This window comes from Crassostrea angulata, chromosome 10 (assembly GCF_025612915.1).
Source record: "Crassostrea angulata isolate pt1a10 chromosome 10, ASM2561291v2, whole genome shotgun sequence".
NCBI lineage: Eukaryota > Metazoa > Mollusca > Bivalvia > Ostreida > Ostreidae > Magallana > Magallana angulata.
Window position 1 is genome coordinate 45,475,001 of NC_069120.1, and position 72,089 is coordinate 45,547,089.

General features: G+C 33.6%; 3 protein-coding genes and 2 pseudogenes across 3 annotated transcripts in view; 3 read left to right on the forward strand and 2 right to left on the reverse strand.

Annotated features, from left to right (window-relative positions):
• Positions 1 to 16,997: 16,997 nt before the first annotated feature.
• Positions 16,998 to 19,068, forward strand: LOC128165997 (putative nuclease HARBI1). The gene is made up of 4 exons (XM_052830917.1): positions 16,998 to 17,006; positions 17,156 to 17,493; positions 17,810 to 18,064; positions 18,196 to 19,068. The coding sequence occupies exons 1-4, from the start codon at positions 16,998 to 17,000 to the stop codon at positions 18,386 to 18,388; spliced, it is 795 nt and encodes a 264-aa protein (XP_052686877.1). The 3' UTR covers positions 18,389 to 19,068.
• A 5,317-nt stretch (positions 19,069 to 24,385) lies between these two features.
• On the forward strand, positions 24,386 to 34,276 carry LOC128165998 (putative nuclease HARBI1). Its single transcript, XM_052830918.1, has 4 exons — positions 24,386 to 24,406; positions 32,368 to 32,705; positions 33,022 to 33,276; positions 33,408 to 34,276. The coding sequence occupies exons 1-4, from the start codon at positions 24,386 to 24,388 to the stop codon at positions 33,598 to 33,600; spliced, it is 807 nt and encodes a 268-aa protein (XP_052686878.1). The 3' UTR covers positions 33,601 to 34,276.
• A 6,275-nt stretch (positions 34,277 to 40,551) lies between these two features.
• On the forward strand, positions 40,552 to 51,875 carry LOC128165999 (uncharacterized; annotated as a pseudogene).
• Positions 51,876 to 53,220: 1,345 nt separating this feature from the next.
• Positions 53,221 to 55,455, reverse strand: LOC128168364 (uncharacterized; annotated as a pseudogene).
• A 6,652-nt stretch (positions 55,456 to 62,107) lies between these two features.
• The window catches only part of LOC128168357 (uncharacterized), a 97,645-nt gene continuing 87,663 nt past the window's right edge, over positions 62,108 to 72,089 (reverse strand). Inside the window, exons 19-31 of the mRNA XM_052834602.1 lie at positions 72,085 to 72,089; positions 71,875 to 71,972; positions 71,592 to 71,711; positions 71,329 to 71,477; positions 70,239 to 70,374; positions 69,996 to 70,145; positions 69,699 to 69,798; positions 69,428 to 69,498; positions 67,919 to 68,059; positions 67,318 to 67,455; positions 66,753 to 66,901; positions 64,942 to 65,077; positions 62,108 to 64,768 (exon numbers count right to left, since the gene is read on the reverse strand). The exon at positions 72,085 to 72,089 is cut by the window's right edge and continues 32 nt beyond it. Of these exons, the coding sequence (XP_052690562.1) occupies positions 64,694 to 64,768; positions 64,942 to 65,077; positions 66,753 to 66,901; positions 67,318 to 67,455; positions 67,919 to 68,059; positions 69,428 to 69,498; positions 69,699 to 69,798; positions 69,996 to 70,145; positions 70,239 to 70,374; positions 71,329 to 71,477; positions 71,592 to 71,711; positions 71,875 to 71,972; positions 72,085 to 72,089 (1,468 nt within the window). The 3' untranslated portion in view covers positions 62,108 to 64,693. The remainder of the gene's footprint in view (positions 64,769 to 64,941; positions 65,078 to 66,752; positions 66,902 to 67,317; positions 67,456 to 67,918; positions 68,060 to 69,427; positions 69,499 to 69,698; positions 69,799 to 69,995; positions 70,146 to 70,238; positions 70,375 to 71,328; positions 71,478 to 71,591; positions 71,712 to 71,874; positions 71,973 to 72,084) is intronic.

Sequence of the window (72,089 nt, forward strand, 5' to 3'; positions counted from 1 at the left end):
ACATACGTAATGATTCAAAGCACGACGTTTTTCTTTACATGTATAAGAATATTAGTTGGAAGCTTAATTTGCATACTAAAGGTAAAGTTATTCCTCCTTTGCTATTTCGGAAATCAACACAACGGTGCGATATCTCTTCTATATCATGTTTATTGCATATATCGTAAAGCTATCGGATTATCGTAATGCTTTTTCATTACAATTACAGAGCTGACAAATGATACAGTGTTACATGCAGATCAATCCTTCAAAAGGAATACTTGTTTACGTCTAAATGTATGTTGACTCAATACGAAGGAATGGAGGAATGTAAAAAAAAATTTTGTGTCTCGCCAAACTTGTGCGATATTCAAAACTGAAGGAACCGTAAACTACGAATTAAATGACAGATTGCAAAAATTTAGCAATGGTAATTATGGAACGTAAATTCAGCAGTCTACACCTTATATAACACATAAAAGCTTTGATTCATGCATCGTAATCTGCAATGTGTTTTGCTTCGCCCAAAACCACATACGTGGTACCTTATCAAATGACGCGCTCTCATTCTGCCAGAGAGCAGTAACTATGAGTTCATACTTAGATGTACACGTAGCAACAGATGTTCTCTAGTCTACTAACATCTGCGTTTTTATTCTTTTTTAAAGATCTACTTTAAAGTTATATGTGGTGTATTTGGAGTAAAATATTTGACATGAGTTTGAGTAAAAATATACACCATGCTTTTTAAAAATAGACATTTCACAAACTCTAGGTCCGTAAAACATGATCTTTCTTCAGTTATTTGTCTCTAAACTTTACTACACGTCTGATGCATAATAATGTGATCCACTATTTGTTACGCCAATGTGGATGAGTGCGGGAAAACCAAGTATTGAAAACACGATGGAATAACAGTTTGTTTACAAACGAGAATAACGTTTTTTACGTCTTAAATTAGATAATTCTTACATCAGATGATACCCAAAGCGTTATAATTCTGTTATTTATTAATGTGGAACGATATAAATTGCTAATTATATGTAATAAAGTTGAAACACGATTTTAGCATCAACGACATGGTAAAATGAGTGAATATCCCCTCTCCCTGAGGGATGCAGTTTTTCTATTCTTTATTCAAAAACTTCCTCTAAATGAAAATCCACTTGTGGTTTATAACTTATCAAGTAAAGACATGGAGAACATGGAGCACGTACGAACCTGACTAGCAAAACCACTACAACTTCCTAGTAAAAACCTGGGTTTAATTCGGCTTTAATTCCTATTCCATCAATTTACATAGTCTCCGATGACAATCTTCCCATTGTTCCTATCCTTGTCAGTCTTTCTCTTTTTTCTTTCTTTGCAGAATCTGTCAAACCTAAACGGTAAACCTATCTATCTTGTCGTTGCCATTGTTTTTGTGATAGACTGAGCGTGGTATCACGTGACTGATTTAAGGCGGGGTTTATTCAAATGCCGGATTTATTGTGGACTCCACAATAATAAGAAAAAATATTTAATAATATATATATCTTTTTAACCCGATTGATATAAACTGCGTAATTTATTGAGTATACAGCAAACAATACAGCTAAAAATTCAATTGAATTATATTGTTTTATCCTTGAAAAGGGGGATTTTCATAGGACACATATATCAAGGATTATGTACAATTCATGCAAAATGAAACTGAAATTCCGAATTTCTATCTTTTATTGGTCACTTTACTATGGCCATATTCCACATCGTCCCTTTTTCTCAAAACGCAGTTTGTTAAGCTTATAATGTCGAGGGCAAATCTTTCTGTCTGAAAATGTCATTCGACGAATGGCATTTTTTATGATATTTTTTTTTAATCTTAAAAAACTATACTTTTTGTTGACAATTTGTTTAGGTACATACAGAAATATAGTTTACAAAGTCTTAAAAAAATTCAAGTAAAATAAATTATTATGTTATCGTAGTTTACGTTACACACACATAAATTGTCGCTTTGTTATACATTGTTTAAATTCTATGAATTTTGAAACTTAGATGCTACAAACATTTTTTGCGATGGTATAATCCAGCTAACTTTGTCGCAATAACTAGCAGTATAAATGAAAACCTAATGACATACAGTGTATTTCTATTGCATATTTCGTTTGTTAGGATTTGTGCATGGGCGTAAGGGAAAGCGATCAGGAGAAAAAGCTTGGGGGAATAGGTATGAGGAAGTTTGTTTACAAAATTAAGTTCATGCAGTATGGAAATACCAACTATGAAAAGATGTTTTTGACAAAAATTAAGTTTCTTTAATAAGTTAATAAAATAAGAACCTCCTTTATAAATGAATTAATGTTTTAAAACAACATAAAAAACTTAGATCTGGTCAGATATATAAAAAAATATTATTATCTGACGTTTGTTTAAGCTTTTTTCACCGATTTCTATATTTTATAAGCCAGGAAAACTTCAGAACCTTATCGGTGTAATGTAGAATATTGACATGGGTTGAAAATTGAAATATTTCAAAATATTTAAATGTTTGTCTTATTAACTCACCTGAACAAGAGCTAACCACGAGGAAAACAACAAAAGACGTCATAAAATGCATCCTCACGATGCGGCAAGACATTTTTAAGATCTCATAACGAAGGAAGTAAATTCTTTTTTTATCAGACTTAGACACATCTCCGGAAGACACCATAGGAACTAGGAAGTGTTTTAGCTGCAATAACACATGACACTAGATTATAAAGTTAGGGAATCTTTCGCATAAAATTCAGAGAGTGAAAGACGATGTCACACATGTACAGTAAATATATTAATAAAAGAAAATAAGATAATGCACAGTTCAAAATTACTCAATTACAAGCCTATTCTGGAATCAAATCCGTCGGGTAATATATATTGAATTATGTAATTTCAAATATAATTATGTCAAACAAGTATTATTTTGTGGTGTTTAGTTGTATTTCTAATAAAAGTCTGTGAAAATGAAACAGTTGGGAAATCTGTTTTGCTTTTTAGTTTAAGTAAGTTGTCTTCTTTTACTACATACAAAACTGTACAAAATTTATATCGAGAGAGCTTGTAAAATTATGTTTCTCAGAAGTTGTAAGCATTCATTAAAATTTTGTTTGCTCTAATTTGATGCGCATAATCAACACTTTTAAGAACCTTATCTTCTCAAGATATGAGCACACGATATCAGTTCGCAAGAATTCCATGGTTGTGCATGGAAAATTGTTTCAGAATGTGTTGCCATCTGATTAAACTTCATGAGTGATTTGAAAATTTAGATTAATTTTTCTCTTTATTAATCAAATATTACTTTTTTATTAGTGACTTTTCCTGCTTTGCTGGTGATTTTATTTTGTTTTACATATATGAAAGACTGGCTTGCAATTGAAACAAATCAAAATAACCATTGAAACATGGCTGGAATCAATCAAACCTATTCCGGTCATTGTACATTGCAGCTTAAAATTCGAGACTTCAAAGAACACTCGTTTTGCATCGTATTCAGAAAAGAGTTTTTAAAGTAAGGAAAGGATAATGGTATGTAAAGGAAGTACATGTCTAGAAAGATATCGGCTTAATCTCCATATACTGCAGTCTTCGTCCTTTGAAAACATAAGCAAATGTGAAATCAGATCTTTGTATATCAGAGAACAAAAGATCGAAGACATCCAAGTACTAATAACTCTCTCTCTCTCTCTCTCTCTCTCTCTCTCTCTCTCTCCATTACATGATTCCTTGATGTTTTCCATAACAACATTAATAAGGTGAAACATATTAACTTGTAATGCTTCCTCAAACAACATTAAGGCTTTTCTTCCTTATTTAACATGAGTGGACCAGTTTAATCCAATGTAATCTGAGGAACCTCTACAGGACGAAAAACGCCGTGCTTAACTCATGCATTTGCGGAAACACTTTAAGATGATATCCCGCGCAAGGGCTGGAATTAACACTTTACACATTAATGACACCATGCTAAAATGTTGAACCATATACATACCTTTTTTCATTTTCGTAAAGTATAATGTGCCCGATTTTTCTCTTAATTGTTTTCTTAGCTTATTCTTTAAAATTGAAAAATGCATAGCTGAATACTTAGATGAGGGATGAAAAATCTAAACTGCATTGGATGATATATACATGTACATGACATATTCTTTTTGTTGCAGCCGAGTGGAAAATGATAACAATGATTTAAAAAAAAAGCTAGTGTGTATTTAGGAAGTCATATCTGAAAAGTTTGTCCTTAAGGTCAAATTTTATTTTTATCACTGCCACGAAAAAGACTGTTTTAAAGAAAAAAAACAATTGATGAGGGTGGTCACCCCCCCCCCCCCCCCAAACAAAAAGGAAAAATAACTTCCACGTTTAATGCATACAATATTAAATAATATAGACCGTTTTGAACACAATTTTGCCCTTATTTACAAATTAATGTCTAAGATTCACTACCAGTCTATCGTGATATAAAAATGAATGAAATTTAACAACGCTAACGTATGCATATTAATTTGCATTTTTTAAACCAGTTGTCATATCCAAAGTATCCCATATGGTTAACTCGCCCTACACTTTACACCATGGTGTAAATTAGTCGAACTGCGTTCATGTACACCCCGTTCTGGATAATGAACTCGTTCGATAAAAAACAAAATCCAATCAAATTGTTTCATTTTATTTGATAACTTTTTTTCATTAACCATTTCATTTCATGTCCCATCCATGGTATCCCGTGATGCATAATGGACCCGTACTACACTTTTCGCAATTAAATTAATTAGTCAACCGAGTTTTTGGTTACCCGGTTCTGAAAAGTCCTATTCCATTCTATTGCCAGAGGTCGCTCCTCGCTAGCTTCTATCTATCAAGACTAAAATCGCGCATTCAAGAAGCGAATGGCCTTATTTCATTTATTCAGCATTTGCCAAATCTTTTATGTATACTCAATGTATGTTCCTTATTAATATATTCAGTGTTTACGTGATCATTCAATATTATTTCATTGCAAGGATATCTGAAGGAATACTTATTTTTTGTCAAAAACATTTCTTCATAGTTGGTATTTCCATACTGCATGAACCTAATTTTGTAAACAAACTTGCTCCTGCCTCTTCCTCCAAGCCATATCTCCTGACTGCTTTCCCCACGCCCATGCACAAATCCCCACAAACGAAATATGCAACAGTGTTTGTAGCATTTACGTTTTGAAATTCATAGAATTTAAAACTATGTATAACAAAGCGAAAATGTATGTAAGTGTAACGTTTACTACGGTAACATTATACATGTAACTTTAGTACACTAAAAATTTTAAAGACTTTGTAAACTATTTCTGTATATACCTAAACAAATTGTCAACAAAAAATATAGTTTTCAAAGATTAAATTTTTTTTTCATAATAAATGCCAGTCGTCAAATAAAACTTTCAAAAAGAAAGATTTGCCCTCGACATAAGATAAACAAACTGTATTTTGAGAAAAAAAGACGATGTGGAATACGGTCATAGTAAAGTGACCAAAGATAACAAATCGGAATTTCAGTTTCATTTTGCATGTACAGAATCTTTGATATATGTGCCCTCTTAAAATCTCTTTTTTCAAATATAAAACAATATAATTTCATACAAGATATAAATCTTTCAGATATAAAAGGACCCAAGCTGTGACTTTTCGTCACTCTCATTTGAAGATTATCTAAATCATGGTTGAATTTTTAGCTGTATTGATTTGCTGTATATATAGGTTCCAGACTTACATGTATGCTCTGGGATATCATAGTTTTTGATTACATTTATGTCTTTACTTCCTTAAAGTAGATCTTTAAAAAATAATAAAGACGCAGATGTTATTAGACTAACGAACATCTGTTGCTACGTTAACATGTAAGTATGAACTCTAATTACTGCTCTCTGGCAGAATGAGAGCGCGTCATTTGATATGGTACCACGTATGTGGTTTTGGGCAAAGCAAAAACTATTGCAGATTACGATGCATGAATCAAAGCAATCTGTCATTTAACTCGTAATTTACGGTTCCTTCAGGTTTAAGGACAAGTTTTGAATATCGCACAAGCTTTTGCGAGACCCAAGAGATTTTAACATACCTCCATTTCTTCGTATTGAGTCGATATATTCCTTTTAAAGGAATGATCGGTATGTAGGACTGTATCATTGGCCAATGGGTTTTTTTTGTATTAGTTGCATGAAAACCGTACTTTTAAGGGAAATGAAAGTTAATGCAGGGTGTTTTTAAATAACTACCGTAGTCATTTAAAATTGAATTACAAGTTACGGTGTTAAACGGGTATACCTGTAGCCCTTTTCACAAAAAAACTTACGATTAATTTTTATCGTAAGTGAAAACTTAAGTTTTTGTTCATTTTCACAAAAAATCTTACATGAATCTTAAGTGTAAAATTTGTCGTAACTTTACGAGATCTTATACCCTCTCTTAAGTGTAAAAATAAAAACTTAAGTGCAAATATTTTGTCGTTAGATTATTAATTGACAACAAAAATGGCTGCCTTTTTTCTACTTTTTGAAAACGATCGATCACTGCGACGAGAACGTGTTTTTCGGGACCGAATTAACCCACTGGACAGATATACGGACGTAGATTTGGTTGCACGATACAGAGAAATTCTTCTGTTGACTGATTTGATAAATGATACTGTTCAGCATCCAACCTCTAGATCATGTGCGATTCCTGTTTGCATTTAAGTAAGTTATAATATAAACTTCTTTCTTTACCTCATTTTCATAGAGAGTTAACGGTTCGTAGTGAAATTATACTGGCACTTTTTTCAGTCCTCTGTATTTTCGCTCCATATGGCATTGACAAGACAATTTTTGAGTATGATTAAACAGGCACCTGTCAGTATTGATCTATCATACCTTTATCAACTTCAATATTATTATCAATTTATCTCACTATTTAATAACCAAAAATATAAGAAAACAGAAGAGTTTATTAATACCGGGTACTTAAAATCATGCATGCAATATGGTTTATTATGATATTTAACATGTTTAAGCATCATTCTTGATTCTCATTACTCAGCTAAAAAAGATATATTCCAAACGAAGAACTTTACACAGCCTTAAACTATCTACGAGGGTCAATCAAAAAATACGAAGACTTTTGTCATAGCTATGTTACTTAACGTCATATCATTACTAAATTTGGTAAACATAATTTAGCAAAAGTTTCAAACAATTTGCAAGAAAAAAAGTTAAGAATTCCTTTATTTCTAAGAATTATTTAGAATCTAATCCTGCAAAAATGAGGTCACGGCGCACGGTCAAAATTTGTGTTATGTCAACTGTAAGCCTTCCGTCTTACGGATCCAATTGAGGGTCAGCTCAAACTTAGTGATGACAAGTCCAGTATTTCTTTAACAAGCGGTTTTATTAAGCGTGATCGTATAGTTACAATTACATCAGCTAATAGCAGCCCAAATCAGGAGTCTCAGCATCTCTATAAGCGGTATCTATCTAAATCTATATGCGGGATCTATTTAAATCTGTTCAACATCATTTTACATGGGTATATATAACATTTTACTTATGATGGACAGTTCTGACTAGTTCAGCCCATTTACGATGATCATGAGTGAACATTTAGTGTTCAAAATTAAGATTAATATTTTATTTCTAAATAAAGTAACAAAACTGTCAAAACTGCCAATCAAAGAATCTGGATGCAGGATGTGAGTCTCCGAGTCCTGGGTCTCGGAGTCCCCCACCTAGTATGAGGCATCACGTACTCATAATACGTTCATTCATACACGGCATAAAAGGTTACAAAGGTTAATATATAGAATACACAATACATGAGTCAATATAGAGTACTAGAGCTATCGTTGCAGACACAGAATCGCCAAATATGTCACTTGTTGTTAAACTCTCAATTTGGATATTATTATGCCCGTATTATGCACCTGGTTTCATAGCATCATTTAGGTATACTACGCATTGCTACAAGAGTCACAGAGTTCATTCTGTTAATTATCATTAATACCATTCAGTGCGCAGTATTTAGGTACACATAAATATCATAGTGACCATTATGTAATACTAGCAATTCAAGGTCATATCATGGCTATCTGTTTACATACGTCCCCCAAACAAAAGAAATATCCCGAAGGGAGATTTCTCATGCCTGGCGCCCGGAATAGGAAAGCGTCCTTGATCTACCCTTGATCAGACGAGCTTCCTAGTGACATACCAGTCAGAACATCTATGTTAAGAGATAGTATCAAGTGACATGATTCCACCTCCGGCTTGGAACATTTATCATCTACAAAACAAATCTATAACCAGGATGTATGCATGTACATAAAATCATATGGCTTGATTATATCGCATTACAATCATGAAAACAATAATGAATAAAGTATGATAATAATGACCAAGATGAAATAACTATAGTTGAATATAATCGTAATTCATCATCAAAGTAATACTAAGTATGGTTAAGCTTGATGTCACATATATATACAAAGTCAGTGCATGCTTATAAGTTCACAAACATATCTCTTCCTTCCTAGGGGCGAGGTTAGCATCATAAGTTCGGAGTCCATCGGTTTCTTCCTTAATTTCTCCAGAGTGAATCACCAAATGCGAGATTTATATTAGCACAAGATAACGCACATTTCTACTTTTACACAATTCACATTTTTAATTTTCACTAAACTTCACAATGCTTTTATAAGGAATACACAACTTCTTCGCGGCTGCAGCTTAATTATTCATCCATCATCGGCACCCGTGGATAGAGGAGCGGCGCGGATGGCGAGGCGACTTCTCGCGGAGCCTCTCCTGCGTTCCTCTGTTGCGTAGACATCGCGGCCTTCTCTTCCAGGTATTTACGTGCCAGCTCTGCGTCCGGTTTATAGTATTTGGTCCATGGAGATTCTTCATTTTTCTCCTCTTCAAGTAATTGTTGTGCTAGTTTGGTCGAAATTGTCCCCGTCTTACTGGTCAAATTTGCGAGTTGCGATTCTTCCGCTTCGTCGGGGTTTCTCTTGGATCCTAGTGACTTTCGGGATTGGTTCAAGTTCACTAAAGTCGCGAGAGTTCCTTTTCTCTGGATTCTCACAACAAAATAAAGTGTCTTTGGAAGAACCTTTCGTATCTCCGTCACTACCCCTTTTTCGACAACCTGTCCAGCAACCACTAAAGCATATACCACCCACGTTTTAATAGTTTTACGTTTCTTAATACAAAGTCCTATCGTTATTGTTACTGCCAAAGTTAAACACACATAAAACCAGGGGCTTCCCGCCAAAGATGAGAATTTCATGGGTTGCAAATTAGTTATTGGCAATTCCGCTATTAGTACATTCATACGGAAAACTTTTAAGTCTTAAGACATTAAACCATGAAAACCTTATCAACCTTGTCCCATACTCAAGCTGTCGATCGCAAATTTAGATATATATTTTTTTTACGAATTATCTTAAATCACTTACAAAAATTAGTCTTACAGTTTCTTTACTTAGTCGCTGTCTCATGTATTTCGAGTATATGTTAAATCTCTTTAACTTCGCATGTACATACAAATAACCGAGGTGCTGAGTCTGCGTTTGCTAGTCGGCGTATCTCAATACATGTTTTTTTGTCACAGGGGGTCATCCTGTCATATCCTTTTAAAAGCGGGCAATATATACAAAGCTAAGCTCATTCAAGATTATTTACATCTACACTAAAGTATCTTATTTATTCCAGTACTTTGGTTAATTGCTTCAAAATAGCCAAGCAATCTTCAGCATACTCTTGTTTGCATTTTTTCTTACGGGGTTTAGGGGTTAGTTTACGCGGTTTAGGGATTGGTTTGAAGCCTAGACCTACTTTAGGGACTATTTCATCTATTTCCATATTTTCATCTAAGGGTACATTAGGGTTATCTATGGGTATTTCATAGTCTTGACCACTATTTTCATCACATTGTTTTGACTCATGGGTCTCATCCGATTCTGAATCTACGGTCTGATCATTCTCGTGTTTATACTGCTGATCATCCATGATCTTTTTAGCTCTTATACGTCTTTGAAGTTCTGCTAGGGGAATATCCTCTTCATCTGAAGACCCTTCTCTTTCCCATTGTTTGGACTGTATAGCTCTTTCTAATGGTTCTGGTTGCATGTCTTCATTTTCTGACGACGATTCATCTTCTGGTGGTACCACATAGTTAGTCTTCCTTAGAGTTCTTCCACTATCTTCAGTTGTTGATAAAAGGGGCCAGTGCGAAATGTCTGCCAGTTTAAGTTGTCGTGCATGGCATTTGGTGGTTAATCCGGTCAATTGATCTCTCACCACGAAACTAACTGGTCCTTTCTGCTCTATGATTCGATAATATGGTAGCCACTTTTTATCTAACTTATTTTGTCTTCTGTTGTTCTAAAGGTAGACAGGGTCACCTACCTGAAAATTTTCATCTTTGCTTTTCTAATCGGCTTGAGCTTTCTGTTTCTTCTTGGCTTCCTTCATATTACGATGTACTAGCAGGAAAGCTGTATGTTGTTCTTGTAGGGCGATCTTGTGTTGATCTTCTCCCGCATATCTCCTTCGAGGTTTCATTAACGCATCAAGAGGTAATACATCTCTGTTGTACATAAGGTAATATGGAGAAAACTTTGACGAATCGTTAGGATGAAAACGAATGGCTGCCAACGTCTGATTAAGATGAATATCCCATGTTTGAGCGTTGTCTGTTGTTTTCTTAGCCATCACGTCATGTAGAGTTCTATGAAATCGTTCTACTTTACCATTACCTTGAGGGCTGTAATAAGATGTTTTGATATGGTTGATATTCAATTCTTTTAAAGTTTCTTCCACTTTTTTATTCACATTTTCTGTTCCGTTGTCTGTGAGGATTTGAAGAGGACAGCCATATCTTGGATATATTTCTTCTAAGATAAGATGTACTATGTTGTCAGCTGACTTATCAGGGACGGGAAAAGCTTCTGGCCAACCAGAGTAAATGTCTATAAAAGAAACTATGTACTTGTTTCCCGACAAGGATGTTGGATATGGTCCTGATAGATCAAGTCCTACTTTAGCCATTGGAAAAGGTGGTATATCTGTCTCTTGAAGTGGAAGTTGATTTTTCTTATTGCTCCTCGTTTGGCATACTACACATCCTTCTAAATAAGAGTATAACTTTTTGTACAAATTTGGTATGTAGTACTTTTGTCTGATTACGTCATATGTTTTGTCCACTCCCATATGTCCAAGTCCGTCATGATATTGCTGCACTACTAAAAGTTCTAACTCACGTGGTACATACAGGCGAAGTTTTGGGCCTTCTGAGTCTCCATCAGAAAGATAGTACATTAAACCATCAATTTCCAAAAACTTCTTTTCTTCGGTTGCCGTTGCTGTTCCTTTATTTAACCGATTCTTCAGTTTCTTGATCTGCTCATCGTGTTGTTGACTTTCTTTGATGTTGATTTCTTCTGGTAGATCAATAAAGGGTTTGACCAATTCGTAGTGTTGTTTAACTTCACATCTGGCTAATCTCTTAGGCGAAAAGGCATTGGAGTTAAGTACGTTCACTTCAAAGAAATTGTCCTTAACATCTGGTTCATCATGCTCTGATTGTTCTTCCTCTTCACACTCGAGGTTGACTGTCGGTAATCGGGATAAGAGATCTGCACAGCAGTTAAATCTTCCTTCTATGTACTCTACCTTACAGTTATATCCTGCAATACTTAATGCCCATAGTTGAATTTTCTTATTTTGCATTGGAGATTCTAAGATATACTTGAGCGGCTTATGGTCTGTTCTTATAGTAAACTGAGCACCGTGTAAATAATGGTCTAACTTCTGAAGGGCGTAATGGATTGCAAATGCCTCCTTTTCTCTGGTTGACCACTTTTCTTGCGTTTTACTCAGCTTGTGGGATAAGTAATATATTGGCTTATCTTCTCCCTCCTCTGTCTTTTGAGTAAGGCACGCTCCAATACAATTGTCGCTGGCATCGGTGTACAGGGTGTACGGTTTATTAGTATCTGGATATGCTAGTAAAGGCACTACCGTTAAACTTTCTTTAATAAAGTCAAACGCTTTTTGGCAACATGGTGTCCATTTGAACCTTGCATATTTTCTGGTTAAGTCAATCAATGGTTCTGCAATCTTAGAGAAGTTCGATATAAATCTCCTGTAATAACTACACATACCTATAAAGCCACGAACTTCTCGGACTGTAGTGGGCGCTGGTAACTTTCTTATAGCTTCGACTTTCTTTGGATCAGGTGTAACGCCATGTTCATCAATGATGAAACCAAGATATTCTGTCTGTTCCTTGAAGAAACTACATTTCTTTAGCTTCATTTTAAGTCCATGCTTCCTTAGGCGGTTGAAAACGTCTTGAATATGACGAAGATGATCTTCCGGTGTCTCTGAGAATATAAGAATGTCATCCAGGTATGCGATAGCAAACTCCTCTTGTCCTTGAAGAACTATGTTCATCAGCTCCTGAAAAACTGCTGGTGCATTACTCAACCCAAATGGCATCCGGTTGAATTGAAATAGTCCTTTGTGACATGCAAAAGCCGTTTTTTCTTTACTTGAATCTTCTAATTTCACTTGCCAATATCCACTCTTTAAGTCTAGTGCAGTGAAATATTTTGCCTTACCTAGTAAACATAGGATGTCATCAATCAACGGTAGCGGGAATGATACGGGTTTCACTATCTTATTTAAGCTTCTAAAGTCAGCGCACATCCGGTCTGATCCGTCCTTTTTCTTCACCACTACTAAGGGAAATGTCCAAGGCGATTATGATCTCTCAATAATCTTTGCGTCCATCATTTCCAGTATGGCTTTGTCAATTATCTGTCTTTTATTTAAGGGTACACGGTAGGGTCTGTTCTTTATTGGGTGGTGATCTCCAGTTTCTATCTTCATTTTAACAGTATCAGTCACTCCAAGATCACTGTCTTTCTTTGCAAATAAATCATTGTTTTTGCTCACAAGTCTTTTGATTGAGTGTTCAAATCTTTTAGGTACATCAATTTCTTCTTTTGTGTCTTGAGTAGTCTGTATTTCTGAGATTTCCTTCTGTTTTAATGCGGTAAATCGTCCAACTATGTAGCCTTTTGGAATTTTATAATTTTTGTTAGTTTGGTTAACGAAGATCATTGGAACTTTCTTATCTTTCCGAACTATACAAATGGCGTCTTTTAAATATAGTCCTGGGTCTTCCATAATGCAGTTATTGTCTATGCTGTTCACTTCAACCAAGTCATTTTTTTCCAGAGGAAAATTGTTATTTATTTTTCCATAGAAAACAGTCACCGTGTTTGGTCTCATAATAAGTTTCTTAGGAGTTCTTACAATAGTTGAGATGTGTAAATCTTCTTTAAGTTCCGCGTATACTTTGCCATCAATACGCATGAGTCCAAGATCAAAGTATAAACGAACATTGTTTTTCTTGAGCCAATCACGACCGAGAATCATGTTTCGGTTGAGTCCCTTTGTAACATAAAGTTTGTGGTCTAAAGTTAACCCTGAAATCTTAAAGGAAATATTTACATACCCTATCGCAATTAAAGAATTGCCATTTGCTGCTTGTAAAGAGGGGATATCTTTATTAAACAACTTGGGGCGGGGAAATAGATTTTCATACATTTTTTTTACTAATTAGAGATACGGCTGCACCTGTATCTACCAAAGCTCTAAATTTATTTTTACCTACTTTTAATAAACAGCTACTGGGGTTGTTAGTAAAATTAATTTCATATATAGGTCTTTGTTTAAAGTTCTTTCTTCGGGCTTCAGCGAAGGAAGAACGTCTTAGTTTTCCTGTTTTTGTTTGTCAAAATAAGAACGCGATTTGAAATTTTGAGACGATCCCCTATTTACTTGGTCGCTAGATTCATATGTTCGGCCTTGACGATTTGATGGTCTGCCCCGATTTTGCTGCGCTCTTTGATACATATGCGAGCCCCAACAATCTGCACGCACATGACCTACTTTACCACAATTCCAACATTCCACAGGCGAACGGGGTTTCTGCTCTACATTATGGACGGGTTTGTTTTGACTGGGTCGTTTATTTATTTGAGGACGGGACCTGACTTGGGGTTTATTTTGAGTACAAAATCGAGCCCTATGACCCGTCTGTTTGCATTTAAAACACCTACTATTACGCGCATGGTCAATTTCCATTGGTTCTACATGCTTTGTTTCTACTGAGGTAAGATTATCTGCTCTATCCTTTAATAAGGGAAGAGTAGTATCAAAATTTGAAAGAGTTCGTCTGTTGTCATTACTTTGTACAATTTCTATCATAGTTGACCCTCTTATCGCTAGCCTCTGTCTCAGATTTTGTTCTCGCATTGCTACTTGAATTGCGGATTCTAAATCTTTAGGGTTTTCTCGCAAAATTTTCATTCTGAGATAGTCGAATGTCAACCTGTCACAAAAGATATCTACTAACTGTTGTTGTGTCAAAGGATCTTTTAGTCTGTCATTACTGTAGGCGTCTTCCGCGAATTGCAATAGTCTCTCGGCGAACAACTGAACACTTTCATTTGAATTTTGTCGAGTCTTACGCATTACTGCTAACGCGTGTTGGGGGTCTGTTATTTCTGCAAATCTATTTTTAAGGGATTCCTTAACATCGTTCCAAGATGGGATTTCTTCAGACGCATCTGTTTCATCTAAATACCTTTTAATATAATCCCCAACTGAACCCTTACTCGTTATGTATGCAAGCATGGGGATCTAATGACCTTGTTTCCCAGACATAACACTGTACTTTTCAACTTCCTTTATCCACTGTTTAAATTTTTGAGCATCTCCCTCAAAAGGAGTTATCACAGAAGATAGGGGCACTGAGAGTGTGGCTGTGATAGCTTTAACTTGACCAATAAAAAAATCTTTTTCATCATCCTGATCTGGGACTCGGTGTCGAGGTTCACGAGTTTCATACGGCCTATTATCATGATATGTTTCAAAAGTATTTTGTTTAATCTGCTCTTTTTCTGGGGACTTTTGACCTGTTTCTTGCCCTTTATTTTCCTCGTTCTGACCCCACCCCGCGAATTGTTTTCTAACTGCTCCATTTGATTTTTAAATTCTTTTTTGTTAAACCCATCACCTGTCGCCATATTGGTTGCATAGACAAAGTTGTTTACTTCGAGATAGCTATACGAGACATATAGAAATGGTTCTTACCTTATTCTGTTTTGAACTTCGCTAAGTCCTGGTCACTGGCACCAAGAAAGTTCATGTAAGCCTTCCGTCTTACGGATCCAATTGAGGGTCAGCTCAAACTTAGTGATGACAAGTCCAGTATTTCTTTAACAAGCGGTTTTATTAAGCGTGATCGTATAGTTACAATTACATCAGCTAATAGCAGCCCAAATCAGGAGTCTCAGCATCTCTATAAGCGGTATCTATCTAAATCTATATGCGGGTTCTATCTAAATCTGTTCAACATCATTTTACATGGGTATATATAACATTTTACTTATGATGGACAGTTCTGACTAGTTCAGCCCATTTACGATGATCATGAGTGAACATTTAGTGTTCAAAATTAAGATTAATATTTTATTTCTAAATAAAGTAACAAAACTGTCAAAACTGCCAATCAAAGAATCTGGATGCAGGATGTGAGTCTCCGAGTCCTGGGTCTCGGAGTCCCCCACCTAGTATGAGGCATCACTTACTCATAATACGTTCATTCATACACGGCATAAAAGGTTACAAAGGTTAATATATAGAATACACAATACATGAGTCAATATAGAGTACTAGAGCTATCGTTGCAGACACAGAATCGCCAAATATGTCACTTGTTGTTAAACTCTCAATTTGGATATTATTATGCCCGTATTATGCACCTGGTTTCATAGCATCATTTAGGAATACTACGCATTGCTACAAGAGTCACAGAGTTCATTCTGTTAAATATCATTAATACCATTCAGTGCGCAGTATTTAGGTACACATAAATATCATAGTGACCATTATGTAATACTAGCAATTCAAGGTCATAGCATGGCTATCTGTTTACACAACAATAAACCATATAATGTTGAAAGTAATATCTCTTTAAATTGGGCTAAAAACCAAATAATATTGAAAACTCAAATTAAGTATAGTCATGGTATTCTATGTTCCAAATAATGATGGGATATATTGTTTTGTCGAACAAATATTAGTAACTAAAGACAGATAGTCCTCTTTAGAATTGACTAAAAACATCGACGTCGCTGGACGTCACGGCGCAACGAGAGGTACAAACAAAATGGATTTAACCCAGAAAAAAGCCGACACAAGCTGTGAAAATGCTCAATGGTGCAAAAAATAAGTCAACAATTATTTGCAAGTTTGTGTTTAACTGTAATAAATTTTGTGGGGGTAGTGGTAATTGCATTTTGAATATAAAACAGTCCGAAACAGAGTTGAATATCTGTAAATAGTTGGTCAAAAAAATGTAATGTCAACCGACTTCAGGGTTATCCTTACTGTAAACTAAGAGATACACGGTTAGAAAATGAAAACTCTGAAGAACTTACTTATGATTCTCGAACAAATGTGTGCAAATAAGATGTTATGTGGTTCAGTGCAATTTTAAATTGTGAGGAGAAAGACACAAGAGACTAGGCGTGATATAAAGATGGGGTATATCTATAAACTGTGCGTGTTTAATGTTGACGCCATGTTTTGAACGTTACCGTGCGCCGTGGTGACAAAACATGTTGTTTTTAAAAAGGGGTAACAAAAATACCGTTTCATCAAATGGACTAACACTTCGCATATCAATAACATAAGTGTTGGTGCACAGATTAATCTGTTAAGTATGACTTTCATGAAAAATATATGATAGACAGCCACATTGTCTTCGTATTTTTTGATTGATCCTCGTATGCCAATTGATAGCCTATATTTTGATTATTCCACTTTTTTGGTAGTGAAAAGTGTTTTACTAGAATAATTGGGGAATGGAGTAGAGGTGTGGGTGGTAGTTATAATTACTATTAAATTGGTAAAAATGTATAAGGTTTTTTTTTAGCCCTTCAATCTATTTTACTTTTAAAAGTCTTGAAGAACCCCTAATAAAAGAAAACTGAGCCTCAGAATTCTTTAATATTTCTCCCCCTCCCCATCTGTAACACCCCACTTAAACAATTGTGTTCTCTCTTTCCTCAGGTGTTGATCACTCTTCGCTTTTTGGCCAAAAGGGACTACTTGTCAGAAGTGGCGGACCTGCATGGGGTTTCTGTTCCATCAGCGTCAAGGATTTTACAATCTGTCTGCCAAGCTTTATATCGACAGCTTGATAACATTACCTTCCCGACTACAGCAGATGAGCTGAAGAGAGTAAAGGATGGCTTTTATAAAATTGCACATTTCCCAAACGTTGTTGGCACTATAGATGGTACTTTGATACCTATACAGGGAATGTCAGGAGATGACGAACCGAATTTCATCTGCCGCAAGGGTTTTCCCTCCATCAACGTTCAAGGAGTTGTGGATGCCGACCTTCGGTAAATACTTATTGACTAAAAATATATATTAAAATCATATATTACAGGTAACTTTTACTCTCATGATAATTTTTGAGAAAGATTACACCAAAAGCAATTCACTTGTCCACTCCTAATCTAACATAGATTAGATCTTTGTGCACCTGTAGCGATGTATTTGGAGCGGAACAAAAATCTAATTTTAATTACATTAGCCAGCTCCAAATAAAGTCATATTACACCCACCCCCCCCCCCCCCACCTGCTCACTCTAAAAAAAAAAACTATAATAATAGCAGAAATAATAAGGTTCAACTAATCAAGCTTATTCCTTTCAGTTTTACAAATGCTGTTGTGAAGTGGCCCGGATCAACTCATGATTCCTTCATATTGGCCAATTCCTCTGTACCTCAACTGATGGAAACTTTGAGTGGACCCTGGATTTTGGGAGATTCAGGATATCCCCTGAAGAAATGGTTGTTGACCCCATTCAATGAACCAAGAGGCATCAAAGAAGAAAATTACAATCAAGCCCACTGCTCAACCAGAAACACAGTGGAAAGGGCATTTGGGGTTCTTAAGTGCAGGTTCAGGTTTGTTCATTATTTTTTGTATATTAGGTTGAAATAATTAAGAATAAAATCCACTTCGGGATTCATCCTTGACATGTTAATTATAACTAATCCATGTGAACATAACTTATTTTCTTTTTTATTTTGAATAGATGCTTGCATAAAACAGGAGGAAGTCTTCAGTTCACTGCCCCAAAATGCATCAAAATGATCGAATGCTGCCCAAGACTGCACAATATGGGCATCAATCGAAGACTCCTGCTTGAAGCTGCAGAAGATCCCATCCAGCGGTTCTGCACAACAATGCCGTGTACAGGGGAAATGGAAATAATGGTTTCAGGGTGAGACAGACCATTGCTCAGAGGTTTTGAAAACATTATCCGTAACGTAATGCATTATTCCTTAAATTTCTTATGACATTGTGTTAAAAATAGTACATATGTGAGTATCATCACATAAAATTTTATCATGTAATTTGTCTTATCATATCAAATGAAATGTAAATATGATATATATAGTTGATGTATACCTTTAAAACTAGCAAATGGCTTAATGAAAGGATAATTATGCTGATGCAAATGCACGCAATGTAAATCTTTTCAACGTATTGTGTAATATAATTTATCGTTCTATTTTTTTTTCTACATGTAAAACCATATTTTTACTACTGTCAGTGTGTATGTCTCTTAAATTATGTCTTTCTCTCTCTCTCATTTTCTTTTTCTCTCTCCACTCTCTCTCTCTCTCTCTCTCTCTCTCTCTCTCTCTCTCTCTCTCGTAGAAATATCTGTAAATGAAAATTGTATAGTTGGGCTGTATCATCAGATTGTTGTTTAATTATTAAAGAAAACCATGACAAATTCATTAAATCTTCAAAAGCTTTAATAATATATATGCACAACTGTAAATATTGATAGAAGTTTATAACAATAACATTATATAGTATTATAAGTAAAATTCAAAGTGTTTGTTGCTTTAAAATGAATTTTTTTTTTCAATTTATATGAAGTGAATGCATTTCTTCATAAATTAAGGTCTTCCGTTTTCCAACGGAAGACCTTATTGTTTTCGTTCGGTTTCTTTTTCCCTATTATTATTATTTTTCTTTTTTTTTCCAACCGATTTTGTGTACGCGATTTCTCTAAAACTACTCCACAGATTTACATGAAACTTTCAGGTCTGATAGATAATGATCTGAACCTTATTGGAAATTTTTTTTAATGATGACGTCACTTCCGGTTTTGAGTTATTTACAATTTAACGATTTTCAGAGGGTCGGCTTGTCCAGGGGTAAACTCCTAAACGATTTAAGATATTGAGTTCAAAATTTCAGGGATTGTAGACAAAAGGTTGTAGATCTGACATGTGGTATATATATTTTCCTGTGACCAAAAGCGGCGAAGCTCGCCCGAGCTCGAAAATTACAGTTAAAAAGCGTCGTGTTTTTTCGTGGTTTTCCTTCAATATCTCTTTCCTCGATTGTATTTTGTTATAACATGTAGAACAAAAAATCTTTATAAATTCAAGAGCTTTGATGTGATATCAAGAAAAAGGGGCTGGCCCTTCAAATAAGGGGCTAAGGGGGCTCTAAAATCTTTAATGATAACTTTTCACTGTGAAATATTTTGTGATACGTTATGAAACAATTATGTTCATTTTAACGTTATCCACCTACACATGGCAATCATTTACTCCTATGTTACGTAATTAGGGATTTTAAGGGGCCAGAAGTCCAAAAATTTGATGCTCAATATCTCAAAATGGAGGAAAATTCTGGAAAGCAATATTGAACAAAAGATGCTCAAAATATTGAGCTTAACAATATGCAACCATAATTTCTTTGCTATACAGTCCCTTAAAGGAGTTACAGGGTCGGCCCCTAAAATGACCCTCTCAAGATATCTCGCGAACGGTACAAAATTTGTAAACACTTGTTGAACAAAATGTGTTTGAATTGATTAAAGCTTTCATTTGAAATGTTGAAAAAGGGGCTGTCCCTTCAAAAAGGGGCTGAGGGAGCTCTAAAGTCTTTTAATGATAACTTTTTACTGTGAAATATTTTGTGATACATTATAGAAGCAATTATGTTCATTTTAACGTTATCCACCTACACATGGCAATCATTTACTCCTATGTTACATAATTAGGGGATTTAAGGGGCCAGAAGTCCAAAAATTTGATTCTCAATATCTCAAAATGGAGGAAAATTTTGAAAAGCAATATTGAACAAAAGATGCTCAAAGTATTGAGCTTAACAATCTGCAACCATAATTTCTTTGTTATGCGGTCCCTTAACGGAGTTACAGGGTCGGCCCCTAAAACGACCCTCTCAAGATATCTCGAGAACGGTACAAAATTTGTAAACACTTGTTGAACAAAATGTGTTTGAATTGACCAAAAATTCTTATGAAATCAAGAAAAAGGGGCTGGCTCTTCAAATAAGCGGCCAAGGGGACTCTAAAGTCTTTTGATGATAACTTTGAACTGTGAAATATTTTGTGATACGTTATTGAGCCAATTATGTTCATTCTAAGGTTATTTGCCTATACATGGTATTCATTTCCTCCTATGTTATGTAATTAGGGATTTTAAGGGGCCAGAAGTCCAACACTTTGATCTTCAATATCTCGAAATAGAGGAAAGTTCAGGAAAGCAGTATTTAACAAAAGATGCTCAAAATATTGAGCTTAACAATGTACAACCATATATTGTTTGTTATCTGGACCCTAAAAGGAGTTTTATGACCGGATATCAAAACGATTTTTCCCAGATATCTCAAAAACGGTAACCAATTTCCAAACACTTATTAGCGGTAGACAATAATACCTTTTAACTAAAATGAATGAAAAGGAGCTGATCCCTCAAATAAGGGACACCAAAGGGATAGATAGTCTTTCACCCATTACACTCATAGATTCCGCCTCCTTTTCCGGATAAGTTTCGTTGACGAAGATCAAGAATAAGGTCATTCCTTATTCTACAAAACGGTCGGAAGACCTCCTCGTTGCTCGCAACGAGATCGTGTCTAGTTTTTATTATTTTCCTGATTATAAACTGTTTTGTATTTAATGCATTATTATCAAAAATTAAAAATGATTGTAATTTTTAGAAAGTTTTTTCTCAATACTATATCTCGATCATTGATAGCTTGAATAATTGTTGGTCTCATCTGTGAATATTAAAGAATTGAACTGAAATTAACTGACCATGGAAACAACTAATCAAATTTGTCTACCGGTATATGAAAGGAAAATTTATGGTGTGAATAAACAAATTCCGGATAATTGAGAGTTGTCCAACATTGCTGATGATCAGAGATCATTAAGTGACAAAGTAAAAATTGCTTACTTAATAATGGTATGATAATACTGATTTAGTCATTAATCATAAAATAATTAGATCTTACATTACATTTTAGACTATACTTTTACAACAATGAACATTCTATTCATAAAAACAAAAAGTAAATGAATTTATTATATTTATTTATAAATAAACATATTCTAAAGATGTTATAGTAAATAGCCTTACCAAATTCTGTTAGCACGTCTATCGAGCTGATCGTTTCCATGGACTTCATCGTCACTTTCCTCGCAACTTTCTTGGGCTCTATGATCGTTATTTATCTGCACTGGGGGCTCATACATGTACGGCTGGATGTTAAAATTCTCGGGAATATCATCAACATCAGAAAAAACGTCTTCCATGGCGAGTAAATGTCAAAAGATAACGCTAATCCTACTATGTGTTGACAGTCAGCTGTTCGAAGAAGGTCGCATATGACGTCACAGTACCACGTGACACGCTACCTGATTAACGGGTTGTTTTGACGATCGGGGCTCAGATTTAAATCGATATTATTGCTAATTAACGCTTTTATACAACAAACAAACTATCGGAAGTGATTACTATATACACAAGGAAGCCAAAAAATGTAAATTGTCCCGTAGTTCAGAAACGTGCGATATGTCCTTTTAGTATGTATATGTAACTGTAAATTTAACTGATGCCTCATATGGACACAGCTGTGATAAGCCGAAGCCGATCACAATGAATGAATCTACTTCATGGCTATAAATTTTAACGTATAACGCCACAATGATCTCGCGCTGTATTTCCTACGATAAATTTACAGATGGATCTAACATCTGTAATCCGTGTTCTCGATATATAGTATAAATTGCCTCACTCACATGATAAGTTTTCGATGTTTTTTTTTGGCGGGGGGGGGGGGGAGTATAATGAGAAAAAATACACTGTTAGAAATCTATGTAGATAAATGACTGATCTTTAAGTTACCTTATGCAAGAAAGATGTCACTTGCACCCTATTTGATAACAAAAATAGATTTGTTCTTTCATCTTTACCTGTTGGTTCTACTACTGCATTCCCAAATGATCTGTACTTGTCTATCGCTACTCTTTCATTACAAACTCCCCATATTATTGCATCTTTCTTTGACAGATCATAGGCTCGGCATAAGCGCTTAAAAAGGGAAACAGGGTATCTGTAAAACAACAGAGAGGAAAATGAATTCCTCAGAAAATATATATCTATTATTCAAAAATGTAAAAAAAAACAAACTTTCATATATGATACCTATTTCTCTTTACTGCTGCTAAAACGCAACCAAAGTTAGATTTCTTCGCACTGCAGACAAGAGGCAGTTATCTTTCTGTCCAAATGTCAAAGCAGCAATCTAAAAAGAAATACAAGGCCCTACTTTTAAACTCAAATTTTGATTAAGAGATATTATGACCAAAACAAATTGTTCAGCATTAAGCTAGTGTAATCAACAAATTCTTAATACTAGGAAAGCAAGTGTCTTTGATTTTGTTATACACAGTATACCTAGAATTTGGTCTTCGTTCACAATCAGTTTCTGTCTCAACCAAGTCGATGGATGCTCTTCAGCCAGAAATTCTGGACTTGCCAACAGGTCATCAATATTTATATAATTGGAACACATACCTGTGGCACAGGTGGTTCTGGTGCTAAAATCCAATGCATGGCTGTAAAAAATTATTGAACTATACATATTAATGAATTATGAAAAAATTATTCTATATTACAGTGATAATTTTCTGTACATTAAACTTGAACTTAGAATAGAAATACAATCAATTCCCCTTTTTATGACTTGGCTATATATGTGTGTAGAACTGTTTGATGTGCAATATTATTATAATTGGTCAGAAATTATGTTATTAGAACAGTAGTATTAAATGTACAAGGAAACATTATATTAAAACAATATACAGTCATAAAAGAGAACCAAAACAGTTAAAGCAATATAAGTTGTACTTTTTAAAATTTATTTTGCTGCAAAAACCTGCTAGTTTGATAAGTCTGCATGTAACTTAAACTTTCATGATAAATAAGATTTTAAAAAGACATTTATTTTTGTCAGAGGAAAGATATATCTTTTTAGGAATATATAGCATCATTTTTGTACAGGATGACATTATTTCAATTCTGCTTTATTTAAGGCTTCTGTACAGCTTTTCCCACAGAAATATGGCTTACAGAAATTTTAAAACCTGATTTTTTATGTCAATTAGTAGAAAATAACATTTTCGAAAAAAACATCTATTTCAGCATGAAAATTTCATCTCATTTTGCCTTAAATATAATATAATAATAGTATTACTATAAAAACCAACAACAGCATAAAACAGCAAGATTAAACTGTAAACATCTAAGGATAATTATGGTTTCATATTCAACCTGCAAACCTTCCTAATTGTGTCAACTTTTGGTACAGGACATCTCGATCAGTTTCATCAACTGGTCTATTTTTTGCCCTAGTGATGTTTTAAGTCCATAAACAACAGAAAGTTATACAATAACTCACAAAATACATTGACATAATCATATAGAAAACACAAAATAGGCGGACATGGTTTTTTTTTTTTACATAAAGTTTCAGATACTCTCGTATCTATACTATTATATTAAAATAATAGACTCGAATTTTTTTAGCTTTAATACTGAGAAATCGAAAGAGAATTTTTTTGTTGTTGCTGTATTTAGTTAAGTTCAGTCTTTTGTTTTAAATAATTTAAACACCATTGGTACTTGAAGATTACCAACTTGTTTTTATTTTTTCTCAATCAAGCTTCGCTAAATAATAATCAACGAAAATTCCTTTAAAAATCCTGAAATCATCTGGATTTTTTTATTTTACAATCTTGCGCATGCGCATTACATTCATGCAAAATCACCGGAGGCTCTTTAGTTTATGTTTTCACATATCACATTTGCATGGATAAACTCAGAAACAATATTACAAATACATGTACATTTTCATTGAAAATTTGTCATATGGGAGGCATTTTAACTATGGTGAAGGCCAAGCAGAGGGTAGTGAAATTAATAGCATTATTGTAGGCTTAAAGCTTGGTTATGTAAATGTCAACGAAAAGGTGCCTTGATGTATCTATTTCCTAAATGTCCGATGACATATCCAATGTCAACCCGTGCACGCACTGGTCAAAATCTAGTATATATAATTATCATATACATAATACAATGTGCTCAACTTTAAACGTTGTAAAAGGCCCTGATAATAACAAATAGTTACCTGTAATTTATAAACCGATCAGGTGCAGGAAAAAGGTCTTACATAGTTTGAGTCTGACGAGGTGGTACACTCTTTGGATGTTTAATCAAACTCTGTCTCACATCAATTTTGCTTACATTTTTGTATCTGTTATGGAATTGAGGATCAACGTTTTCAGTGAATAAAATGGGGTATATGAATAGTCAATGCTATTGTTAATTTGTTAACAGAATAAAGTTTCTAAATTAAGATAAGAAATGTTTATACAAAGACATTACCCATACAACAGAATGCTGGCTTTGTGGTGACATGTGTCCAACCCATTAACACACTCGCATGTAATATGCTCTATTGCGTATTTTTTACCAAGAGACATCTAGATGAATAAAATATAAACCTGATTATATTTCTTTTCTAAATATCTGATAAAATGAACTTCATTTTGTCATTAAATATTTCAATAGAATGTTTCACGATAAATTCCACGCATGCGCATAACTTCTTCCGCATGGCAACTGTTATGTAGGTCACTATTTCTACTACGAAAGAGCAAAAACACGCATAAAATAAAGTATTTTAAAGTGAAAGTGTGTTTATGTTTTATTTCAAAGTAATCATTGTATCCAAATCCCACTTTTTATGAGCAAAAATACAAGGTATTACGCTATTTAAATTTAAAAATTCAGAGTCGAACTTCGTGCACTACGGGCACCTCCGTGTTTATATACTTAATCAAAGATGGCTACCCAGGAGAATTCAAATGACCAAAAGAGGAAAAGAAAGGGTACATGTACGCTGACTGATTTGCCCATCAAGAACCTGGCTACAACACTTTATGGTATTATTCCAGATATACCTGGTCATAAACCCCCCCCCCATTTGCAGTTAGCGTCTTATTCTGCCATCCCTCCCAATTCCCTGCCCAAGATATCCTTTCAACAAATCTACCATCACATGATTTTACGACGTACAGTTGATGGAAAAGAAGTTAATAACTACAGGGGCTTGGACAGGGCTGTGAAACATTTTGAGGCAGGAGATATTTCTCAAATTTTAGCTGCTCAAGTAAGCAAATATATCCCTGATTATAAAGTATATTCTTTTATTTTTAAAAACATGGATTTACATGGATTATTTAAAATCATTTTAAAATATCAGTGTTATTCTACACAGCAACCCCAACATTTTAGTTCATTAAAATACATAACATTTTTTTTTCATAAGTGCATTTGCAAGCTTGCTCCACAAATCTTTAACATATTTTAATATGTCAGTTTAGACAAGTTAAACATATTGTTTAACTTTTACAAAGATCTTACCCTTAAAGAGGATACCATAACAATTTGTAGAATAGATATGTGTATTATATATGATATATTGCCTTTTTGATAATCATTTTATCACATCATTTATTCTAGATTGATGATTCTGTTGAATATATTAGAGGATTTTGTCTTGATTCAATGAAAAAGGCAAAATACAAAGTGAATATTTGCATCGAGGACAAACAGAATGTGTGTTTTGCCTACTGTGAATGCCCAATTGGGTAGGAGCTTTTTACCATTCAGCTGTTCTCTCAGAAAATATTTAAATTTCATACAAATATTTCATTTGATGCTTTCAAACCCTTTCAAATCATTCAAATCAAGCACCCTGTAAAATACAGGCAATGCAGGAGTCTTGAGCAAATTTACTGGTGGATCATTGGAACAATGTGTATTTAATTTGATTAATAATTATTGGTTCAAGTATAACATTAATATTAATGAGATGAAAAAAATATTTCGATTTAATTGCTAAAGAATTAAATCGCTTTATTAGAGAAACCATTATTTGGGTTTTTGGGGGGTGATTAGCATACCCCAATAGCTACTTCGTCAATTAGTCAACCCAACTGTACTTCCTTTTCCTTTTCATCGACGGAGTGAAGCAGACGATAAATCGCTATCCAGTTTGAAATCTGTTTATTATAATTCTTTATTGTTAAATTTAAGTCACTCTATCGTAAAATTTGAAAAAGAGAAATATTTGACCAATGTCTTGTAGCTTTAGTTTCTCCATTTTTTATTTATTGCGTTTGATGGTGCACATTTTAAACAGTGTAAATCGGGCACATGTTTGAAATTTAAAGTGGGCATGAATAATACATTTTCAGCAATTAATTTTCAAGCTACGTTGTTTTTTTCTCATAGTTAGAAGTTAGTTTCAGATAAATAAGAGACTGCCAAGGGGGAAACCTGCTCGAAAGAGACCTGCTGCGTCTGCCAGCGCCGAGCGGCAACCAGTCCAAAGTAGTAAGAGGAGACATACCGGTAGATCGACCGCAACTCCTGTTCCAGCAGTAGAGGACAATATTAATGCCGTGTCAAACAGTGCACCAGCTACCAATGAGGCTACTGATGCTGTCTGCACTCCAAGTTTGGATTTTGCATCTGTCAATGGTTCTGGATCCTCTATCCAAGGCAGTACAGCAGATAATGAAGTTGCCAGTATTTATGACAGTTTGGGGGCAAATGTTTCAGAATCAGTAAAACAAACTAGAGCAAAGCTCGTTGCAAAGCAACGAGTGGGTCTTCCGTTAATATAGGAAGCAAAGCTTGAAGTTCCTGTAAGAAGCAGAGCACTTAAACCAATAACAAGAGTAAATTAAATAAAAAGATGAAAAAAATCGAATTATTCCTGGTACGACTTAACAAAACCCGAATTATTTTAAGTACGACTTAACAAAAACCTTTTCGATTTCAAGAACGACTTAACAAAAAAATCCGACTGTGTTCAAGTACGACTTAACAATTATTTTTGGTACGAGTTAATTTAACTTTTAACTTTATGCTATTTTTTAAACCAATAACGTGGAATCAAAATTTCCGGAAAAATCAATTTTTAAACCCCAATATCTCTGTAATGAATCATCCGATTTAAAAACGGTTTTCAGTGTTAGATTCAACCTAATAAGCTCTACAAAATACATATACGTTTTTTTTTCGATCAAAAAATTCAAATTTTCGAAAAATTTGATTTACTTCCGGTTTCGACCGGAAGTGACGGATTTTCATTTCCAGCCTTATTACAGAGGCAAAACGATCAATATATTAGCTCAAAAAAATTCAACTTTCTATCTTGAACCGTTTTTGAAAGAAGCCGCGGACAAAATGACTTTTTGAAATTTTTAAAAATGACGTAACGTAAAAACGGAAGTGACGTTGCTTTAGAAACTTTAATATCTTTAAGCTATTATAATTTCACATTATCTCTGAAAGTTTCATAAAAATCGGTCAAAAACTTTTTGAGTTATGAAGCCGAAAAGAAGTCAGAAAAAAAAGAAAAAGTATAATAATAACTAGAGCAAAGCTCGTTGCAAGGCAACGAGTGGGTCTTCCGTTAATGTTGGAAGTAAAGCTGGAAGTTCCTGTAAGAAGCAGAGCGCTTAAACCAATGACAAGAGTAACTGAAATAAAAAGATGAAAAAAATCGAATATTCCTCGTACGACTTAACAAATTACGAATGATTTTAAGTACGACTTAACAAAAACCTTTCCGATTTCAAGAACGACTTAACAAAAAAAAATCCGAATGTGTTCAAGTACGACTTAACAATTATTTTTAGTACGAGTTAATTTTACTTTTAACATTACGCTATTTTTTAAACCAAGGACGCTGAATCAAAATTTCCGGAAAAATCAATTTTAAAACCCCGATATCTCTGTAATGCATCGTCCGATTTTAAAACGGCTTTCAGTGTTAGATTCAGCTTAATAAGGTCTACAAAACACATATTCATTTTTGATTTGATCAGAAAATTTATTTTTTCAAAAAATTTGTTTCACTTCCGGTTTCGACCGGAAGTAACCGATTTTCATTTCGAGCCTTATTACAGAGGTAAATTGACCAAATCATAATCACTGAAAATTTTAAGCCTCTATCTTAAAGCGTTTTTGAGAAACGCCGCGGACAAAATGACTTTTTGAAAATTTTAAAAATGACGTAACGTAAAAACGGAAGTGACGTTTTCAAAGAAACTTCACAAACTTTGAGGTATTATAGTTGCACACAACCTCTGAAAATTTCATTAAAAACAGTTGTAAAGTTTGTGGTCTAAAGTTAACCCTGAAATCTTAAAGGAAATATTTACATACCCTATCGCAATTAAAGAATTGCCATTTGCTGCTTGTAAAGAGGGGATATCTTTATTAAACAACTTGGGGCGGGGAAATAGATTTTCATACATTTTTTTTACTAATTAGAGATACGGCTGCACCTGTATCTACCAAAGCTCTAAATTTATTTTTACCTACTTTTAATAAACAGCTACTGGGGTTGTTAGTAAAATTAATTTCATATGTAGGTCTTTGTTTAAAGTTCTTTCTTCGGGCTTCAGCGAAGGAAGAACGTCTTAGTTTTCCTGTTTTTGTTTGTCAAAATAAGAACGCGATTTGAAATTTTGAGACGATCCCCTATTTACTTGGTCGCTAGATTCATATGTTCGGCCTTGACGATTTGATGGTCTGCCCCGATTTTGCTGCGCTCTTTGATACATATGCGAGCCCCAACAATCTGCACGCACATGACCTACTTTACCACAATTCCAACATTCCACAGGCGAACGGGGTTTCTGCTCTACATTATGGACGGGTTTGTTTTGACTGGGTCGTTTATTTATTTGAGGACGGGACCTGACTTGGGGTTTATTTTGAGTACAAAATCGAGCCCTATGACCCGTCTGTTTGCATTTAAAACACCTACTATTACGCGCATGGTCAATTTCCATTGGTTCTACATGCTTTGTTTCTACTGAGGTAAGATTATCTGCTCTATCCTTTAATAAGGGAAGAGTAGTATCAAAATTTGAAAGAGTTCGTCTGTTGTCATTACTTTGTACAATTTCTATCATAGTTGACCCTCTTATCGCTAGCCTCTGTCTCAGATTTTGTTCTCGCATTGCTACTTGAATTGCGGATTCTAAATCTTTAGGGTTTTCTCGCAAAATTTTCATTCTGAGATAGTCGAATGTCAACCTGTCACAAAAGATATCTACTAACTGTTGTTGTGTCAAAGGATCTTTTAGTCTGTCATTACTGTAGGCGTCTTCCGCGAATTGCAATAGTCTCTCGGCGAACAACTGAACACTTTCATTTGAATTTTGTCGAGTCTTACGCATTACTGCTAACGCGTGTTGGGGGTCTGTTATTTCTGCAAATCTATTTTTAAGGGATTCCTTAACATCGTTCCAAGATGGGATTTCTTCAGACGCATCTGTTTCATCTAAATACCTTTTAATATAATCCCCAACTGAACCCTTACTCGTTATGTATGCAAGCATGGGGATCTAATGACCTTGTTTCCCAGACATAACACTGTACTTTTCAACTTCCTTTATCCACTGTTTAAATTTTTGAGCATCTCCCTCAAAAGGAGTTATCACAGAAGATAGGGGCACTGAGAGTGTGGCTGTGATAGCTTTAACTTGACCAATAAAAAAATCTTTTTCATCATCCTGATCTGGGACTCGGTGTCGAGGTTCACGAGTTTCATACGGCCTATTATCATGATATGTTTCAAAAGTATTTTGTTTAATCTGCTCTTTTTCTGGGGACTTTTGACCTGTTTCTTGCCCTTTATTTTCCTCGTTCTGACCCCACCCCGCGAATTGTTTTCTAACTGCTCCATTTGATTTTTAAATTCTTTTTTGTTAAACCCATCACCTGTCGCCATATTGGTTGCATAGACAAAGTTGTTTACTTCGAGATAGCTATACGAGACATATAGAAATGGTTCTTACCTTATTCTGTTTTGAACTTCGCTAAGTCCTGGTCACTGGCACCAAGAAAGTTCATGTAAGCCTTCCGTCTTACGGATCCAATTGAGGGTCAGCTCAAACTTAGTGATGACAAGTCCAGTATTTCTTTAACAAGCGGTTTTATTAAGCGTGATCGTATAGTTACAATTACATCAGCTAATAGCAGCCCAAATCAGGAGTCTCAGCATCTCTATAAGCGGTATCTATCTAAATCTATATGCGGGTTCTATCTAAATCTGTTCAACATCATTTTACATGGGTATATATAACATTTTACTTATGATGGACAGTTCTGACTAGTTCAGCCCATTTACGATGATCATGAGTGAACATTTAGTGTTCAAAATTAAGATTAATATTTTATTTCTAAATAAAGTAACAAAACTGTCAAAACTGCCAATCAAAGAATCTGGATGCAGGATGTGAGTCTCCGAGTCCTGGGTCTCGGAGTCCCCCACCTAGTATGAGGCATCACTTACTCATAATACGTTCATTCATACACGGCATAAAAGGTTACAAAGGTTAATATATAGAATACACAATACATGAGTCAATATAGAGTACTAGAGCTATCGTTGCAGACACAGAATCGCCAAATATGTCACTTGTTGTTAAACTCTCAATTTGGATATTATTATGCCCGTATTATGCACCTGGTTTCATAGCATCATTTAGGAATACTACGCATTGCTACAAGAGTCACAGAGTTCATTCTGTTAAATATCATTAATACCATTCAGTGCGCAGTATTTAGGTACACATAAATATCATAGTGACCATTATGTAATACTAGCAATTCAAGGTCATAGCATGGCTATCTGTTTACACAACAATAAACCATATAATGTTGAAAGTAATATCTCTTTAAATTGGGCTAAAAACCAAATAATATTGAAAACTCAAATTAAGTATAGTCATGGTATTCTATGTTCCAAATAATGATGGGATATATTGTTTTGTCGAACAAATATTAGTAACTAAAGACAGATAGTCCTCTTTAGAATTGACTAAAAACATCGACGTCGCTGGACGTCACGGCGCAACGAGAGGTACAAACAAAATGGATTTAACCCAGAAAAAAGCCGACACAAGCTGTGAAAATGCTCAATGGTGCAAAAAATAAGTCAACAATTATTTGCAAGTTTGTGTTTAACTGTAATAAATTTTGTGGGGGTAGTGGTAATTGCATTTTGAATATAAAACAGTCCGAAACAGAGTTGAATATCTGTAAATAGTTGGTCAAAAAAATGTAATGTCAACCGACTTCAGGGTTATCCTTACTGTAAACTAAGAGATACACGGTTAGAAAATGAAAACTCTGAAGAACTTACTTATGATTCTCGAACAAATGTGTGCAAATAAGATGTTATGTGGTTCAGTGCAATTTTAAATTGTGAGGAGAAAGACACAAGAGACTAGGCGTGATATAAAGATGGGGTATATCTATAAACTGTGCGTGTTTAATGTTGACGCCATGTTTTGAACGTTACCGTGCGCCGTGGTGACAAAACATGTTGTTTTTAAAAAGGGGTAACAAAAATACCGTTTCATCAAATGGACTAACACTTCGCATATCAATAACATAAGTGTTGGTGCACAGATTAATCTGTTAAGTATGACTTTCATGAAAAATATATGATAGACAGCCACATTGTCTTCGTATTTTTTGATTGATCCTCGTATGCCAATTGATAGCCTATATTTTGATTATTCCACTTTTTTGGTAGTGAAAAGTGTTTTACTAGAATAATTGGGGAATGGAGTAGAGGTGTGGGTGGTAGTTATAATTACTATTAAATTGGTAAAAATGTATAAGGTTTTTTTTTAGCCCTTCAATCTATTTTACTTTTAAAAGTCTTGAAGAACCCCTAATAAAAGAAAACTGAGCCTCAGAATTCTTTAATATTTCTCCCCCTCCCCATCTGTAACACCCCACTTAAACAATTGTGTTCTTTCTTTCCTCAGGTGTTGATCACTCTTCGCTTTTTGGCCAAAAGGGACTACTTGTCAGAAGTGGCGGACCTGCATGGGGTTTCTGTTCCATCAGCGTCAAGGATTTTACAATCTGTCTGCCAAGCTTTATATCGACAGCTTGATAACATTACCTTCCCGACTACAGCAGATGAGCTGAAGAGAGTAAAGGATGGCTTTTATAAAATTGCACATTTCCCAAACGTTGTTGGCACTATAGATGGTACTTTGATACCTATACAGGGAATGTCAGGAGATGACGAACCGAATTTCATCTGCCGCAAGGGTTTTCCCTCCATCAACGTTCAAGGAGTTGTGGATGCCGACCTTCGGTAAATACTTATTGACTAAAAATATATATTAAAATCATATATTACAGGTAACTTTTACTCTCATGATAATTTTTGAGAAAGATTACACCAAAAGCAATTCACTTGTCCACTCCTAATCTAACATAGATTAGATCTTTGTGCACCTGTAGCGATGTATTTGGAGCGGAACAAAAATCTAATTTTAATTACATTAGCCAGCTCCAAATAAAGTCATATTACACCCACCCCCCCCCCCCCCACCTGCTCACTCTAAAAAAAAAAACTATAATAATAGCAGAAATAATAAGGTTCAACTAATCAAGCTTATTCCTTTCAGTTTTACAAATGCTGTTGTGAAGTGGCCCGGATCAACTCATGATTCCTTCATATTGGCCAATTCCTCTGTACCTCAACTGATGGAAACTTTGAGTGGACCCTGGATTTTGGGAGATTCAGGATATCCCCTGAAGAAATGGTTGTTGACCCCATTCAATGAACCAAGAGGCATCAAAGAAGAAAATTACAATCAAGCCCACTGCTCAACCAGAAACACAGTGGAAAGGGCATTTGGGGTTCTTAAGTGCAGGTTCAGGTTTGTTCATTATTTTTTGTATATTAGGTTGAAATAATTAAGAATAAAATCCACTTCGGGATTCATCCTTGACATGTTAATTATAACTAATCCATGTGAACATAACTTATTTTCTTTTTTATTTTGAATAGATGCTTGCATAAAACAGGAGGAAGTCTTCAGTTCACTGCCCCAAAATGCATCAAAATGATCGAATGCTGCCCAAGACTGCACAATATGGGCATCAATCGAAGACTCCTGCTTGAAGCTGCAGAAGATCCCATCCAGCGGTTCTGCACAACAATGCCGTGTACAGGGGAAATGGAAATAATGGTTTCAGGGTGAGACAGACCATTGCTCAGAGGTTTTGAAAACATTATCCGTAACGTAATGCATTATTCCTTAAATTTCTTATGACATTGTGTTAAAAATAGTACATATGTGAGTATCATCACATAAAATTTTATCATGTAATTTGTCTTATCATATCAAATGAAATGTAAATATGATATATATAGTTGATGTATACCTTTAAAACTAGCAAATGGCTTAATGAAAGGATAATTATGCTGATGCAAATGCACGCAATGTAAATCTTTTCAACGTATTGTGTAATATAATTTATCGTTCTATTTTTTTTTCTACATGTAAAACCATATTTTTACTACTGTCAGTGTGTATGTCTCTTAAATTATGTCTTTCTCTCTCTCTCATTTTCTTTTTCTCTCTCCACTCTCTCTCTCTCTCTCTCTCTCTCTCTCTCTCTCTCTCTCGTAGAAATATCTGTAAATGAAAATTGTATAGTTGGGCTGTATCATCAGATTGTTGTTTAATTATTAAAGAAAACCATGACAAATTCATTAAATCTTCAAAAGCTTTAATAATATATATGCACAACTGTAAATATTGATAGAAGTTTATAACAATAACATTATATAGTATTATAAGTAAAATTCAAAGTGTTTGTTGCTTTAAAATGAATTTTTTTTTTCAATTTATATGAAGTGAATGCATTTCTTCATAAATTAAGGTCTTCCGTTTTCCAACGGAAGACCTTATTGTTTTCGTTCGGTTTCTTTTTCCCTATTATTATTATTTTTCTTTTTTTTTCCAACCGATTTTGTGTACGCGATTTCTCTAAAACTACTCCACAGATTTACATGAAACTTTCAGGTCTGATAGATAATGATCTGAACCTTATTGGAAATTTTTTTTAATGATGACGTCACTTCCGGTTTTGAGTTATTTACAATTTAACGATTTTCAGAGGGTCGGCTTGTCCAGGGGTAAACTCCTAAACGATTTAAGATATTGAGTTCAAAATTTCAGGGATTGTAGACAAAAGGTTGTAGATCTGACATGTGGTATATATATTTTCCTGTGACCAAAAGCGGCGAAGCTCGCCCGAGCTCGAAAATTACAGTTAAAAAGCGTCGTGTTTTTTCGTGGTTTTCCTTCAATATCTCTTTCCTCGATTGTATTTTGTTATAACATGTAGAACAAAAAATCTTTATAAATTCAAGAGCTTTGATGTGATATCAAGAAAAAGGGGCTGGCCCTTCAAATAAGGGGCTAAGGGGGCTCTAAAATCTTTAATGATAACTTTTCACTGTGAAATATTTTGTGATACGTTATGAAACAATTATGTTCATTTTAACGTTATCCACCTACACATGGCAATCATTTACTCCTATGTTACGTAATTAGGGATTTTAAGGGGCCAGAAGTCCAAAAATTTGATGCTCAATATCTCAAAATGGAGGAAAATTCTGGAAAGCAATATTGAACAAAAGATGCTCAAAATATTGAGCTTAACAATATGCAACCATAATTTCTTTGCTATACAGTCCCTTAAAGGAGTTACAGGGTCGGCCCCTAAAATGACCCTCTCAAGATATCTCGCGAACGGTACAAAATTTGTAAACACTTGTTGAACAAAATGTGTTTGAATTGATTAAAGCTTTCATTTGAAATGTTGAAAAAGGGGCTGTCCCTTCAAAAAGGGGCTGAGGGAGCTCTAAAGTCTTTTAATGATAACTTTTTACTGTGAAATATTTTGTGATACATTATAGAAGCAATTATGTTCATTTTAACGTTATCCACCTACACATGGCAATCATTTACTCCTATGTTACATAATTAGGGGATTTAAGGGGCCAGAAGTCCAAAAATTTGATTCTCAATATCTCAAAATGGAGGAAAATTTTGAAAAGCAATATTGAACAAAAGATGCTCAAAGTATTGAGCTTAACAATCTGCAACCATAATTTCTTTGTTATGCGGTCCCTTAACGGAGTTACAGGGTCGGCCCCTAAAACGACCCTCTCAAGATATCTCGAGAACGGTACAAAATTTGTAAACACTTGTTGAACAAAATGTGTTTGAATTGACCAAAAATTCTTATGAAATCAAGAAAAAGGGGCTGGCTCTTCAAATAAGCGGCCAAGGGGACTCTAAAGTCTTTTGATGATAACTTTGAACTGTGAAATATTTTGTGATACGTTATTGAGCCAATTATGTTCATTCTAAGGTTATTTGCCTATACATGGTATTCATTTCCTCCTATGTTATGTAATTAGGGATTTTAAGGGGCCAGAAGTCCAACACTTTGATCTTCAATATCTCGAAATAGAGGAAAGTTCAGGAAAGCAGTATTTAACAAAAGATGCTCAAAATATTGAGCTTAACAATGTACAACCATATATTGTTTGTTATCTGGACCCTAAAAGGAGTTTTATGACCGGATATCAAAACGATTTTTCCCAGATATCTCAAAAACGGTAACCAATTTCCAAACACTTATTAGCGGTAGACAATAATACCTTTTAACTAAAATGAATGAAAAGGAGCTGATCCCTCAAATAAGGGACACCAAAGGGATAGATAGTCTTTCACCCATTACACTCATAGATTCCGCCTCCTTTTCCGGATAAGTTTCGTTGACGAAGATCAAGAATAAGGTCATTCCTTATTCTACAAAACGGTCGGAAGACCTCCTCGTTGCTCGCAACGAGATCGTGTCTAGTTTTTATTATTTTCCTGATTATAAACTGTTTTGTATTTAATGCATTATTATCAAAAATTAAAAATGATTGTAATTTTTAGAAAGTTTTTTCTCAATACTATATCTCGATCATTGATAGCTTGAATAATTGTTGGTCTCATCTGTGAATATTAAAGAATTGAACTGAAATTAACTGACCATGGAAACAACTAATCAAATTTGTCTACCGGTATATGAAAGGAAAATTTATGGTGTGAATAAACAAATTCCGGATAATTGAGAGTTGTCCAACATTGCTGATGATCAGAGATCATTAAGTGACAAAGTAAAAATTGCTTACTTAATAATGGTATGATAATACTGATTTAGTCATTAATCATAAAATAATTAGATCTTACATTACATTTTAGACTATACTTTTACAACAATGAACATTCTATTCATAAAAACAAAAAGTAAATGAATTTATTATATTTATTTATAAATAAACATATTCTAAAGATGTTATAGTAAATAGCCTTACCAAATTCTGTTAGCACGTCTATCGAGCTGATCGTTTCCATGGACTTCATCGTCACTTTCCTCGCAACTTTCTTGGGCTCTATGATCGTTATTTATCTGCACTGGGGGCTCATACATGTACGGCTGGATGTTAAAATTCTCGGGAATATCATCAACATCAGAAAAAACGTCTTCCATGGCGAGTAAATGTCAAAAGATAACGCTAATCCTACTATGTGTTGACAGTCAGCTGTTCGAAGAAGGTCGCATATGACGTCACAGTACCACGTGACACGCTACCTGATTAACGGGTTGTTTTGACGATCGGGGCTCAGATTTAAATCGATATTATTGCTAATTAACGCTTTTATACAACAAACAAACTATCGGAAGTGATTACTATATACACAAGGAAGCCAAAAAATGTAAATTGTCCCGTAGTTCAGAAACGTGCGATATGTCCTTTTAGTATGTATATGTAACTGTAAATTTAACTGATGCCTCATATGGACACAGCTGTGATAAGCCGAAGCCGATCACAATGAATGAATCTACTTCATGGCTATAAATTTTAACGTATAACGCCACAATGATCTCGCGCTGTATTTCCTACGATAAATTTACAGATGGATCTAACATCTGTAATCCGTGTTCTCGATATATAGTATAAATTGCCTCACTCACATGATAAGTTTTCGATGTTTTTTTTTGGCGGGGGGGGGGGGGAGTATAATGAGAAAAAATACACTGTTAGAAATCTATGTAGATAAATGACTGATCTTTAAGTTACCTTATGCAAGAAAGATGTCACTTGCACCCTATTTGATAACAAAAATAGATTTGTTCTTTCATCTTTACCTGTTGGTTCTACTACTGCATTCCCAAATGATCTGTACTTGTCTATCGCTACTCTTTCATTACAAACTCCCCATATTATTGCATCTTTCTTTGACAGATCATAGGCTCGGCATAAGCGCTTAAAAAGGGAAACAGGGTATCTGTAAAACAACAGAGAGGAAAATGAATTCCTCAGAAAATATATATCTATTATTCAAAAATGTAAAAAAAAAAAAACTTTCATATATGATACCTATTTCTCTTTACTGCTGCTAAAACGCAACCAAAGTTAGATTTCTTCGCACTGCAGACAAGAGGCAGTTATCTTTCTGTCCAAATGTCAAAGCAGCAATCTAAAAAGAAATACAAGGCCCTACTTTTAAACTCAAATTTTGATTAAGAGATATTATGACCAAAACAAATTGTTCAGCATTAAGCTAGTGTAATCAACAAATTCTTAATACTAGGAAAGCAAGTGTCTTTGATTTTGTTATACACAGTATACCTAGAATTTGGTCTTCGTTCACAATCAGTTTCTGTCTCAACCAAGTCGATGGATGCTCTTCAGCCAGAAATTCTGGACTTGCCAACAGGTCATCAATATTTATATAATTGGAACACATACCTGTGGCACAGGTGGTTCTGGTGCTAAAATCCAATGCATGGCTGTAAAAAATTATTGAACTATACATATTAATGAATTATGAAAAAATTATTCTATATTACAGTGATAATTTTCTGTACATTAAACTTGAACTTAGAATAGAAATACAATCAATTCCCCTTTTTATGACTTGGCTATATATGTGTGTAGAACTGTTTGATGTGCAATATTATTATAATTGGTCAGAAATTATGTTATTAGAACAGTAGTATTAAATGTACAAGGAAACATTATATTAAAACAATATACAGTCATAAAAGAGAACCAAAACAGTTAAAGCAATATAAGTTGTACTTTTTAAAATTTATTTTGCTGCAAAAACCTGCTAGTTTGATAAGTCTGCATGTAACTTAAACTTTCATGATAAATAAGATTTTAAAAAGACATTTATTTTTGTCAGAGGAAAGATATATCTTTTTAGGAATATATAGCATCATTTTTGTACAGGATGACATTATTTCAATTCTGCTTTATTTAAGGCTTCTGTACAGCTTTTCCCACAGAAATATGGCTTACAGAAATTTTAAAACCTGATTTTTTATGTCAATTAGTAGAAAATAACATTTTCGAAAAAAACATCTATTTCAGCATGAAAATTTCATCTCATTTTGCCTTAAATATAATATAATAATAGTATTACTATAAAAACCAACAACAGCATAAAACAGCAAGATTAAACTGTAAACATCTAAGGATAATTATGGTTTCATATTCAACCTGCAAACCTTCCTAATTGTGTCAACTTTTGGTACAGGACATCTCGATCAGTTTCATCAACTGGTCTATTTTTTGCCCTAGTGATGTTTTAAGTCCATAAACAACAGAAAGTTATACAATAACTCACAAAATACATTGACATAATCATATAGAAAACACAAAATAGGCGGACATGGTTTTTTTTTTTTACATAAAGTTTCAGATACTCTCGTATCTATACTATTATATTAAAATAATAGACTCGAATTTTTTTAGCTTTAATACTGAGAAATCGAAAGAGAATTTTTTTGTTGTTGCTGTATTTAGTTAAGTTCAGTCTTTTGTTTTAAATAATTTAAACACCATTGGTACTTGAAGATTACCAACTTGTTTTTATTTTTTCTCAATCAAGCTTCGCTAAATAATAATCAACGAAAATTCCTTTAAAAATCCTGAAATCATCTGGATTTTTTTATTTTACAATCTTGCGCATGCGCATTACATTCATGCAAAATCACCGGAGGCTCTTTAGTTTATGTTTTCACATATCACATTTGCATGGATAAACTCAGAAACAATATTACAAATACATGTACATTTTCATTGAAAATTTGTCATATGGGAGGCATTTTAACTATGGTGAAGGCCAAGCAGAGGGTAGTGAAATTAATAGCATTATTGTAGGCTTAAAGCTTGGTTATGTAAATGTCAACGAAAAGGTGCCTTGATGTATCTATTTCCTAAATGTCCGATGACATATCCAATGTCAACCCGTGCACGCACTGGTCAAAATCTAGTATATATAATTATCATATACATAATACAATGTGCTCAACTTTAAACGTTGTAAAAGGCCCTGATAATAACAAATAGTTACCTGTAATTTATAAACCGATCAGGTGCAGGAAAAAGGTCTTACATAGTTTGAGTCTGACGAGGTGGTACACTCTTTGGATGTTTAATCAAACTCTGTCTCACATCAATTTTGCTTACATTTTTGTATCTGTTATGGAATTGAGGATCAACGTTTTCAGTGAATAAAATGGGGTATATGAATAGTCAATGCTATTGTTAATTTGTTAACAGAATAAAGTTTCTAAATTAAGATAAGAAATGTTTATACAAAGACATTACCCATACAACAGAATGCTGGCTTTGTGGTGACATGTGTCCAACCCATTAACACACTCGCATGTAATATGCTCTATTGCGTATTTTTTACCAAGAGACATCTAGATGAATAAAATATAAACCTGATTATATTTCTTTTCTAAATATCTGATAAAATGAACTTCATTTTGTCATTAAATATTTCAATAGAATGTTTCACGATAAATTCCACGCATGCGCATAACTTCTTCCGCATGGCAACTGTTATGTAGGTCACTATTTCTACTACGAAAGAGCAAAAACACGCATAAAATAAAGTATTTTAAAGTGAAAGTGTGTTTATGTTTTATTTCAAAGTAATCATTGTATCCAAATCCCACTTTTTATGAGCAAAAATACAAGGTATTACGCTATTTAAATTTAAAAATTCAGAGTCGAACTTCGTGCACTACGGGCACCTCCGTGTTTATATACTTAATCAAAGATGGCTACCCAGGAGAATTCAAATGACCAAAAGAGGAAAAGAAAGGGTACATGTACGCTGACTGATTTGCCCATCAAGAACCTGGCTACAACACTTTATGGTATTATTCCAGATATACCTGGTCATAAACCCCCCCCCCCCCCATTTGCAGTTAGCGTCTTATTCTGCCATCCCTCCCAATTCCCTGCCCAAGATATCCTTTCAACAAATCTACCATCACATGATTTTACGACGTACAGTTGATGGAAAAGAAGTTAATAACTACAGGGGCTTCGACAGGGCTGTGAAACATTTTGAGGCAGGAGATATTTCTCAAATTTTAGCTGCTCAAGTAAGCAAATATATCCCTGATTATAAAGTATATTCTTTTATTTTTAAAAACATGGATTTACATGGATTATTTAAAATCATTTTAAAATATCAGTGTTATTCTACACAGCAACCCCAACATTTTAGTTCATTAAAATACATAACATTTTTTTTTCATAAGTGCATTTGCAAGCTTGCTCCACAAATCTTTAACATATTTTAATATGTCAGTTTAGACAAGTTAAACATATTGTTTAACTTTTACAAAGATCTTACCCTTAAAGAGGATACCATAACAATTTGTAGAATAGATATGTGTATTATATATGATATATTGCCTTTTTGATAATCATTTTATCACATCATTTATTCTAGATTGATGATTCTGTTGAATATATTAGAGGATTTTGTCTTGATTCAATGAAAAAGGCAAAATACAAAGTGTATATTTGCATCGAGGACAAACAGAATGTGTGTTTTGCCTACTGTGAATGCCCAATTGGGTAGGAGCTTTTTACCATTCAGCTGTTCTCTCAGAAAATATTTAAATTTCATACAAATATTTCATTTGATGCTTTCAAACCCTTTCAAATCATTCAAATCAAGCACCCTGTAAAATACAGGCAATGCAGGAGTCTTGAGCAAATTTACTGGTGGATCATTGGAACAATGTGTATTTAATTTGATTAATAATTATTGGTTCAAGTATAACATTAATATTAATGAGATGAAAAAAATATTTCGATTTAATTGCTAAAGAATTAAATCGCTTTATTAGAGAAACCATTATTTGGGTTTTTGGGGGGTGATTAGCATACCCCAATAGCTACTTCGTCAATTAGTCAACCCAACTGTACTTCCTTTTCCTTTTCATCGACGGAGTGAAGCAGACGATAAATCGCTATCCAGTTTGAAATCTGTTTATTATAATTCTTTATTGTTAAATTTAAGTCACTCTATCGTAAAATTTGAAAAAGAGAAATATTTGACCAATGTCTTGTAGCTTTAGTTTCTCCATTTTTTATTTATTGCGTTTGATGGTGCACATTTTAAACAGTGTAAATCGGGCACATGTTTGAAATTTAAAGTGGGCATGAATAATACATTTTCAGCAATTAATTTTCAAGCTACGTTGTTTTTTTCTCATAGTTAGAAGTTAGTTTCAGATAAATAAGAGACTGCCAAGGGGGAAACCTGCTCGAAAGAGACCTGCTGCGTCTGCCAGCGCCGAGCGGCAACCAGTCCAAAGTAGTAAGAGGAGACATACCGGTAGATCGACCGCAACTCCTGTTCCAGCAGTAGAGGACAATATTAATGCCGTGTCAAACAGTGCACCAGCTACCAATGAGGCTACTGATGCTGTCTGCACTCCAAGTTTGGATTTTGCATCTGTCAATGGTTCTGGATCCTCTATCCAAGGCAGTACAGCAGATAATGAAGTTGCCAGTATTTATGACAGTTTGGGGGCAAATGTTTCAGAATCAGTAAAACAAACTAGAGCAAAGCTCGTTGCAAAGCAACGAGTGGGTCTTCCGTTAATATAGGAAGCAAAGCTTGAAGTTCCTGTAAGAAGCAGAGCACTTAAACCAATAACAAGAGTAAATTAAATAAAAAGATGAAAAAAATCGAATTATTCCTGGTACGACTTAACAAAACCCGAATTATTTTAAGTACGACTTAACAAAAACCTTTTCGATTTCAAGAACGACTTAACAAAAAAATCCGACTGTGTTCAAGTACGACTTAACAATTATTTTTGGTACGAGTTAATTTAACTTTTAACTTTATGCTATTTTTTAAACCAATAACGTGGAATCAAAATTTCCGGAAAAATCAATTTTTAAACCCCAATATCTCTGTAATGAATCATCCGATTTAAAAACGGTTTTCAGTGTTAGATTCAACCTAATAAGCTCTACAAAATACATATACGTTTTTTTTTCGATCAAAAAATTCAAATTTTCGAAAAATTTGATTTACTTCCGGTTTCGACCGGAAGTGACGGATTTTCATTTCCAGCCTTATTACAGAGGCAAAACGATCAATATATTAGCTCAAAAAAATTCAACTTTCTATCTTGAACCGTTTTTGAAAGAAGCCGCGGACAAAATGACTTTTTGAAATTTTTAAAAATGACGTAACGTAAAAACGGAAGTGACGTTGCTTTAGAAACTTTAATATCTTTAAGCTATTATAATTTCACATTATCTCTGAAAGTTTCATAAAAATCGGTCAAAAACTTTTTGAGTTATGAAGCCGAAAAGAAGTCAGAAAAAAAAGAAAAAGTATAATAATAACTAGAGCAAAGCTCGTTGCAAGGCAACGAGTGGGTCTTCCGTTAATGTTGGAAGTAAAGCTGGAAGTTCCTGTAAGAAGCAGAGCGCTTAAACCAATGACAAGAGTAACTGAAATAAAAAGATGAAAAAAATCGAATATTCCTCGTACGACTTAACAAATTACGAATGATTTTAAGTACGACTTAACAAAAACCTTTCCGATTTCAAGAACGACTTAACAAAAAAAAAATCCGAATGTGTTCAAGTACGACTTAACAATTATTTTTAGTACGAGTTAATTTTACTTTTAACATTACGCTATTTTTTAAACCAAGGACGCTGAATCAAAATTTCCGGAAAAATCAATTTTAAAACCCCGATATCTCTGTAATGCATCGTCCGATTTTAAAACGGCTTTCAGTGTTAGATTCAGCTTAATAAGGTCTACAAAACACATATTCATTTTTGATTTGATCAGAAAATTTATTTTTTCAAAAAATTTGTTTCACTTCCGGTTTCGACCGGAAGTAACCGATTTTCATTTCGAGCCTTATTACAGAGGTAAATTGACCAAGTCATAAGCATTGAAAATGTCAAGCCTCTATCTTAAAGCGTTTTTGAGAAACGACGCGGACAAAATGACTTTTTGAAAATTTTAAAAATGACGTAACGTTAAAACGGAAGTGACATTTTCAAAAAAACTTCATAAACTTTGAGGCATTATAATTGCATATAATCTCTGAAAGTTTCATTAAAATCGGTTGTAAACTTTTTGAGTTATAAAGCCGAAAAGGAGTCAGAAAAAAAAATAAAAAGAACTAGAGCAAAGCTCGTTGCAAAGCAACGAGTAGGTCTTCCGTTGATGTCGGAAGTAAAGCTGGAAGTTCCTGTAAGAAGCAGAGCTCTTAAACCAATAACAAGAGTAACTAAAATAAAAAGATAAAAAAATCGAATTATTCCTGGTACGACTTAACAAAATACGAATGATATTAAGTACGACTTAACAAAAACATTTCCGATTTCAAGAACGACTTAACCAAAAAAATCCGAATGTGTTCAAGTACGATTAGTAACAATTATTTTTGGTACGAGTTAATTTTACTTTGAACGTCACGCTATTTTTTAAACCAAGGACGCGGAATCAAAATTTCCGGAAAAATCAATTTTTAAACCCCGATATCTCTGTAATGCATCGTCCGATTTTAATACGGCTTTCAGTGTTAGATTCAGCCTAATCAGCTCTACATAACACATATTCATTTTTGATTTGATCAGAAAATTCATTTTTTCGAAAATTTTGTTTCATTTCCGGTTTCGACCGGAAGTGACAGATTTTCATTTCCGGCCTTATTACAGAGGTAAATCGACCAAATCATAATCACTGAAAATTTTAAGCCTCTATCTTAAAGCGTTTTTGAGAAACGCCGCGGACAAAATGACTTTTTGAAAATTTTAAAAATGACGTAACGTAAAAACGGAAGTGACGTTTTCAAAGAAACTTCACAAACTTTGAGGTATTATAGTTGCACACAACCTCTGAAAATTTCATTAAAATCAGTTGTAAACTTTTTGAGTTATAAAGCCGAAAAGGAGTCAGAAAAAAAAAATAAAAAGAACTAGAGCAAAGCTCGTTGCAAAGCAACGAGTGGGTCTTCCGCTAATGTCGGAAGTAAAGCTGGAAGTTCCTGTAAGAAGCAGAGATCTTCAACCAATTACAAGAGTAACTAAAATAAAAAGATCAAAAAAATCGAATTATTCCTTGTACGACTTAACAAAATCCGAATGATTTTAAGTACGACTTAACAAAAACCTTCCCGATTTTAAGAACGACTTAACAAAAAAAATCCGAATGTGTTCAAGTACGACTTAACAATTATTTTTGGTACGAGTTAATTCTACTTTGAACATAACGCTATTTTTTAAACCAAGGACGCGGAATGAAAATTTCCGGAAAAATCAAATTTTGAACCCCGATATCTCTGTAATGCATCGTCTGATTTTCAAACGGATTTCAGTATTATATTCAGCTTAAAAAGCTTTACAGAATTAGTATACGTTTTTTATTTGATCAAAAAATTCAAATTTTCGAAAAATTTGATTTACTTCCGGTTTCGACCGGAAGTGACGGATTTTCATTTCCAGCCTTATTGCACGTGTAAATTGCCAAATTCATAACCACAGAAAATTTCAAGACTCTATCTTTAAGCGTTTTTGAGAAATGTCGCGGACAAAATGACTTTTTTTTTAGTTTAAAAATGACGTCACGTCAAAACGGAAGTGACGTTGTTATGGAAACTTTAACATCTTTGAGGCATTTTAATTGCACATAATCCCTGCAAGTTTCCATTAAATTGGTTGAAAACTTTTTGAGTTATGAAGCCGAAAAGGAGTCAGAAAAAAAAGAAAAAGAAAAAAAATAATAATAAAAAGAAACCGAAGAATAACAAGAGGGTCTTCCGTTGAAAACGGAAGACCCTAATAATAATAATAATAGAAAGAAACAATAGAATAACAAGAGGGTCTTCCGTAGGAAACGGAAGACCCTAATAATAATAATAATAGAAAGAAACCGAAGAATAACAAGAGGGTCTTCCGTTGAAAACGGAAGACCCTAAAATGAAACCGAAGAATAACAAGAGGGTCTTCCGTTAAGAACGGAAGACCCTAAAAATAGGTAAGGGAGATTTTATTGATGTTAGGTCAGCTACTATCCAATCTGATCCCGATGGATGGTAAGCAAACCCTTACAATATCAAATGGTCAAGTGGTCATTGAACCTAAGCGGGCCTCAGTGAAAATTACAAATGTACAGCAGTGGACAGATGCGTTCTTAATTGTTTCATCTATATATTCTGTTGTTCACCCTGAAATTTTTTTAGGATTGTTGAAATACATCCACGCTATAAGGCTAGAGGCTACAAGGTGTGCAGGAATAAGGTGAAAATTTTATGACGAGCAATTTAGGATGAGAATGGCTAAAAATCCTAGTGCATCATGGGGAGTCGTAGACCAAGAGCTCTGGCTTATGTATATGATTCCTTCAGCTAACCCAGTGCAAAAGCCTTTAACAGAAGGACGTTTTCTAAAATGTTATGATTTTAACAATTATGGGGTGAGTGTAAAACAATAGTGTCAATATTTACATAAATGTTTGAATTGAAGTGGGCCTCATCCATCAGTTATGTGTGTGGGGTCTTCTAATTATCAACCTGTTGCTAGGAATTTTCCAGGTCACAGATCCCCATCACCGTACAGAAGCCAGGTTCCTTCTCCAAGACCAACTCAACCGCACAGAGCCAGATTCCCTTATGTACCCAGAGCTGCGGGGCCTAGGTTTTTCCCCATTTAATGTGCAAGTCCTTGCAGCTTACTTACAAAATTCTGATTATGATAAGAGGAGTGCTGAATTTTTAATTAGGGGATTTGTTGAAGGATTTAAAATTAATTACACTGGTCCAAGGGTTGCTACTAATTGTTCCAACTTAAAGTCTGCTAGAGAAAATGAGCTTCAGATTGTTGAGAAAGTTTTTAAAGAAATTCATGCTGGAAGAGTTGCAGGACCATTTAGATCAAGACCTTTTCCTAATTTACGTCTTTCACCCATAGGTTTAGTTCCAAAGAAAGATGGTTCATTCATGTTGATTCATCACTTATCTTTTCCTGCCAATTCTAGTGAAAATTCATTTATTGACAAGTCATTTTGTTCAGTCAATTACTCCTCGCTGGATGATGCTGTTAACTTGCTAAGTTTATTGGGTACAGGAGCACTGATGGGTAAAATTGACCTCAAATCTGCATTTAGGTTGCTTCCTATTCACCCATCAGATTTTGAACTTTTAGGTTTTTGATTAAATGATATGTTTTTCTTTGACAAGTGCCTGCCTATGGGATGCTCAGTGTCTTGTAGTATTTTTGAAGAGTTTTCAACTTGTTTAGAATGGTTACTAAGGAAGCAATCTGGCCAAGAATCTGTGGTGCATTATTTGGATGATTTTTTGTTTGCAGGTAAGGCGGGCGACAATGCATGCAATGAACTCATGATAACATTTGTGGAGCTTTGTAGGCAGTTAGGTGTCCCTTTAGCTGATGATAAGACAGTGTGGCCTACAACTTCCCTAATATTTTTAAGTTTTGAATTAGATTCAGTAGAAATGAAAATAAAAATTCCAGTAGATAAGCTGTATAGTTTAAAGGATTTAATAATTTGTTTTCTGGCAAGGAAGAAGGATACTTTGAAGGATGTCATGCAAGGTGTTGTTAAACCACATCACTTTATTAGGGTTTCAGTAGCGGTTAAGGATCATTTAAGAGTATGGCTTACATTTTTAGATTTATTCAATGGCTGCTATTACTTTCCCCAGATTGACTGGGTAGATGATGAGCATTTACAGCTTTTTACAGACAGTGCAGGGAATTTAGATTTGGGTTGTGGTGCTTTCTTAAGAAACCATTGGTTGTTTTTAAGTAGCCTACTGAATGGGCTGGTTCAGAGGCAATGAGGGACATAACATTCCTTGAGCTTGTACCAATTGTCTTGGCAATCCATGCTTAGGGGGATTAATTAACTAGCAAAACAATTGTTTTTCGGGTGGACAATGAGGCCTTAGTTGCAATTGTGAACAAAAAATCATCAAAGTCAAAGCGTGTCAGGGTTTGATTCGCCCTTTCGTACTGCAATCCATGTTAAGTGCTATTCAATTTAAGGCTTGTCATATTTTAGGTGTTCATAATGAAGTTGCTGATGCATTGTCTCTTTGTCAGTTTCAGCGTTTTCGGACTCTTGTACCCCAGGCAGACTTGGAACCAACACCAATACCAGATTCTTTCCTAACCATCATTTCCAGGCTGAGTTTAACAGATTAATTCAAGGTTCTACTGCACCAAATACTAGGCTGGCTTATGAGACAGGTTTAGTTGAATTTGACCGTTTTAGGGTCTCTAGTGGGTTACCTTTAGTATGGCTTCCTTCTGATCAACATATCATACAATTCATTGTTAGATGTTCTGTAAGAGGTTTGTCATCTGCATCTGTAAGAACCTATCTGTCGAGCATTAGTTTTAAATGTAAACTTCAATGCACACGAGACCCCACCCAAAATGTTGTTGTCAAAAAACTGTTGGCAGGCATGTCAAGATTAATAAGTACCACTGATGCTCGACTTCCCATTACACCTGCTTTGTTGGAGAGGTTAATAAATGTACTTCCAGTTGTTTGCAGCTCCTTGTATGAAGTTAAATTATTTTTGGCAGTTTTTTCGTGTTCATATATTGGTCTATTCAGGGTGAGTAAGTTAGTGTTGGATAGCACGAAAGGCAGTAGTTCCCATGCAATGGATGTCTCCAGCATACAATTTTTTCAGGACAATTCAGCTGTAAAAATGTATGTGGCCCATTCAAAAACAGATCAACTTGGTAGGGAAGTTGTATTGATTTTGCCTGCAGTGGAGGGTAAGGTCTGTCCAGTAAAGTTGTTGAAGCAGTACTCAATGCTGCGTCCTAAAATGGAAGGCCCTTTCTTCTGTCATTTTGATAGATCACCACTAACTCGTTACCAATTTAATGCCATTTTAAAGAAATCTCTGTCATGTATTGATGTAGATATTAAAAAATACAAATTGCATTACTTTAGGATAGGTGGCGCCACAACAGCCTCTATCAATGGCATTTCTGATGGTCAAATTAAAGAACGTGGGCGTTGGGAGTCAAGAGCTTATAAGCGCTATATAAGAATACCAACCTCAAAGTTACTTCATTAATGAGGACTTGAACTGTTGCCCCCTTTTCCTAGCGGCTTACTTGACGTTTTTATACCTTGTCTGTTTATATTATAGTGCACAGAAATGTTGAGTTGTTTACTGAGTATTTTGAATGTGTTTTTATGTTTGTATATATATATATCTATATATATACATATATTCTTTCAGAAGTTGTTAAAGTGTGGATTGTTGGATCCTCAATTATTTGGCAAGCATTTAGTCATGCTAGGTTGAATGGGGTGTCCAATCTTGATTTTTCTACAATGGAAGCCAACATATGGTGGCAGGGAAAAGGCGGCATGAGATGGCGACATCTCCTCCCCAAATTCAGGCAATTGTTACGGTATGAAGACCCTCCAGATTTTCTGGTACTTCATTGTGGTGGTAATGATATTGCTCAGATTAAATCTAGGGAATTGCGCGAAAAAATGGAGCAATCTTTAGATGCACTTTCTCCACTGTTGCCAAGAACAAAAATCATTTGGTTGCAAATACTTCCAAAACTGAAATGGCGTAATGCTAGAGACAACAATGCTCTCAATAAGACACGGGTGCGAGTAAATAACTTTGTTGCTACAAAACTTTTATCACACCAAGGGGGCTACATTCGCTATCAAAAGATTACTCTATCCGACAAAAGCTTATACAAGCTTAAGGGAGATGGGGTGCATTTGACTGAAAAAGGCAATGAAATTTTTGAAGAAATCTTTCAAGAGGTTTATTTCGTCAGGTGTAGGAGTTTACTAGTACCCTTTGTCATAATTATCTAATGGCCATGGCATACACTTAGTTCTACCTAAATACTAGTCATTTATTTAACATTCTAAATTCTAAGATTATATACTCTTAAACATCATAAGTTAGCATCTTAATAATTGTGTTCAGCTACCGCCCTTATGGCGGTTGACACTCTGTGTCCATATGGCGCAAAACATGGGTCGGTAACCTTGGTTACAAATGTAGCCATTAAATAGTTGTAAATTGCTGAAAATTTTCTATTACATGTATTTGGGTTGCCATAATCGCCCTATTTTCATGGGTCAGTAACCTTGGATGCGAATGTAACCAGTAAATAATTGAAATTTATACTGTAATCCAATTGTAGTGTAGCCATGGCCATTATTCGCCAATAAATATTACAATTATAGTATTTTGGTTTTCTCTTAATAAATCGATTTAATTGCTAAAGAATTAAATCGCTTTATTAGAGAAACCATTATTTGGGTTTTTGGGGGGGTGATTAGAATAGCTACTTCGTCAATTAGTCAACCCAACTGTACTTCCTTTTCCTTTTCATCGACGGAGTGAAGCAGACGAGAAATCGCTATCCAGTTTATAATCTGTTTATTTTAATTCTTTATTGTTAAATTTACCCACCCGCCCACATCCTTTTTTACTACAGTAACTGATATAAATATATAAAGAGACTTTACATAGACATGTATATTCCCACTAGATATGATTGTGAATGTTAATCTGTCAATGTATTTCTGGGACGGTATTTCGGCTGTTTATTAATTATGCTTTCAGTTCGTGCCACTTCCAATAACCAATACCAACGATTTCGTCATAGCGCACTACAATGAGGTTGATCCAGCCAGCTTGTTTCCAAAAAGATCACGCACCAGCAGCCTGAATGTTGTGACTTCCATGATTCCTTTTCAATGGTTTGTGCCGACCTCGAGCAGGGATTTATATCGTTTTATGACTGTATAAAGGTGAAATATTGATGTTTCTCTAATTAATGCAATCCTTAGCTGAACTTAAATAGGATTATATTTAGTGAGCATCTGTTCCCAGGGCTCGCTAGAACTTTAATTTTCAATTTGCTTATTTGTGTCAAATTTGATATGTTTGATTTGCTAGTATGTTCTTTAAAAGTTTCATTTGTATATTCCCATATTTTTGATTCATTTGCATATTTGACATTTTCATGTGCATTTCCATTTACATGTATTAGCCATTTGGGTTGCCATTATCGCCCTATTTACATGGGTCGGTAACCTTGGTTACAAATGTAGCCAGTAAATAGTTGTAAACTGCTGAAAATTTTCTATTACATGTATTTGCCATTTGGGTTGCCATAATCGCCCTATTTTCATGGGTCGGTAACCTTGGTTGCGAATGTAACCAGTAAATAATTGAAATTTATACTGTAATCCAATTGTAGTGTAGCCATGGCAATTATTCGCCAATAAATATTACAATTATAGTTTTTTTGGTTTTCTCTTAATAAATAACTATATATTAATCAATAATTTATATTATCATTTCAGATTAGCCCAATCTTGCAGCCATATTGGTGGCCTCCTATTCCATTTGCACCATCTCCATTTACACGAGGTTTTGAAATCAGACAGTGCTACCTCAAAACAATGTATGTGGAACGTGCCGAGACCAATAACGATGGACCCTAAGCCCCTAAAGGAGTGGAATTTTGCCAAATCAAAACTGCACGAGAGTGGTGAGATTGAGCACAGGACCACAGATGGAAGAAAGTTGGATTTTGATCCGCATCATCCAACACAGTGAAAATTCATTATCTGCCACTCTCTTGAGCAGCTGAAATTGCTCAAAACCATATTTCCCAATACTGGTCAGTTAACATACCCCAACATGATCTTGGTTTAAAATTTAATTTTGACTACATAATTAAAAAAAATACATTTATAACAACAACATATAATTACAATTCCCTGAAATCTTCTATGATGGACAATTAAAAAACAAAACTTCAACTACAACTCCTCTGAAAACATAACATAAATTTGATAAATGCATTCTTTTGAAAGGCATGGGTCACTTGTGGAATAGTCCGGATGAAAGCCCAGGGTTTGAATCTGAATTGGAGGTAGAGTCAACAGAGGACCCGAGGGAAAAGGCGACGAAAGCTCTAAATTGTACAAGAGTCAACAACTTTATTATCATCCTCAAAGCACATTTATTGAACAAGTTTGTGAACTTTTTTAGGTACACGAGCTAGCAGGACAAGCTGGGTTCTGCTTCGAAATTACCAATGAAGGGCCTAGACTAAAGAAAAGTCATAAATATTATGCCCAAATCCAAGGGGAAATGGCAATAATGGGATGTTCATGGGGAGATTTTGTTATATGGACCGCTGCCAGCCAAAGCAACTGCTTTGTTGAAAGAATCAATGTCATAAATCAGTATCTACCGGTATTATATTTGTTTTCTTTACATATTAGTATCCTGTAGGGACCCTCTTAAACGTTCCTGTGTAACTAGTTTTATACCCGTAGTGTACCTCTCTGGACACGGTGTCAGCTACAGTACGTATTGGTTCTTTTCTATTGTTTGATTGCTTTATTTAAACCGCCGCATTACAGACCTGGCAGACAGTTTTCTACATGACAGGTACAGTGTATGAGCAGCTAAGGTTTTGAGTAACCCTTTCTCCTATTAGGGGTAAGTTAAACTATTTTATACTTTTGTAATTTAACTACGGCTCAGTCTTTTTACATTACTGTGGAGTTTATATTAAGTATTTTTTGTTACTTTTGATATACTGGTTTTACGAGGTAGAACTGTTAAACATAGGTGCTTGCTCGCTCGTGTTCCTGTGTGGTCACGTGTCGAGTGTGTGTGCTTTATATTGGTATATAAATGCATGATATACTTGTATTTTGCAGTGTAGTTCGGTGTACTTGTATATTGTCCGTGTAGTACGGAGTATTTGTATATCGTTTTGACGTGGTTTTTCTGTGTTAAGTAGTGCGATACTCTTAACGTTATGCAGTGATCGTATTCGCTGTGGATTCGTGCTATGTATGGCGTGCTGTTGTTGCCATAATGTTATATTTAAGTCCGTGCGACTTAGCCTATGTTTATGTAAGGTATATTAATCATGTTTATTTGTTTAATTTAATAAGGTCCCTATCCAGTTTCTGGCAGTCCATCGCCGTGGTTATACCTGTCCGCCACTGTCTCACGCCATGCCATATCTACCCACTCCTATTCTACATGCCCGTGATGGAGACTTGGGACAACAGAAAACTGAAATATTTAAATTATAATATGTGTAAAATTTGTATATTTGTTTGGTTTTATTTTATATAAAAATTGTAAATATAAATCGAATCCTGTTGTGTTTGACTGAACAGTCACGACGGCTGTCGTGACAATCAACTTTGATGTAGAATTTTTTTCTGCCATGTTGCCAAAATAAGTTGAATTTTTTCTTGGTCCCGTTTTACCCTTTAACACTAAACATTAAAATTCTATTATGCTTTTTATCGAATTCATAAATGACTTAGTTTTTATGATAATGTTTATCAACACAAGCATAGGAAATGTTTGACTATACATACCTAACTTTCAATCAAAGGTACATCAAGGTTTGTTATCCAACAGCAAACAGAAAACATCTGGGATGATATTGGCAATAAAGAAAGAGAAAAAACACCATCAAATATATGACAATTTTTAACGCGGCCAATAGGTCTTTCCACATGAATTCTAAATTTAGCAATTTCTTGAGTATTTAAAACTTCTTGAGTTGTAAACTGATTAGGAGAATAACGAAAATGTGGACTATTAAGAGTGCATCCCTTTTCTCTAACATGTCTTTGATGATGATAAAACCCTTGTCTGCCATCACTCCATCGCCCTCTTGCATGAGGTCTAATAGACAGGTGCGCTCAATCATATGTCGGTCTGAACTCTTCCACCAAAGCCTTCTGAAACAAATGAAATCTCACCAGAAGGAGTGATTCCAACAAGAAATTTTAAAGTAGTGTGATGCATGTAATTTGAAAATGACTGATTCTGATTAACCAAAGATTTCAGTACAGTCAAGTATAACTCTTAAATTAGGGAAAAATTTAAAACATGACGGCATATTTCTCTGAATAACATCTCTTGATGAAAAGGGGTTCAGCTCTTAAGTTCCTTGTAGAGTAGGCAAACCCAGGTGGTGAAGTACTAAGAAAATGCACCCACGGACACACCAAACCGCTCTGCCATGTCCTGGACATAAAATCCGACCTAAAGTTATATTTTTTAAAGTTCTATGACATACAAGTCAGAGTCTATGGTTCCTATAAATGAATATGATAGTACATGATAGATACAGATTCATTGCCAGTAATTATGTGTTACCTTCAGCCTCATCATGGTTGCTAAGTATTGGTCGATTGAATCAAGAGCCATGCACCGCCTAGATCCTGTCCTCTCATCGGAGGTTGATGAACTTCCACGCCAGTATACCATCTTCTCGCATTTAGGTGCCAGGTAGCTAAAATATTAATTGTTCATTAGGAACATACAATATTTATATGTACTTATATATATATATATATATATATATATATATATATATATATATATATATATATATATATATATATATATATATATATAGGCCTTAAATCATGAAATTCCAAATTGAGAATTTCAACTCATTTTTTTAATTCTTTCCAATGACCAAAAAATTTAGAATTAAAGAAAACATACTTAAACAGCCACAAAAACACAGCAAAGCTTGGAAGTCCTGTATAGAACTTAGTCATGGCATCATCATCTTTGATTTTTGAAACAGACCATTTGTTGCCCTGCATCCGTCTGAGTTCGAACTTAAATCTCATGTTCTCCTGTAAAAGAGGATCAGGGTCACACTGTACACCTGTAATAATAGAACAAAATCCACTAAATAATATACAACAGTACTTCAAACTTTGAACAAAGTTTATTCTATGGTAGAAGTGAATGAGTTGTTCTCCAATATCAATACCTATGTCTGTAGTCAATCTGACTCCTGTCTCTACATCATCTTCAATCTTCAATATGTCATGGTGGCTGCAAGATCAGAAAGCATCTCTTCCTCCTTATCTGTAAATGTAAACTTCATACAAAGGATGTCTGTATTATTATTAACATCATATAATGTGTAGAAATGAACTAGCTCATCCACTCAATGTTTTGCATATCTGATTTTCAAAGTGATTATTAAAAAACACATAAAAATGATAGTCAATATAAATGGCTCTCACCTTTGCTGTAAGAATGGGCAAACACAGAAAAGCCCAAACTCCTATTCTATTGCTCTCTAGCTCTTTCTTTATTCTCTTCACATTCCTATTGAATATACGTGTTTGCAGTCAATAGATGAAGAAATTGCTAGTTCTAGATTTGTAATTATGTAAAAATCTATATTATTTAAAATGAATATACATAATTTTGAATCAATGATTTAAAGTGAAATTTTACATATAGTGTACATGTAACAACAACAAAAAAGATTATTTATTATTATTTTTTTGTTTATTAATTTTTTTTTTTGTGGTTTATTTAATTTAATACCTATTTTTTTTTCAAACTTACCTTCTGCAGATTTCTTCTTGATACTCTCTCTTCTCTCTCATGATCAACTGTTTTTCCTTGTAAGAGAAGATGGTCGGGGCAGAATTGGCATTATCTGGGTCATCACTATGCCACCCAAACTCAAAATGCTCTGAACAAATGCAGAAAAACTCATTAGGTGCAAAGTTTTTTCTGTTGATTGCCCTAATCCAGGCACGACGCTTTCGAACATATTTGGGAAATATGTAAAGTTTAAAGGAATAAAAACATTTTTACAAATTGCATACACCAGTAGTTAGGGCTATAATTTGTGCAAACAATGTCTAATGACTAAGAATCTGTTTTCTACATTTTCAAAACATGACAAACAATATAATTCATTTGAAAATATGTAAACTCTGTTTGATTCGAATACTGCTTTTCAAATATTGCATCCTTTTTTCATTTTTAAGAAATATTCTTAAAGAAGAGGAGATTTATGGTCCAAAGGTTTTATCAAAAAGTGTTATATGTTTTGTTCTCGAGGTCACTGCATTTTTAATTCAACAATATTCAATAAAGTTTGTTTCTATATTCTTTTCTAAAAATTGCACGTAACTTTAAAATTTTCCATCAAGGTTATATAAATCACACAATAAGAAGATGCCTGCATTTAAGTAGTTTTAAGAAAGATAGATTTATTTTCTATTCGAATCTTTGGGCTGTCCCATATTTGTTCATACCAACTGTTCATTTTTATTTATCTCCAGACGCAAAATCTCGCGTTGTCTCCTGCGAAGCTGTGTAGGCCTATAAGCTTGCTACCAGTTTTAAAGGCTATGCTCAGACAGTTCTTAGCGACATCAGTCCTAACATACAGCAAAATGATCAACAATCAATCAATGTCTTAGTCTCTTGATTTGAGCCCCGAAATCAGCAGAGTTGTACTTAGCCAAACTGAACTATTAAGTGAGAAAGAGCGGAGAAAAACTGGATGATCTGGCGCATGATATCAATTTGCAAGCAAATATGCTTACCCAAATATTACCTCGGAGAGTAGAGCGCTACTCTCGAAAGATTGTTCTATAGATTTTCAGCAGTTCGATGCCTAAGGAAGTTCCAAACTTTTGCAAAATGTGTGTGGTCTTTAATACAATCAGCTCAAATGGTTTAATATGAAAACTTAACACCCTTTTAACTATTTTAACAACATAAAACATAAGTATTATATTAAAGACTAACAGACGTTAACTGGAACAAAATCTTTCGGAACAGTCTTTAATTACTTTAACGGAGAAGCAAAAGGAAAATGAAGATATAAGAAGAAATGGATTTAAAGGACAATGTATTAGGTCAAGAGCAAAGCGGATTGAGGAGGTTGAAATCCATTATAATATTTTATTAACTTGGAATGTAGAAATTATATATTGAAAATAATACTAATGGTTGAAAGAGAGGATGGTTCCCATACTAGCTCACAAGTAGAAATTTTGAATGAAACAAAGACTTTTCACGAAAAACTGTATAAACGTAGAGAATCTTTTGCATCTATTACTATTCAAGAAAAGTTAAATATTTATGATGATCCAAAATTAAGCAACAAAGAGTAAAAGCAAGATAACTTGTGCTGAAGTACTCATTTTCTTTAAAAAAAAATGAAAAATGACAAGAGTCCAGGGCCTAATGGTTTTAGTTTTGAGTTTTTTAAAAGTTTTTTTGGAAGGGTATTTGAACTTTTGTTACAAGAGCAATCAATGAATCATAAAAACAACTACAATTCTCACGTCCAAACATGTTAAGCATGAGAGCATGTATACCTAAGGCAGGGAAACCTAAGCAGTTTTTTTAGAACCAGCGTCCTATCAGTTTATTAAATATAGTATATAAATTAGCTTCAGGTTGTATTGCTAAAAGAATAAAAACTGCCCTTGATAAATTAATAAACAGAGACCAGACAGGATTTCTAAAAGGCAGATTTATAGGTGAAAATATGAGACTCGTCTATGATGTTATGCACTTTACTGAATACATTAATAGACCTTACCTTTTTTTTTACTTAATCTCTTGGAACTTTATATACACCGTTTTAGAATTCTTAACTTTGGACCATCAATAAGAAGGTGGATAAAAACTGTTTATAATGGTATCAAAATGTGTGTCATTCAAAATGGACACATCTCAGAGTATATATATCTAGAAGTGGTTGTAGACAAGGTGATCCAATATCTACATATTTGTTTCTGCTGTGTGCTGAAATCTTAGACATAATTAAAAGAAATAACAAAAACATTAAGGGTATAGTAATTGATGGAGAGGAATATAAACTTTCTCCATATGCATACGACACATCTGTAATATTCGATGGTTCACCAACATCTGTAGATGGCATTCTCTAAGACTTAGATTATTTTATTTTATTTCAAGTATTTATTTTTCAAAAACTAAAATGATTTTGATAGGAAATAACAAATTTTCAAATGAAGTTTTCATCACTCAGGATGGAAACTCGACTGGAAAAATAATACTTTTGGTATGCTTGGAATAAAATTCTCGGTAAATTTGTCAGACATGGTTGACCTAAATTAATTACCAAAGCTGGTCGAGATTAAAAAAAATACTTAAACAATAGAAAGTAAGAAGGACGACCCCAATAGGCAGACTTACTTTCCTTAAGACACTAATTATACCAAAATTAAACTACTGAAATCTTGCATTGTCAATGGCTAAAGATAATTTTTAAAAGATCTTGAGAGCGAAATGTTTGAATTGAAGTTAAAAAAGACACTGTTTTTCAAGATTATAGATATGGGGGGTTGAAGATGATCGACTATAGGAAATTTATAACCGCATTAAAATCCAAATTGATCAGAAGAATACTACATTAAAATAGCAAATGGGTTACGTTACTCGAGTCAATAATTCATTGTAATACTGGTAATCTGTGGAAAGGGGGATCTTCGTTTGTTTTTGACATATGTAAGACTATTACAAATGCTTTCTGGAAGGAGGTTTTTCTATGTTAATAAAAAATACTAGTAAAATAAAAATGAACATTTGGTATGAACAAATATGGGACAGCCCAAAGATTCGAATAGAAAATAAATCTATCTTTCTTAAAAACTACTTAAATGCAGGCATCTTCTTATTGTGTGATTTATATAACCTCGATGGAAAATTTTAAAGTTACGTGCAATTTTTAGAAAAGAATATAAACACAAACTTCATTGAATATTGTGGAATTAAAAAGGCAGTGACCTCGAGAACAAAACATATAACACTTTTTGATAAAACCTTTGGACCACAAATCCCCTCTTCTTTAAGAATGTTTCTTAAAAATGAAAAAAAGGATGCCAAGATATGTATCAATTACAGGTAAAAAATGGTAAGCAAGTCTTCCTTTTCAAGTTACACAGGAAACAAATGGCTTCAATTCCAAGTACTCCATAAAATAGTTCCATTAAGTAAATATCTCTTCAAGTTAAATATGTTGAATTCTTCATCATGCACTCTTTGCAATAACTACATAGAAACAATTGGACACCTTTTTTTATGATTGTGTACATGTAAAAGAGCTTTGGATTAAGATAGAAGAATGGATGCTAAATACATTTAATATATATTTGTTTGTTTTGATAAAATATCTGTCTTGATTAGAAAATATACCAATAGAAATATTTATAGATTGCGAAATTTATTTATTCTTACTGTCAAACAGTATATTTTTGCATATAAATACAAACAAACGACAACTCAATCATTGTATTTTGGTTGTCTAGAGAAAATGACAAAAGATAGGTTTTATTTAGATTTGTAATAAATCATAATTGTCTATTATTGTAAAATGTCATCACACACACACACACACACACACACACACACACACACACACACACACACACACACACACACACACACACACACACACACATATATATATATATATATATATATAGTTTTTGAAATATATATATATATATATATATATATATATATATATATATATATATATATATATATATATATATATATATATATATATATATATATATTTCAAAAACTATATCTGTTTAGAATTTCTCTTTTAGCAGAAACATAAAACCACCCAACCCCCATTTACTCATCCCCTTTATTTATCCTCTTCATTAACCTCAATCTCACTGCATGTATATAAACAATTATGTTATGCATGCTTATGTCTACATTGTGCGAAGTTAAATATTTATGCTTAAGTGTATATATGAATAGTCTTAGATAGGCATAGTTTTGTATATGTATCTTTTTTTTACTGTATTATACTTAAAACAAAATACTGAAAGCAGAGATTATGTACGTAATCTATGTTGATATGTGATTTGACATTGATATAAATAAAAAAACAACCAGACGTTTAAATATGCTCAATGGATTTAGCAGGTTGTTTTTTTTAAATTTTATTTTTTTAGCAATAACTTGTGTACGGTTTTCTTTACATTGGTGGAGAAAAAACAGATTTTCGTTATAAACTAAAAAAAGAACTGAACGTGTTGTTGCTAAAGAGAACTATGAATCATTAAAAAACTTAGCATTTCGTACTTTTTGAAAAAAAAGAACAGCGATCATTTTTTATCAAAATGAATTGAATAAAAATAAATTCCGATTGTGCGAGGGTTAAAAGGAGTTAAGAACTCACTTTTGAGAGTTAAGAACTCACTTCACCTTCTGGATCCTCAACAATCAATTTAAAAAAATAATATTTACATGAATAAATTCCAACTAAAAATGCATCAAATTTTCCTTATTTGTCAGCTTCTTAATTAAAGCAACGGTTTTCACTTTTTTAATAGCTTTATAGCACTGTTAGAGTACCTTACAGAAAGAACCTCCCTGAACATGAGCATCGTACTGATTGTTGTAGATGTATGTGTGTTTGTCCGTAGGAATGTGAACATTATCAGAGTAGATTGGTGGATGACATGTTATCTGTGAAACTAAACAAAAACCTAAGGCTAATTGTTAGTTATATTGCAGCTGTAATACCAAAGACATATACAATAAAATATGACTTTTTTTAGTTTTAAACATACGCTGGAATTTTTACGTGAAATCTAAAATACTAAATCAAAAGACAAATTCTTAGTGAAAAAGGGATTGTTAAACACAGAAAGGTATATTTCTCTTCATGTATGTAACAGTTGTAAGAACTTCGTGAAAATATATAACAAGAGGCAGAATCAAATAAGTAACATTTATTTTGATATTCTAATGGTTGATTGCTCACATAGTATATGTGTAGAGAATGCACAGTTATTGAAAAGTTGACAGTAATACTAAAATTTATCAAAAGCAAACCATTAAAAAAAATACATAATGCCTAGTATGATTCCCTCTTTTTCGTACGGAAACTTTAGTAAATTCATAGCTCTATAGAAACTAACATGACTGAAATCGACACACCCCGTTATTGATTGGTCGAAAACTACAAAGGCCAAAGAAACATCACATACTGCACGAAATAATTATGATAATATCAGGCTAAAATTTTAATTAGAAATATTTGGCTTTTTCTTTTATCTTAAAGGGTACCTGCAGCCCCGCCTATATGAAATTTATGTCATAGAATTTATTTACTAGAATTCAATGAAAAAACGCATAGAAATCGATGCACAAATAACGGAGTTTCGCCGTTTCAAAGTGGCTTTTTCTACCTGCTTTTGGAAATCCAATCAAGATAAAATAGAATTAGGCGATAACGAGGTTTCAGCGGAAGTGACGTTACAAGGTCAAAATTAGGGAAATTTCCTAACAAAGCTATACAAAATAAAATCGATTTAACAGCCAAAATGATTGATATAGGTCTGGTGTTTTGATGTATCTAGTTACTTTGAGTATTGTAGATTTAGAAATTTGTTCCCGTATACTTTTTGTTTAAGTCAGATTTCTTTTATAGGATTTTAAAATATGCTATTCGTTTCGCCTTTTTACCGATGATAACGATTTATCTTAATACACGTGTATGGGCAGCTGGACGTTCATTATTCAGGTTTGTTTTTGTTTTGTTTTGTTTTTTACATAAAAACTCTTCACACACGAATGATCCGAGACAATGACACAGGTTAACAGATAAACGAACGAAGCTACTGCTCCAGACACGTGTACAGGCGTATGTCTGGGAATGTATACACATGGTAAACGGGTCTGGTGAACAATGGGGGTTTAACACCTCTAGACTGATAAATTAATTTGTGTATAATAAGCTGCTTAAATTTTGTCAGATAAAACAGAAACATAAATTCGATTGTGTAAAATCAGCTTATAAATGTGAACTTATTCCAACAATCAGTGGTTAAAGAATCATCCGTGCATGAGACTATAAACAAGTAACTAATGTTCAAAATAGTTACTTATCTAAGCTCTTTAAAAATGACACGCTTTACAATTCAGCAATTGTAAAAAAGTTTTTTTTAATGTAATCAACTAATTATTTCGGCAGTAATTATGTTGATCATTAATTTGGTCTTAATTTCTTATTTAATAAAGTGCAACTTTCTTTCGAGCGCTATGGTCAGCAATATTATACTCCAGATAGCTTTAATTGTTATAATGACACCTAATCATTATATGAAATCAGAATAAACTTGAAAATTTTGAAAAAGGATGTTTAAAAAAGTGTAAAATAAAATAATCGTATTTTTAAAGGATACGAGACAGACTTCATAATGCAGCCATCTTGATTCGTTTATGATCTTGTTGTTGTTAAAATGTGCATGCTATTTTGATTGTTATTGGTCCAAAATTGATTGATTGTCATATAGCTACATAGACTGTGAATTTATATGCAAAATGTGTTAAATATTTGACTAAATTCATAAAGCAAACAATTATCCGAATTCGGTATTTTTGTACGATAATTTAAAAATAAATGAAAATAAAAACTCAAACAACAGTACGGTATATTTAGTCATCTATGGTTGATAAAGAAATACAAAAAACCAGAAACAACTATTCATACAACGATAAAACAATGCAAGATAAGAAATAGTTCTCATACATCGATTTTCTTGTTTCGCATGTAGTGGTGTTGACCCCGTGACGTCACAGATCACATCCCGCCAAATCAGCTTGATTGAAATTTTCAGGATGATGTTTTTTTTCACATAGATCTCTATGATATCAAACATTGACCGGAACTGCAGGTACCCTTAAAGTACTGATGTACATTAACAGTATTTAAGTTAATTTTACAAACTTTTTACAATCAATTTATTAATAGAAAAATGTAAATATAAACAAAATGCTTTCTTCGCGGGTTATGCATTTTTCCTGCAATATCGCCACCTTCATATTCCGCATGAATCACCAAAAGTGAAAATATGATATATAAGTTAAAATATCATTGAGTGGCATTTTTTTTTCGTTAAAAGTTGTGAAAATTATTGCTTGCTATAATGTGTACTGTATTAAAGATTAAGTATATCGTTGAGTACATGTTCAGTTTGAAGGATTTATTCCTCCGAAGTCGAGACAATAAGAAACAGATACAAATAGTAACATAAACTGAACAAATGTATCAAAATATACCATTGCGCATAATTTCACCTAAATTGACATTCTCTGAGTAGACATAGTTCTATTCAACACATAAAAAAAATTATTGATCAAATTAGTTTTAGAAGAAAAATCAAATGTCTTATGTTTATTCTTTATATTAAAATATATACGTGTTCCTAAAATATGATTTTGAATTATTTGGGTATAGTTTTTAATTCATAAAACGTATAGGTCAATGTGCAACAATTTATATACTAATTATAATAAAATTTAACATAAATAAAAAATCAAAATGAGGAGTTGAATTTTTGAAGAATTTATGTTAAATTACATGTAATATCTAAACAGTTCTTTTTCCATGTCAGTTGTCAAGTTTAACGGAGAAGGAAAGCTTTGGAAGTCTCATAGCATTCTACCAAATTAAATAAGTATGTTGCTCTTCAAGTAAATAAAGACAACTAATAAGCAAATACTGAAGAAAACCGAAAGGCATAGCAACAGTTTAATTATTGAATGAATAATTAGGTGAATGTCAGGATGAGTTACTGTCGACAACACTGAAAAATAAGCCTTATTAAGGACACCCTTTCCGCAGAATAAAAGAAATGTTTTACTTAACAATGGCTAACATCCTGTAAATTTATATTATTTGTAATTACTTTGTAGCATTTCTCTCCTTGTGCCCCGGTTTGTTTTTTTAAAAGTCCTATAAATACTATTGGGGCTTTTTTGTAAATTGTTTAAGATGTAAATATTTCATGCTTTTCATGTACATGTAGCTTTTTTTTGTTTTAAACATATTGTCATGTTTTTCATGAATAATTTGTGCACAAATTCTTACCACTTTTACTGTGAGGAATTGCAAAAAGATATTGATGAAAAACTAACTCCCTTAAACATGAAAATCTACTTTTCTTAACATTTTATTTTTATACAAAGTATTAATTTTTATTAAGGATGTTATTTTTCACTTTCAGAAAAGTAGGTCAATGACCTACTTTTTGAGTTAATGGTTATTGAATATTTATTGAAAAATCAAGAAAAATCCCATATAATTTTACACTACGATTGAGATTTTCTTAATTATAAAAATATTACAAATAATAAAACACTTTAAACAATAAAATACAGTTTATGAATGGTAGTAGCACTAAATAAGTACACAGCAGCAAGATTTCAGCAACAATTTTAAGAAACAATCCAGTCCGAATTTCCTCTATCAGTTTTATAATCCCTATCTATTTTTGATCCAGTTTTACAAAAAATTGAATGATGACAATACAAAAACAATTATAGTATTGAACTACTTATACTGACATTATTCTGATGGCATCAAATTTATATGAGGTCAATGATCAACATTTTGATGTCTTTTATCGTTTTCAAGGATTTTTCAATATTTTTATAATTCTTGCCATAAGATTATTTTGATGAATAAGTGAGGTAAAACCAACGGAAAATATGCAAAATTACATATACTTAAATATAATATCCTAACTTTTAATGTTAGACTACTGCCAAAAACCTTTAGCAGAAAACAGAATCTGCAAAATTTAGTTCGAATTTCCTGTTTGGCTAAAATATTGATTGTTTTGTCAATAATAATTCATTTCATAAATACTTTTTATGTTTAGAACCAATTTTACTCATTACATTAAACTTTATAACAATCGGAATTTGAGAACTCAAACCCTGAGTATATAACACCCTTAAAGCTTAGGTACAAAATTAAAGGCAGAAAAAACTTGCCACTTGCAATACTTTAAAATTTTAAAGTTTTTTATACTTTTTTCACTATATCTACAACTGCATGCGTATTTAAAATGTTTAAGCGTCCTCCTATTTCATGAAGAATTTGCGAAACTTTTTTTTTATTCTATACACATATAAAAATAGAAAAAGTGTATGTACATGGCACACTGCTATAACATTGATAAACGTGATTTCAGCAATATAAACAAGTTTCTGTATAAATGTCTACTGGAAGTTGGAATAATCATCAAACTGTTTCAAAAATTCCAAAACAACATGGTGACAGAACTTGAACTGTTCCTAAAAGAATATATAAGGATGAAAAACAAATTATTTACACAATAAAGCAAATAAATCACATTTATATGTTATTAATAAAATTAACAATAGCTTAATTACATGCAAATTGCTTTCTTGCAATGTATTATTAGTTGCTTTTTCATAAATTCTTGAAAATAATCTTTCTTAATTACCAAATTCGGAATCATGCTTGGTCGAATACTGCGTATCTGTTGAATCACGTGATGTATAGCTACATCTTGTTCTATCTTCATCCTTTCCAAAACAACCTGCATGACACAAAACAACCCACTCTTTTCGGCTCCATTCCTAAAAAAATTGTATATTACCTCTCAACATTTCATGGAATAATTAAAACTCTAGCGAACGACAGGAGAGGTCTAATAATTTATAGTTGGTAGGATTGTTTTTAACAATTAAAACAAATCTTAATAGCGAGCGCAGCTCGCCGGCGCGCAGCGCCGGCGCGAAGCGAGCTCTACCGGCAAGGCGTGTGTGAATAGAAAATTCGGACTATTTGCACATTCATTCAACGGATTTTTTTGGCGTCAGTAAATCGGACCAGTAATGCCTTGTTTTAATCGTCCCAGTAGTTCCCTGTAATTATGGTTTCCAATTTCACACTCTCACGAGAACAAGATAAAAGACTATGTACATGCATTGTAAATAACACAACGCCAATTTCCATTACATGTACTTTTAAGACTAACGGAGTTATCGTCCTTTCGAGTGACGTCACAATGGATTTCTTGCACATTGATCCGACAGAATTTTTCGGAGTCAGTAAATTTCGACCCACAATGCAATTCCTCAATGTCGGCTGATCTCACTAGACTGGATACCATCTCGCGAGAATCAAAGTAAAACTTTTGAGAAATAGATAAATTGTGTAATTTCCAGAACATCATGCTTTTTAAGTAAACAATCAATATTTTCTAGTGTGTTTTCAAAGAGACAGACTACACTTGACCGACGTGAACTTTGACGTCACAATAAGGGGAAACAACTCTAAGTAGTTATTGTAAATCTGCTGAAATATAAATACCAAAATCTTCTCAAAATCTTGCAGAGCTAACGAATCGAGACATTTCTTCAGAGATAGGAAACAGCTGTAACTTGCTCTCATTTGGATGAATGCTCACATTTATTTTATTCACTGTATTTACGGTAATTTCCAGGAACGTTTTTTTAAATGGGGCGTGGCAACATCATTCAAAAAATCTTCACAAGCAAAAAGAAAAAAAAAATTCTCAAAATCAGGAAAATTCTAATCGGGGTGAGGAATGGGGAGTGCGTGGTATGCCTTTAGCTCTTTAGCTGCTCAAAATTGTCTTTATTTTCACTACTATTTACGGTATTACATGCTACCGGGGGATCCATTTTCCTTATGTGATCAACAAATTTTTTTATACGTAAATTTGATTTCGTTTTAAACGGGGGAGGGGGGATTCTGTGATAAGTCAATTTTTATTTGTTTAAGAAAAATGTCTGCTGCAAGAAAAGAGGAAATATTATGTTAAAACATTATGTTAAAATCTTTATTATTCAACAACATTTTATCTGAGATAAATTCTATACTGGCGTGCGACCAGTCTGATCAAAATCAGATTTTTGATCCGCTCCGACAAATTCTGATGTCGCTACACTTTGTTCAGCGACTATCAGAATTTCGGGGCGTTATTAAGATCTGATTTTAATCAGATTGGTATATAAATAAATAAAAAATCTTATGAATTATGAATAATGAAAATTTACTGGAAATTGGTATATTTATTTTATTTTGCATTCTTCATTTACGTGTACTTTACGTCACTACTTGTATTTTTATTGATTTATCATAATTCATTTTTGATCACCTGCTGCGCTCGCCCCAACGGTCGCACCGTAAAACATATTATCGGTTGATTTCAAAGTCTTCATATTGAAATTAACAATTCATTTAATTGCTTTTAAACTGTTCTTTTGGATAACTGGCACAACTTACATGCAGTGGACAACGAGGGGACCAGAGTTGTTCCGGTCATGATGCAGTTCCACGTCGTTGATCAACTTTAAAAATGACAAAACCGAAGTTGGAACAGTTGAAGAATCTGGCCAGAAATGGCATTGAAATAGTCGAAGTTTTCTCTCATCCTACAATAAGTGAAATCCAGGTTTTACCTTTAGTACTGACACCAGTGTAGTATTCATTCGAATTTGTATTTTTTCTATGTAAGCTAGTAATACCTATTTTTTGTCAGGGAGATCCGTTTTGTTTTTTACTTATATACATGTATTTTGTTTCGTAGACAACAGTTTCTGCGTCTTCCAACCAAATTTGGCGCAGTAAGTAATGTTTCCATGAGCAAGAATTGTCCCATTTTTAATAAATGACCCTATTTTGAATTGTACTCCGCCTGATTAACCGAATTTATTACATTGTAGAAACAACAAGCTTTAGTGTTGCCTTGGTCGGTCAAAAAGCTTTTAACATAAGTAACATTTTAACATATGTAATTGCTAAAACGTTTATATCGTTTACAAATATAAGAGCTTCACTACATGTGTACCTCGTTTTGTCCCTCTTTGTGGCAACAAAGGTCAACTATGGTAAAATCTTTCCCTTCTGTAAAGCTTTTCTTAGTTACCCGAAAAGGGCCAAACTCAGAAACAGCATTCAAATCTGGTGGCCAATACTTCCCGATATTCTTCAAAAACAAGGATATTATACCAATGTGAGAATGTAAAAAGATGCAAATTATATATATTTTGATCATAATCATACAAGCTTTAATACTCATAATGTTTTTTTTTTCAATATTTCCATTATGTGCAGAGGAAAGAAAGTATAAAGTCGATATACAAAATAAGAAAATAAATCAATCAATTTTGAACGAATAGAGTTGATCCGTATTCTTTTAACTGTTAGTAGTAATTCCGAAATAACATTTTATGATCGCATACATTCATGTTAGAACTTCATTTTAAAAAATGTAACCGAAATTCATCATGATTTGATATCAAACTGAAAAAACAAAACAATCGAACGTTTCCTTTTTAACAATCAATATCATTAAAGTACATGATTGTGAATCAAACATAGATAATAAAAAATTATAATGTACATCGTAAACAAATATATATTTTCTTAAATTAATATAATTATTGTACCTCTTTAGGTTTGTCTGAGCTGCATTGATTCAACATGACAATGGTTGATACTTCCTGTTCATACAGAAGTCGCCAAAAGTCTACAACTGTGTCTTTGAGAGGCATCTGTGTAGCTATGAAAGAACGCTTACTCTTGTAGGCCTGTGAAAAGAATATAACTGATATATTTTTCATGTTACTTAAATGTGTTTTACCTGTATACATAGATAGTCAAAATAATGTGTCATTTAAAGATCTTCGAATTCTAGATCTCCTTTATGAAGCAAGTCTATCCACATGATTGCTGTAGTATACTCTTTCCCGAGTTTTTGCTTCCAACACTTTTCGCTTTATATTAAGATAATAATAAATACCTTTTTGCTAAAACTACGTTCATCTACTAATATGAAAAATGTCCAGATTATCTGTTTTGAAACTCCCCCTCTAGCGCTTCAGGTTTCAATACATATCCCAAAATAGAATGTCTACGAGGATTTTGCATTGCATCAGCCATTAACAAGCCCGGTTGATAATGTTTAAAAATTGCTCGAGGTGTCCAGAGTACTTCCGAATGGAGAAAAGATGTTAAAATTTCCCATTAAAAATCTCCGTAAGAAATTTATTTTCGTTCCTGTAATTTGTCAATAAAGATATCTTGGGTATTTTCCATTTCATCGATTTCAACTGTATTTCTTTCACAGGTATATATGTGTATTTTCATTATGAATTACCAAAAAGTGATGGAAGCAATAACTTGGGACAGACCGTAGATATGACACACAAGAGTAGTTCGATTCTAAAATTAAAGCTTGCAGAACGTGCGAGTAAAAATAAACAGTGTCGCTTAGTGATTAGTACTAAGTAAATGTATAAATGATATTTACATGTCACATGTGTTTTCAAATAAAAACCGAACCCAAGAATATTTTTCTATTAGACTTGCAAATATGATAAATGAATCAGTATCATATTTAATGTTCACTCAAAATACATTTAGTTATAATGAGGGGCGGACAATGAGCTTCAAATTAATCGCACATACATGTAGAATTGAGCGTTTCTTTGTCATGCCAGTGAAAACACGAGACTTACGGAAAATATCAGAAAGAGAACTCTTTTTTAATGTCAAGTGCTCTAGTTGGTTCGTATTTTTCTGCATATTAAATGATTAATGGACCAGTATTATATTTCATGCTCAGTCAATATTCCTTTAGTTATAATGAGGGGCGAGCAAGGGCCTTCAAATCAATATCATAGAGACCTGAGGGTTTCTTTGTTATGTCAGTTTTACACGAGACTTACGTAAAAGATTAGCAAGAGAGCAAATCATTTTAATGTTAAGTGGTCGGGTAGGTTGATCAATTTTAAATGTTCATATTTTAACGACAGTATAATATGTTGTGATCTGCGATCAAATACACAATGCAACGATCTTCCGCAAATGTATTATGTATTTAGATATACATTCTAAGTATTACGTTATGTCAATTTTACTTCCTCACGAACAGTTTGCATTGTAGTAAACATTACCGGTAAAAAAACTGCATTGATGTAAATAGGGTTGTTTTCTTCATCCCGAATTTCAGGCATCTCAGAATCAACTAAATATAAAAAACAAATTTATGAGAAGTATAAGATATTTAAAATCAATTCGTTGGTTCATAATTTCATTCGTATTACCTGTAATTATAGGAGGATTTACCTTCGTAATACCTGTGATTATAAGATGATTTACCTTCGTATTACCTGTGATTATAAGATGATTTACCTTTGTATTACCTGTAATTATAGGGCTGTTTACCTGGTAAGATATTACTGTATCGGTTTTTCTTTCTGTTTGTAGAGATTTTGGCCATGCTGTAGGCGGATTCGGGTAATGTCGATAAAGCTACATTAAGGTTCTATAATTAAGACATTAAAAAAATAATAAACAGCATATCAGAGATGTAACTCGTATTATGAAAAGGTAACGTAAAATTTGATCTAGCCTCAGTATTTTTATCTTTTTACCTCAGACGATCCCACTGTATAGTTTAGTATTTTGTATTGTTTCAAAATAATGCTTTGAATATAATCATAATGAAATACGTCTACTTACCTCAAAATTCAAATCAATATTTCGTTTTCCGGTTTCGACATCTACTTTGAACAAATCTTCGTATATTTGAGGAAATTTTGAAGCTGAAGGGTCTGATGAAGTACACATGAGAGCCTCTAGAGTTGCATTATGTAAAAACTTATATTGTTCCTGTTTCAAAAAACAAAGTTTAAACAATGAACAAAGAAGTTATAGATGACAAAAATTACTGTTTTAATCCAATAACATATTGTAATACTATACCAGGGTTTGAACCATGTTCAATCGTTGACGTCTCAAAGTCTCTACACATTCAAACACGTCGACGTATCCTGATTCTTTGGCTTGTTGGACGAGGTAGTTCAATGCTATGAATGTACCGGTCCTACCTATTCCAGCGCTATGTAGGACACATAAAAATAAGAATTGAAAGGAGAAATCTACGGATTTCTTATCAAATTCATAAAGCTTGACATTTTTTTAAATACAATATGTAAGACTTAAATACTAATTATAGGTATTCCGAAATAAAGAATAAAAAATTATTTTTGATGATTTATTTCAGAATATATTCTTAAGATAAAATTAAAATAAGCAACCAAAAACTATATTTGTAATTCATTAACAGCTGTCATAACTATGCTTAGCTACAAATCAACATTTCTATTCAGGTTGCTCACTACATCATGAAATATTTTCTCAAATCAGTAGAAAATTTCTTGATTATGATAGATATCATAATGGATAAGAAGTATTCAAAAAATGTGCAATTTTGAAGAAAAAATACATTTTCAATAATTTAATTCAATCAACATGAACAAAAGCTCCAGGCGGATTCGAACTCATGGTCTGCGGTTCAGAAACCCAATACCTTATCCACTGAGCTGCGACGATAAACAAAACAATTGAACGATATAAACAAATTAACAACACATTTAAATCGCCATCTTGTGATGTAGTGTCTTCAAAAGTATAAGTGAAGGTGTAGTGAGGTACCTTAAATCATTTTCATCACTATTCGTGACCTAGTATGTTTTCTGTAAAACAACATTTATTCGTGTGGGAAAAATTCATTACTATGCATACCTTACATATGCTCTTGATACATGTATTTAACAATATGTACTTATTCGAATATCTTTGTAATCTTTACTTATTTTCTACATCACCTGGCTTTAAAAAATGAATTCTTATTGTAGAGAAAGCAGTTCTACGCTTTTTAAAGTTTTCACCGAGTGTTTCTTGATATTTTGTTTAAAAATGTTTCAGTGTAAACAATCTCCGATATATAACGAAAACGACAAAAGGCGGCACAAGGAAAGTTGATGGGTTATTGAATTAATTATAAGCATACCTGCAGTGAACAACTATAGGCCCCTTCAGAGTTCCCGGTGTATGAATGACTTTAGAATGGAAGTGAACAAGCGACGAGGCATATGCCGGTACTCCTTTATCCGGCCAGGCAGTGAAATGAAATTGTCGTATTGTTCTGCTCTCCTTACCCTGATAAAATATAGAAAAGACCTCGAGTATCCACACAAAATAATGGCCCAGATATTCTTGGGAGCGTATTGTCCAAGACCCAAATTTATACATATTTGTTTGATGAAGACTTACATTTATAAGATTAAACGTGCGAATTGTGAAGTCTGCAAAAGACTCGCTAACCACCAGTTCAAGCTTCATATTTCTAGTATCCATCGTATCAGAGTCTGGCCAGTACTGAATACATTTGACCTACAAACATACATGTTCCAAATAGCAAAACCAAACCTAAATGAGTTAAATTACACAACCATATTTTGAAATCAATTAATAAACACGTTCGATTCGACACACGAAATAGAAATAAACTATATTTTAGAAAGAAAAAAATTAAGCAAATGCTTAGATATTTTACTTTGTCATCCTCAACAAGATTGGTAAGCATAACAATTTTGTCACATTTCTCATTCCACACCATCCACCAGAAGTCATCTATAGTGTTGATCAACGGACCTAGAACGATGACAATACTGAGTTATTTGTTCATGTGTTCCTTTATTCAATTCAAGAATCAAGTGACTTTCCTCCTTTAAAAATGAACATTTTTAATAGAGACAGTATTTACCTTGC

What these genes read in the sequence shown, in the direction of transcription:
- LOC128165997 (XM_052830917.1), top strand. An exon ending in GTTGTGGATGCCGACCTTCG is followed by an intron (nt 17,494 to 17,809) that starts GTAAATACTTAT and finishes TATTCCTTTCAG; the next exon opens with TTTTACAAATGCTGTTGTGA. An exon ending in GTTCTTAAGTGCAGGTTCAG is followed by an intron (nt 18,065 to 18,195) that starts GTTTGTTCATTA and finishes TATTTTGAATAG; the next exon opens with ATGCTTGCATAAAACAGGAG.
- LOC128165998 (XM_052830918.1), top strand. Translation starts at nt 24,386, where the DNA reads ATGGTGAAGGCCAAGCAGAGG. An exon ending in TGGTGAAGGCCAAGCAGAGG is followed by an intron (nt 24,407 to 32,367) that starts GTAGTGAAATTA and finishes TTCTTTCCTCAG; the next exon opens with GTGTTGATCACTCTTCGCTT. An exon ending in GTTGTGGATGCCGACCTTCG is followed by an intron (nt 32,706 to 33,021) that starts GTAAATACTTAT and finishes TATTCCTTTCAG; the next exon opens with TTTTACAAATGCTGTTGTGA.